This window comes from Benincasa hispida, chromosome 9, assembly GCF_027475165.1.
Source record: "Benincasa hispida cultivar pf3 chromosome 9, pf3_genome.v1.1, whole genome shotgun sequence".
NCBI lineage: Eukaryota > Viridiplantae > Streptophyta > Magnoliopsida > Cucurbitales > Cucurbitaceae > Benincasa > Benincasa hispida.
This window is the reverse complement of record NC_143486.1, coordinates 31068065-31140153: the sequence shown is the minus strand read 5'-3', so window position 1 is coordinate 31140153 and position 72089 is coordinate 31068065. Positions and strand designations below refer to the sequence as shown.

Genomic DNA, 72089 nt, shown 5'->3' with positions numbered 1-72089 from the left:
TCAATTATATCATATATAATCGAACTCCCTCTTGTCAATTTGAACATTTCAAACTGATCCAAAAACTGACTCTCAACTTGTATCCAAGCTACCAAGGGGACCTTATAAACCTATGGCTCGAAGCTTCAATGGTACGTGGATAGCTGACTAAACTCTTTAGACACGATATCCACCATCCGTTAACTGCCAGACATTCCACTAAAAACCGACAGTTGAACTCTTCTTGCCATAGATATATTTTTATGTCCATTGGATATAACCAATCATCAGTACGATGACCCTTCACAGATGCTTGTAATTACAGCAGACCAATTTACCATTTTTCCCCTATAATTACATCTTCCTCCTTAAGTACCACTGATCCCTCTAATTAATAATACAACATAGTCCTACTATATGTGAACACCTCTCGAGCCATGAGAAGGTGTGTGGCGCCACATCGTTTAAGCCCCGGGATCAGCTCTTAAGATAGCAATCTATCTACTTACCCCTACTTTGGGGAAGAAGTGAACTCCATCTTGTGAAGCTGAGTTCCCAGCTCCCAAATCAGACAAATCCCCAAAATGGTAGGTTTGAGTCGGTGCCCTGGCCACTCGCATTTATGCAAATCAAAGGATCGCCCTCAATGGCAGGAGTTCCCAACTCACTTAGGATTGAGGCTATGTTACTTATGGTCATCCTAGTGAAGTGAAGTCTCAGTCATGAACGGAGTTATATGACAAGACATTAACACTTCGAGGTCAGGTCTTATACAAACTTTTTGTATCGGATGGCCCCATTCACATGTCCACTACACGAATGACCAGGATCAGACCATCTGTGACAAGTCACAACATTTGTAACAATTCCACAAAGCGGGCCGCGTCCATAGTGTTACCAAGATAAGGTTTCCCTCCTATATCCATAAACTACAGACTATTTTTGTTGTCATTTAAGACATGATCCACTTGTATGTCATTACATACATGCTTAAGTTACATAAAGACAACCAGGGATATTAAGTTTATTGGTTTGTAGTAAAATAAAAAACATCTAAATGTACAAAATCAAAAGGTGAAGTAAATATCATATATATTATACATCACAAGTATTCGTACAAAGTTGTTTACAAACTACAAGACACGAAACTTTAGGGCACAAACCTCAATAGTGACTGAATCCCATATTCTATCATATAGTCCTGGAATTTTAAGTCCAAATATTCCCCACCTCAATCTGATCAAAGTGTCCTAATAGATTTACCTAATTAGTTCTCAACCTCGGTCTTGAATTCCTTTAACTTTTCAAAACCTTCAGACTTATAATGAATTAGGTAAATATAACCGTACCTTGAATAATCATCAATAAAGCTAATGAAATATTCATAGCCTCCCCGTGCTTTAACACTCATCGGTCCATAGAGGTCCGAATGTACGAGCTCTAAAGTCTCTTTGGCTCAAAGACCTTTTCCAAAAAAAGATCTTTTTATCATTTTTCCTTCGAGACATGACTCACACGACAGCAAAGAGTTATCTTCTAACTTGTTTAGAAGTCCACTTTTAATCAATCTCTCAATCCTATTTTGATTAATGTGACCAAGTCTCAAGTGTCAAATATAGGTATTTTGAGAAATGCATTGCCTTTTTCTTTGAGTTTCAGCTGTTTTAAACATTTCTGTGTTATATACAACTTCAACTTTAGATGGTTTTAACTTGTATAAGTTACTTTCTAAGTTTGCAGATCATATTTGTATACCTCTTTTTGTAATGAACACTTCATTATGACCAAAATTTACATTGTACAAACGTTCCAACAAATAGGAAATAGATGTCAAATTTCTTTTACAAGAAGGTATATAAAGAACATTTTCTAAATATAGATATCTATTTCCAAACGTTAATTTAACCGCTCCCACTGCTTTCATGGATATACACTCCCCTAATCCAACCCAAAGAGTAATCTCATCTTCTTCAAGCTGCCTCCAGGAACTAGTTTCCTAAGAAGAAAAACAAACATGATTAGTGGCCCTTGAATCCAATATCCAGGTAGAATCTTCATTCTCCACTATACATGTTTCAATAACTAGTAAATCTAATTTACCTTGTTTTTCTTTTTCAGCTTTCTTCTCGGCAAGATATTTAGGGCAATTTCTTTTCCAATACCCATTTTCGTTGCAATGGAAATATTTTTCTTTAACAACTACCTTCTTCCCTATATGTGCAGCTGGAGCCTTCCTCTTCCTAGTTTCCTTCTTCTTTTGAATACCTTTATTCTTAAAGAAAGAAGGGCCAGATTTACTCCCAGAAGACGATTCTTTCTGGGGTTTCTTCTTTGAGGTGGAAGCAACATTTGCTTCTGCCTCTGAACCTTTTTCAATAAAGATTCGTAAATCAGAAGTTTGTAGAAAAGATTCATTAGGTTGTACTCTATCTTATTCATCATAGCATTCGTTTTGAATTGAAAAAATCTCTTCGGAAGAGACTGCATGATGAATCCAACTTGAATCTTCTCATCCATGATGGCTCCGTTCACTTCTGCAATATTTAAGTGAACCATCATGTTCACATGTACGGAGGTTCCTTTCTTTATTCTGCAGTTGTAAACAAATTTAATTGTGTTATGCATGACAGATGTGGACGGTTGTCCAAACAGGCCTTGCAAAGAGTCCACGATCTCTCTTGTAGTAGCTAACCTCTTGTGTTTTTAGATAGTACATCAGATATACTGGCTAAAATATAAACCCGGGCCTTCTCATTAGCTTTGACCCATTTGTCATATGCATCCCAAACTGTTCGATTTGTGTTGAGACTAGGGGATGGAGGACACTCCTCAGTTAAAACAAATCGGAGATCATCTATTACTAGTATCGTATTGATATTCGGTTTCCAAGTTCTGTAATGATCACCATTAAGTTTTTCTGAAGTTAGCAGTTGAATAATTGATGTTGTCATTGCCGAAAAGTAAACAATTTATTAGTGAATTTATTAACTCTAAATTTTTAATCCAATTTATTAAGCAAATAATAATGTACTCGGACTCATTATTCTTTTGCTACGATACTTTAGTGAGTCTGAATAGCCCCCACGGAAGTATAGTCGACTACTCCTTCACTGAATCAAGACATTCTTGACTAAATACTAATACCAAAATAACTCTTATCCTTATAGTACTTAGTTACCGTTTATTTGGTTAAGAACTTTACTAACACTTAGTAAGTCTTGTAAGTGTATGGCCATTTTCGAATTATAAAAATCGGAATCAAACAAGCCTTTGAAGGAGAAAAAACTGTTTGAAAATGGACCTAAGTAACTCTATCCATTTATGGAGTTCACGATGTTCCAAATCCAATGTTACAACCCTCTGAAGGGATTGTCGTAGTTAACGACTAGCTAGTGCTGCCTCTGAACGACAGTAGGCGCAACATGGAAATCTTACGATGTGATCTAATGGAAGAGGCCGTAGGACGTGTTGACACACACCCTTCACCCATTTACTATGAACTACTTCCCATATTCACCTTGTTATTGACCCATGCAAACACTTTCCAAAGGGAGGTTGCCACAAATAGCAACTCAAAGCGGAGCATGGATCTCACGGTGTGAACTCTTAGAGACATGAGAGCCAAAAATAATATATCTCATATATTATTAATCTCTCATTGAAGTGTTCTATTTTATAAAATAGGTACTGACTTGGTTATAAACCGACTAATTGTATACAACATAAGTCTAGGTAATTTTTCCTAGTATAACTCTTATACCGAGAATTAACCTATGATGTCTAGGTGATAAACTAATTTTATTACCTTACACCACTCACGCATGCTCATAAAACTAAGATTGTTGACTTAGACGCCAGTTTGATCTCTAGGTAGGAGGTGTTCCTTATACCGTCAACTTAAGTACCCCCAACCTTAAACAAGATCTCCCCGAGTAAGTAAACAACTCTTGTTTTACAAGTAATCGACCTATTTTAACTCTTAAAAATAAATCGATTGAATTACACCGGTTAACCCTAGGTGAGCATGCAATTTATCCTTGTTATAGATTTTAAAAAGTCTAGGTTGTTTTATAACAATTGTAATCCTAGAACATTCATTTATAACATGATTCCTTAAAGAAAATCATGCTTTAATATAACACTTATATTAAATTATGAAAATCTAAGCATGCATATCATATATATTATAACATTTATAATTTATAACAACTTATTAGCCATGATAATTGTGTGACTTGAGTGCCCAAATTTGCCATACTCGTTCTGGCTTCTTGCTGAAATGCCCTGGTGTCTTGTGATAACTAGAGAGAGTCCTTTTGCAGTTGCTAGATTTTCTGTTGAAATTTTACGAAGTTGTTAGTCAAAGATTTGACAATATCCTCTAAAGACATACCTGAGGAAGATGACGATGGCTGATTGGAATGATTGGAATTTTCATGCCCTAGTCCTTGACCATGACCTCCGCATTTGAGATTAGAGTAGTCACGCCATCCTGGATTATACACTAGAGCATGGGGTCGTATTTCCTCTGGTAACCCCCAACTGCATTGACTTAGGCTTGAGGACATGCTTTAAAGGTGTGTCCTATTGTTCCACAAGCTCCACAAGCCTTCACCTGAGTAACTCCTCCTTGGGCCATCTGCATCATAAAGGAAGTTAAATTAGATATTTGAGATCTTAATTCTTTTACCTTAGAATTAGCAATTGAATCAGATTCAGAAGCCCTGGTTCCAAAATTTTGGTTGTTTTCAGCCATGCATGAGATTAATTCCTGGGCCTCATTAGGCGTCTTATCGGCAAAAGCGCGTCCAGCAGCCAAGTTAATGGAGCTCCTGTCACTGGCAAGCAAATCACTATAGAAATATTGAATTAACAATTGGTTTCTGATGTTGAGGAAAACTAACACATAAACATTTGTATCATTCCTAATATTCAGACAAGGATTCACCAACAAATTGTTTAACTCCATAAATATCTTTTATAATTGAATGGGCTCTAGAAGCGGATTTGTTTTTCAATAAATTTCTTTTTAAGTTCATTCCAAGTAGTTATCGACCTAGGAGCCAAGTAATACAACCAATCCTTAGCTTTATCCTATAATGAAAAAGGAAAAGCCCTAAGGTTCAGTTGTTCTTCTGTAACTCCATAGGGTCGTATACTTACACAGGGCATATGAAAGTCCTTGATGTGTTTATGGGGGTTCTCCCCTGCATTCCCTTTGAAGGTAGGCAATAGATTGATCAACCCTTGCTTGAGTTCGAATTGCACAATGTAGGTGGAAAGACGATGCACAGGGACTGTTGGTCCATGGCTAGCTCTGCCAGTTCCCTCAGAGTTTTCTCACAAACTTCTTCTCCCATTTCTCTTTTTGTATCATTAGCAATTTGTCGGTTTCCTTCTTTTGGTATCTCTCCTCTGCACCTCCTTCGGATTCTTCTCTCCTCTTATTCAATATTTATAATAAAAACGAAATTTGTACTCCCAGAGGAGTGGGTCATAAACCAAAGGTAAGCAGTAACACACTTTTTTTTTTTTTTTTTAAATTTGTTTTTATTTAGAAAAATTCTCCTAAGCTAATTGCTAAGTCTCTCCAGCAACGACACCAATTTGTTTGGGACCTAGAGAAGGCGTCGTCACGCACGCCGTCCCGAACAAGGAAACAGAGAAAGAATCACCGATCCAAGAATTATACCACAAACACAGTAAAGCAGTAAGATCGAGTACGAAACCACAGAGAGATTAATAATTAGCCATGATAATTTAAGAATTTCAAGTAATGGGGAGTTGGTTGGTTTTTGTACAATTAACAAGCAAACAAAGAAATAAGAGTGAGCATAGGAAAAGGAGTGAATTAATTCGATGGAAAAACCTTGGGATTAGTATGTATGTTTTATATTTCTATCATCAGATATTAGTTAAATTGTACTAATTTTGTGAACCCCACAACCTATTAAAAAATTTAATAGCCCAATTAGCCAATATTGATGATAAACCAAACTAGCACTAATTCAATTTATAACTCTTCCTTCTTAGCGACATACAAGTTAAAATCGAATTGCATTATAAAGGAGTTCAATTGTTGAGATATACTACAAGCCAGAAAAGCCATATCTTATAGCATGATTAATTGGGAAAGATTATATTAGGGCATACACGAGTTTGGTCAATAGCATAGACCCTACATGCAATCCTAATATGTGCAACTAAATCAATCAATATATGCATAGGCTATGATGATTTTGCAAACAAGAGTTTCAATAAACTAATTTGTCATATCAATTTATAAAAATTCCATTAAGATTCAATCAAATCCTCCCAAATGGTTCACAACAATTAAATAAAATCAGCTAGCTATCCTTCAAGAATTAAGACATACAACTAATCCCAAGAAAAGTTACCTAACCTCACATAGGCATATCAACAATACAATCAAACATATGGAAACGAGGTTGACTATGAAGAAAATTGTGCAGAAATTCGATTCAATTGGCTCCCAAAACCATGCTCAACTCAAAATTTTCTTCACACCTTGTAATGGAACTAAGATGACATATTTATATGTTTGGCGCAACATCGCAACGCTAGAGAGAGAATTGCAACGCTGTGACGGCATTATGCAGAGCGTTGAGGAAGTGTTGGAACGGTGGCCTGACGCTTGGTTGTGCGTGCGTAGAAGGGAGAAAGTCCATCAATGTAGCGTCGCAACACTCAGGGTGAGTATTGCAACACTGACCATGGGATCAATTCTCATACAAAATAAGACAAATAGACACAAGAATTACCCAAAAATAAAAAAGTTAAGGTCATAAACTTAGCTCTTTTTGAAAGATAACATTCACTCTTGCATTTACTTTCTTTTCCATGGCTATTCTGAAGTATAAGGAAATGGAAAAGAGGAATAGGAAGGAGAAAAAATTACTATTTGTCGGCGATGACTGGACATTATGATGAAGGAGAATAATGGAAAAGGGAAGAGAGGGAGGGGAAATTGAATTTTGCAGTTTGATTAGGTTTAGTGTAATTTTAAAGCCCAATTATTTGGTATACAAACCAAGAATTGAGCTAAGATTGATCCAAACTACATTAATTTTTTTAATAAAAACATAATATCTATATATCCACTTCACTAAGGATTACTTTCTTTCTTTCTCATTCTACCTCACTATTATTGCCTATCGTCTCTTTCACTCCACCACCTCTTGTCATTGTCTCTCGTCTCTCTCACTCCACAGCCCCCAGCTCCCCCTCATCGCCTATCGTCTCTCTCACCCCGTCCATCGTCTCTCTTACTCACTGCCTATCGTCTGCGTCGAGCCTCTACATCAACTTTATCTCCTTCGCTCGATCAGTTGTCATTGTCAGATCGCATATCTCACTTTTCATCATCATATCTCCGTCAGATCTTACTCCTCCATTAGATTGCTCCACACTCAAGTCTTAGCTCACTTCTCAGATCTCAGATTCTTAAAGCTTGAGGTATATTCTCAAATGTCAATGTCAAACCTTTTCCTTTTAATTGAAGTTTGAAGATAAAAACAACAAAAAAATTATAAAAAGAAAAAACCAAAACAAAAAACCGAACATATAATTCGGTTCGGTTTCAACTATTCAAATTTTAAAATTTTCGACTCAATTTGGTTTATCCTCAAACCGAATTGAATCGAACCGTGAACCCCTTAGTTTAAAGGTATACTTTTTCAATAATAGTGACATAATTTGAAACTTTTGCCAAAACTTCTAGACCTAATTAAAAACCATTTATGCCCATGTGTACCTCTATTTTAAAAGCATCAATTATGTGTCTATACCTACATGTACATTTGCTTTACAACACTCACCTATCTATGATATTGGTATAGTCCAACATATGCTTACTAGAGTGAATTTAGCTTAATAATAATTGACATGTTTTAAAGTCGGAGGTCAAAATCTCTATACCTATTTTGTGTTATACTAGAAAAATCTAACCTTTGTATTTTTCAGACGAGATTATTATTTGTGAAATGAACTCAAATCATAACTGTTTTTGTCACAATCCAAAACAAAGAATAAACTTAGAAAACTTCCAAAAGTGATTTCACATGAGAAAAGACAGAGATGAATGTCCTAAGCCAAAGTGTCGTGTTTCTCCTCTTCAATTAAAATCCCTCTGTCCAGTTTTAAAGACGACAAAAGAACCTTCATCACACATTAATGACGGTTCATCCCCTCCTCTTCCATTCACTCTATAAATACATATTAGAAAATAAATAATAATCCTAAACCTTAATCCAAACACAAAAGCCTTAGCCGATTCAGAGCCATGGCTCTTTGGTGCCGAGGTACGTGAACATTGTCAAATCTCATAGCTTTTAAGAAATTCAGTAGAAATTTTGAGTTTTGTGTTTTTTAGATGTTCTGTTTATTTGTTTGTTTTTTTTTTTTTAAACTTTTTTCCCTAAATTTTTGTCAATTTACGAAAAACATTTGTTTAATTAGAGGTGATTTTATAATGATTAAATCATTTTCACATTTTTAAAAAATAAAATATATTTTTAATCATTTGAAATTAATTTTGATTATATAAAATTTGTTTTAAAATGTAAAAATCAAATATTCAATTGATTTTGCATAATTAGAAGGCATGATTTAGAGTGTTTTGAATCCGATAGTGATTTTTACCCTTTTAAAATCACTTCTAAACATGTTTTAATTAATATTAAGGAGATGCAAATTTAACATTAATCAATTTTAAAAATTATAAGTACGAGAATAAAGTGGGAAAATGTTGATACATAGAGAAATTAAATAAATTCAATTAATTACAAATATATAATAACAACAATTTCTCATAGCCCAAATATACTTAATGAAAAAGAATCAAATAACCTTGAAATTGGCAATAGTTTTATGTTATTCACTAATGATAGATTCATATCAATTGTATAACAATAATATTTTTTTTCCTACTAAATCATCCTACTCTGATTTTGGAGTTCTAATAGGTAGTAGTTTGTTACCATGTGCATCGAAGCTTAAGAAGAGAATTGAATTAAAAAAGTTTAATAATACGTAATTGTTTACCTAAGAGATCTATTGATAGATTTTTTTATTAGAATTTATTGTAAATTTATAGATGTCACTGAATTAGATAAAATCATGGAGAGATTTTCATTTAAATTTTAAAATATTCAAACTAGGAAAGAAATTCAATTATGAGAAAATTGAGGAGGATTCAATTTTAATTAATTTAAATCTACCAATATAGCTTAGAGCCTATTTGTACTAAAAAAAACTAGTAACCTCTAATTCAAATCTCCGACTCTAAATTAAAAATAATTATTTTTATTTTTATTTGAATGATTTGATATACCTTAATTTCAAACTTTTATAGTAAAAGAAAAAAAAATGTGATCATTTGTCAATTTGTTTTTTTTGATAATCCTTCACTACTTAAAAAAACAAAAAAAAAACTCTTGATAGAGATAATTGTCCCTTAGTTAATTTATTTCATTATCTCTTATTTCCAAACATTGATTTAAACCGTTTTTTTAAATTATGATAATCCTTTCTTATCTAAAAAAAATTATTGGAATACTTGATTACCCTTAGTTTCAAACTTTAAACTAAACAAAACTATTTTATAATTATCTCTTAGTTAATTACTTTTGACTTACTTATTTCTTAATTTTAAACTTGATTTAAATCAATATTAGAAAAAAAATTTTGATAATCCTTTCTTATTTTTTAAAAAAATTATTGGATGATTTGATTACACCATTATTTTTCTATATTTTGTTTATTTTGAATTGGATGATTTGATTATTAGCAAAAGTATTATTCTTTTTTTATTTTTTTTAAAAAAATTATTTAATTGTGCTCTAGTTTCAGTTTATTTTCAAATTTTAATTTAAACCAAAATATTAATATTTCTTTGTGCAGACACAAACCCAAACTTATTCTTTTTTTGTTGATTTGCAATGATCGTCCGGTTGATTTTAAACTTTATTTCAAAATTATAAAGACATGAATTAGTGTATAATTACAATAAATTTGAAAATAGAAAACAAAAAAGTAATAAATAATAAATTATTATAAACTCTTAAGCTCATTGGTGTGCATTTAGAAAATTTAAAAAGTGAAAAAATACAAAAGCATAAAACATAAAAACAGTTGATCACTCTCTTTTATATCTCTCTGCAAATCTCTAAATTGATTGAATATTGACAAATTTCTTTATCCTCAAAAGCAAGAGTCTTGCATATCCACCTTCTTTAATATGTGAATTTGCTTGTACAGAAAAAGATTACCAAGATGAGAAATTATGTTAAACCAAAAAAAATAGAGATAAATTCCTAGACCTAATGTGACAAACAAAATTTCTAAAAAAAAAAAAAATGCAAAACGAAAATCTTCAATATGTGAGAACAATGTTGTTATTAATTAAATTAAAAATAAAATACCATAATGCTACAAATAAATTTTCTATAATAATAATAATAATAAAGAAGCGAATAAATTGGAGAGAACAAAGAAAAGAGGGAAGAAGTTACCTGATTAAGAATGAGAGGTTTAATTTACTTATTTATAAAGAAAAAATAGATATCAAAACTATAGTTTTTTTTTTCGTTTCAAAAATCGTTTTATATTTAGATAGTATGTATATATATTATTTTTTCTTTCATCCTGATGCAAACTTTTTTTTAATTTTTTTTAACGTGATGATGTTGAGAGTTTGTCATGATTTAGAGTTTTTTAAATTTAATTTAAAGATTTAAATGTAAATTTATCATTATTTTTTTTTTTAGAATCCACGTGAATGACGTAAATTTTTTTAGTGATAAATTTTGATTTTAAATCAAATATTAGCATCAAAGATTAGATATAATCAAATTTGAAACCAATCTAGTTTAGTGTAATTTTTATTTTTTAATGATATGGTCTTAAATCGAATATTAGAATAACCAAATTTTAAACCAGTAAAAACATGATAATTCATTTTGAATCCAAGTGAATGAGATTATTTTTACATGAATGATATAATTTTTTTAACAATAAATTTTGGAATCAAATATTATAGATAATTTCATTTATGTGATTATAAAGTATTTTTTAATGATGTTAATGTAAAATTACATCATAACCTTATAACCAATCCAGGGTAAGAAGAAAAATCAAATGTTTCTCTCCATGACCTTTTTAGGTAGTATCGATATATTTAAATCAACAAATTCTTAAGATTTTCTTTTAACAATTATTTTTTAGATTGATTTTGGATTGAGAGGTATGTTAAAATGATGGATGTTTCTTTTTTAAGATTAGTTTTGGAGATATTATAAAAATGATTAGTTGAGTATTTTAACCCTTTTATTATTTTGGTTAAACAAATTATTTATTAATCTAAAAAAGATCACGTTTTAACGTACGTTGATTCGTAAAATCTAGCTAGTTAACCTAGCTTTTGAGATTGGTTTTCTAAAAAGTTAAATGACTCGTCTAACTATAATTTTCCAAATTTTTTATTTTATCCCCTTTATTTTTTATTTTTTATTTTTAAAATTTGAAATTTACCATGCATTTAGACTCTATTGGATAATTATTTGACGTTTGAAAATTGAGTTTATGAACATTTCTTCTACCTACAAATTTCTATATTTTGTTATCAACTTTTCTACTAACCTTTTTTTTAAAAAAAAATAGTTTTTAAAGATTTTTTAAAAGACTTGAAATTCAAGTGTTTTTTAAACAAAAGTGAAAATCATAATTCAAAAATTAGAAGAAATCAAATAAAAATTTCAAAAACAAAAACAAAAAATGAAGGCCTTGTAATTTGGTAACCTTTTGATTCTTTTTTTTTAATTAATTTTTAAAAATTAAGCCTATAAACACTCTTTCCATTTCGAAATTTTTTGTTTTGTTATCTACTTTTTATCTATGTTTTAAAAAACCAAAGTTTTGAAAATTGAAAAAAATAGTTTATATATGTTTTTAGAATTTGACTAAGAATTCAACTATTTTACTAAAGAGAGATGTAAAATAAGAAAGAATTTTAGAGAAAATAAACTTAATTTTCAAAAAGCAAAAAACTAAGTGGTTAACGAAAAACCATCAATAAATAAAATTTCAACCAATTAAGGCCTAGTTTGGTAATCATTTCGTTTTTGGGTTTTGGTTTTTGAAAATTAAACCTATTTTTCCCATTTTCCTTCAATGATTTGCATATTTATCAAGCACAAGAGTAGAATTCTTAGCTAAATTCTAAAAACAAAGATAAGTTCTTCAAAATTATTTTTTAAGTTTCCAAACTTTGGCTTGGTTTTAAAAAATATGGGTATAAAAGTAGGTAACAAACAAGAAATCTAGAGGTATAAGAGATGCTTGTAAGCTTAATTTTTAAAAACTAAGGTCCATTCCACCTCTAAATTTCTTCGTTTGTTATATACTTTTTACCAATGGTTTAAAAAGCCAAGTCAAAATCTAAAAACAAAAAAAAATAGCTTTTAAAAATTTATTTTTGTTTATGGAATTTGGCTAAGAATTCAACATTTAACTTAAGAAATATACAAACCATAATAAGAAATAGGGAGGAAATATACTTAATTTTCAAAAATAAAAAATAAAAAACAAAATGATTTCCAACTAGATCTAAATGGTTACGAACGGGGTCATTAAAGTTGAAAATTTTTCCTTATAAATTGAATTGCAATAATTTTGAGCAGGGAAGATGGCGTGGCCAGAGCTGGTAGGAACAAGGAGCGAGGAGGCGAAGAGTAGGATAGAAAAGGAGAATCCTTATGTGGATGTGGCTGTAATTCGTGAAGGAAGGGTTGTGACTTTGGATATTAGGTGCGATAGGGTTAGGGTTTGGGTTAACCGAGATGGAATCGTCACTCGAATTCCATTTGTTGGCTAACTCACCAAACTCTAAGATCTCATATGAATAAAAGCAAACCATCCTATAGGAATGAACAAAGTTACTTTAATTACATGATATAAATATAACATAAAATGTTCTTGTTCCATCTCCTACCCCGCAGCTCATGTGTTATTATCATCCATCCCTTGTAATCAAATAATAAAATGCATACCTTAATATCCATAAATAAAGTTTGTTAATACAATGTTATATGTACTATTTAATTACTCTCATTTATTACTCTCATTTTTTTTTTTTGAGTTATACTTAATTTGATTTATTGATTAAGGATATACATATTTTAACCCTAGTTGAAGTACTTGTGGTTGTATTAGTAGTAGATCGGTTTGATATACAAGATTTTGAGTTTTTCATTCTATAGAGATATATGTATCTTTTTTTTAGAAGATATGATTATTTATAAGAATGTGAAAAGGAAGATTTAAACTTGTAACCAATTTAAAATGTTACTTTTTTATATATTGTTGGATTAGAAACCTCTCATGCTTTTTAACCATAAGAATAAATAAGAAAATAATTGATTTATTTAAAGGGAAAAAAAAAAGAAGATTCACAAAAAATTTGTAGAAAATCCAAAATTGGAGAACAACTATGACTCATGAGAAAAAGATCACTATGTGAAAAATTATTATAATCACACAATTCTTTTTCCTGATTATTAATTTAATAAAAGTAAATCATGCCATAGGAATGAGCAAAGTTACTTTAATCACATGATAGATTTTCTTTCCTCTTTTACGACACTCACATATTTGAGTTCCAAAAGAGAAGTTAACTCATACCAATAAGAAAAATAAAAACAAGGGAGTAGGTAAAGTAGACTTCATGAGTAAGACATGGGAAAAAAAAAGAATAATGCTGAAAAATATATTTTCTATCTTATTTCTTTTAGAAAGAAAGAGTTTCTTAAATAGAAGAAATACCTTTACAAATAAGAAAAATATAAAACGTAGCAAAAATAAAATAAATAAATACAATGGATATATTAACAAACAAGAAAAATATCAGCACTCCCCTTCAAGTTGGTTTAAAGATAGCATTCATTGCCAGCTTGTCAATCAAATTATTGATTTGCCACTTTGGGAGACCTTTAACTAACACATATGCAATTTGTTCTGTTATCGGAAGGTAGAGAATGTATACTACTCCCACATTAGTCTTTTCCTTTATGAAGTATTTATCAACTTCAATATGTTTTGTCCTATCATGAAGGATTGGATTGTGAACAATGGAAATTGTCGCCTTATTATCACATTAAATGCGCATGGACATTGTCTGAGAGAATTTTAATTCTTTCAATAGTCTTCTTATCCATATATCCTATATATGAGTGTGTGTGTAAGAGTTTATTTATAAATAGCCTATTACATTTGTGTAAAATAGAGGACAAATAGGACTTTTTTTTTTTTTTTTTTTTTTTTTTGTAAAAAATAGAATGTTGGAGACACTAATGTAATATAGGCCTCATTTTAAGGCCTTTTGTGTAGAAACTCCATTGTTTTTTACCCCCTAGAATCATACATGTTTTCGTATACAGTGAATGTAATTATTTTGCTTATTATTACTATTACTACTACTAATATCATCATCATCATCATCATCATTATCATTATTGCTTTTTTAGTTTTCGAAAAAAATCTTCTATGCCACAAATTAAGTGAAAACTGAACTAATACCATGTTTACCAACCGTAATAAAATTTGGTATAATCATAATGGAATTCTATTGATAGATTAACCATAATGGGCCAGAGTCGCAACCGTAGTTAGATTGCTTTTGATAACTTTTACTTAGAATTATAAATTTGTTACATTTACGATCATTGCTACCATTTATCTCTAAATGGTAACGTTAACAGTAAATGTGACATATACATACTTTTCATACTGTAATAGTACACTAATGATAATGATAACGGTAATGGTAACCATAATGCAATTTCGAAACATAAACGGATTGATCACTCTCCGTTCATCAATCGATTATTATTTTCTGATAACAAATTGGGTAGTGACCTCATGTGCCAATACAAGTACTGAAGAATAAGCAACAATAATCGTAACTTATTGGGTTTATTTTTAGATTACCATTCATTTCAGATTTCTTACTTTTTGTACGATGTAATCATGACCTAATATTTTTCATTTACCATATATGTGATATTTTAGTAATGGCAAAATAGGGGTTTTTTTGCACAGATGATCCCTTAATTTTTTTTTTTTTTTGGGGGGGAGGGGGGGGGGTTTAAATGAAAGCTGGGTACCTTTTTGAAATTAAATGAAAAGTGATATTCTGCTTGCCTCAACATCCTGTGAATTTACCCATTCGACCTTGAAAACCATCCATGCACTGTGATTCATAAGTTTTTTTTTTTATACTTGAGACTCGATACTCGATTCTTGATACTTGATGCTCGATGTTCGATGCTCTATGCTATATACTAGCTACATGCTACTCGATACTTGATGCTCGATGCTTTATGCTTTATGCTCTATATTATATGCTTTATGCTATATACTAGCTACATGTTACTTGATCCTCGACACTCTATGCTCTATTTTGTACATTCTATGTTCGATTTAGAAGTTCGCTCGATGCTCGATGCTCTAATACTCTATACTCCATGTTTGATGCTCGATGCAAAGAAAAGAAGAAGAAGAAGAAGAGGAAGAAGAAGAAGAGGAAGAAAAGTAAAAAAACGGAAGAAGAAATGCAGAAAAAGTAATCACAAAAATAAGAGGAAAAAGAAAGAAGAAGAATCTTAGAAAAACGAAAAAAGAAAAAGAAATGTTACTAAACGAATAAACCAGAAGATGAATGCAGTTTAAAGTTAAAGTCGTAATTTCACACAATCAAAATACCAAAATTCATAAAAAAGAGTACCATTTTTGTTTTGTGTTCTTTATTTTGGGCATCTATGCCATTTCCCTGCAAAAGAGTCAGATTTTTTAAAATAAAATAAAATATTTTTTTACAGGAAAATTTGGGTCCTTTTTTGGCCAAATTTCATGCATTCGTGAGTTTGATCAATCTCTCTCCTCTCTGTCTGTTGAGAGGCTGTAGAGCAAAAATAGCCACAAGAACTCCGCCCGAAAATGGCGGAACTGGAGAATTCAAGATTACTACCGCCACAAACCATGCAAAACGAGGAACGAAGCTCAAACACAGACACAAAGAAAACCAAACTTCTGGGTTTACGCAAGAATTTTTTTCCCTCCAGCAATTCAAGCTTCTGCCGGACAAATTTTCCTAATCTTCTCATTGCTTTTGCATACACAATCAAATGGTTATGTTCGCGTAGCTGCATTTCAGAAATTCATATTGGGAGTCGGAATAATGGTATGTGAATTAACGATTCGATCTTCAAATTTTCAGCAATTCTGGCGGGAGATTTTACAATGGGGGATTATGATATGATTGCGTTCGTTGAGTTCATTAGAAATGTAAAACCCTCGTGTTGTTGATTTGACGATCTGTTGATAAGGAAGAAAGTTGGAACTCGAGAGGAAAACTTCATGTTTCATATTCTGTTTCTGTATAGCGTTGTACCATGTTATCCATTGATAATGTTATTTTTCAGAGATTATGCTATGGTTATATATTGATGGTGCTGTAGATTATTTTCTGATATCAAATACTGATTAAACTGTAGTTTAGATTGAAAATTGAGATTATGCTATGGTTATATATTGATGGCGCTGTAGATTATTTTCTGATATCAAATACTGATTAAACTGTAGTTTAGATTGAAAATTGAGATTATGCTATGGTTATATATTGATGGCGCTGTAGATTATTTTCTGATATCAAATACTGATTAAACTGTAGTTTAGATTGAAAAGTAATTTTCAATCCAAATGGATATAAAAAGCTTTGCTTATCTTATATTGAGTTCACCTGTAATTTGCTGCAGGACAATCCTGTCAATATTGTTGTTGGTTCTCAAATATGGGTGGGAGATATAGATTCTATTTGGATTGATGGACTCGTATTGAACATCACTGGGGAAGATGCTGAGATTCAAACTAGTGATGGGAGGCAGGTAATATAGTTTTATTTATATATCTTTTCTTAAAAAACAATAAATTAAACAAGAGTCATATAAGAAATTCAGTTATCAAGAGGCCTGCAGAAAAAAGAAACATGATAAGGTTACACAAATCATACTAGTGAGCCCTCAGTCGTGAAAAATTAAGTAAATGAGGAATACATCTAGATTTTCTAGTGACTGAACTCCACAAAGAAGCCAATAAGCGAGTGTCATTACAATTTTTAAATGTTTCAAGGCTTTGAAGGACAAAATGCACCATTATCTCTTCCTTCGTGACTGAAATGTGAAATGTTGACATAATTGTCGTTTGATCAGTTGTTTCATCAGTATATATATTTCTTGAACTAGATTGTTTTGTCAGCTTTGTGAGAACTCTCTCTCCATGAGATTTCAGAGGCTTCTTGATTCTTATGTTGTTTGGGAATGATTGGCTATTGAATATCAAGTCACATGTCCCTTTTCTATCATTTCTCCTTGTATGATAGGCTGAGTTTCCATAAAAGAGGAGGTGAGAGATAAAGCATTTAGTGTCTAAAACCTTTGCCACTTTTTTCATAAATAGCACATCATTGAAGCTGGTGACTTCTAAGAAAATTTTTCTCTTTGATGTGGTTCTTAGAATTGATCTTTCCAAGATATACCAAAGCAAGTGCATGAAACTATTTGGAATTTTAGATCTCCAAATTCCAAACATCTTAAAGATGAGATTGTAGACCTCTTATCGTCCAGACTTACCGTAGGAAGGGTAACAAGGGAATTTCCTTCATCAACGTATCAGGGACAGTGTAGGAGGGTGGTTGAATGGCAGAATATCCTTTTTTGTGTTTTTTTTGTGTAAGGCTACTTATATAGCCTTTTGGAGGGATCCTTTGGACTTGTCTTTTATATTACTTTGAACAAGTTTGTCTTGTATGGAGAGAACTAGTCTCTCCGATAGTTGGGAAACTTTGTGTTTTGCTAATACGAGATCTTGACATCGTGATTGTTAGTTTTCATATTGGAATATTGTGCTTGTTAGTTCTTTGTAGGGAAGATCTGGAGATACCTAACAAATTGGTACCAGAGCAGGTTTGTTCTGGGAAGAACACGAGCAATGGCACAAAGATAGCTAGAGGAACAAGTAGAAATGGCTGAGAAAAGTATGGCCACCATACAAGAATCGCTTTCTAGGACATTGGAGAAGATTAGGTTGGAGACGAGGACCATAAGGAAGCGTTGTATAAAATAAAGGCTGTGGAGCAAAACAGAGAAGCAACCAAGCTGAAAGTTCTTCACAAAAGAAAAGGACAGTGACGAATGGGGATGATCCCAACAAACTAGAAGAGAAGGAGAGCAACGATACCAAGAAGTTTAAGTGGTTAGCCGTTTTTTTAGGTGAGAACCCAAATGCGTGGTTGTTCAAGACCGAACATTATTTCGAGATTTATGAACTCAATAATGCAGAGAAAATCAAGGTTTCAGTGATTGGCTTCGACCACGAGGTGGTAGATTGGTACACATGTGTAAACAACTGGAGGAAGTTTAAGACGTGGGCCAATTTAAAGGCGAGATTATTTGAAAGATTCCGTTCCACGGAAGGAGTCAACCTTTGTGCTCAATTTTTGGGAATAAAACAGTCATCGACGATGTCGGAATTTAGACACTGATTTGAAACGTACTTGTCGCCGTTGCTGGACTTAGCGGATGATGTATTAGAGAACACCTTCTTGAATGGGCTGTTGTCGGCTATCATTAAGGCACAGGTGAACGGAAGGGAGCCAGTAGGGCTGGAAGAGATAATGAAGTAGGCCCATATCGTCGAAGACATGGACCTGGCCGTTCATTTGGCCCATGAGGACGCAACTACGGGAAGTGGGCCGGTTGGGCCTCGAAGAACCACCTAGGTGCCCCAGTTAAGGAAGTAAACGGAGCGGTAAGTAAAACGCTGGGTAGAAATCAAGAGAGTCCAACGTGGACGATCACATTACTAGAAAAGGCCCAAGCCCAAAAGCGTGAGCCCACGATCAAACACCTGTCGGATGAGGAATATAGGCGTAAGAGGGAAAAAGGTTTATGTTATAAATGTGAGAAGTATTCCGTCGGTCACCGATGCAAGGTTAGAGATCTTTGTGAATTGTGTGTGGTGTGGGCTCGAGAGTGCTACGAGATACTCTTGGAATATAAGGAATTTGACCACAAAGGTGTGTAGTACAACTACATCGAACAGGAGGAACCCTCCAACTCTCGTTGAAATCGGTTCTAAGGTTTTCATCACCTGGAATGATGAAGGTCAAGGGAGAAATCGGAAGCCGCACAGTGGTGGTGTTGATTGATTGTGGGGCCACTCCAATTTCATCTCGCAAAGTTTAGTAGATGGTTGTAGTTACCCTTGACCACCACATCCAACTACGATATGGCAGCCATAAGTGGAAAAGGGGTTTGCAAGGCGGTCATGATTAAGTTGCAAGAGATAACCGTCAGAAATGATTTTTTATCGATGAAATTGGGGAACGTAGAGGTAATAGTCGGAGTGCAGTGGTTGAGGAAGCAAGGGTTTGTGGCAGTCGATTGGGTCTCCTTGACGATGACCTTCGGGGAAGGAGCCAACAAGGTCACATTGAAGGGAGATCCCTGCTTAACAAAATCAAAAGTGACATTAAAGATGTTGGTTAGCTCCTGGTAGATGGAAGACGAAGGATGTGTGGTGGAGCTTCGAGAGATGAACCTGGGGGAACAAATCAGTAGCGATAATAGTAGTGAAGATGAATAGAGCTACGGATACCCAGTGATATCGTGGGAATTTTAGAAGAGTTTCAGGACGTTTTCCACCTACCTGATGGGCTTCCACTGAAATGGAAGGTGCATCATTATATTCAACTGAAAGAAGGGGAGAATCTAGTCAACATGCGACCATATAAATACGGCCACCACCAAAAGGATGAAATTGAATGACTGGTAAGTGAAATGCTCGCGTTCAGAATAATTCATCCTAGCACTAGTCCCTTTTCCAGCAACCGTTCCAGACAAATTTCCATTCCAATGATTGAAGAATTGCTTGGCGATTTGCAAGGGGCATCGGTTTTTTCCAAGCTGGATATGAAATCCGGATATTATCAGATACGCATGAGTGAGGGAGATGTGATGAAAACGACATTCAGGATGAACAGAGGGCATTATGAATTCCTGGTGATGCCGTTCAGCATCATGAACTCTTCGACCACTTTCCAATCATTGATGAATCAAGTTTTTCGTCTGTACCTCCATCGATTCGTTTTAGTATTTCTTTGATGACATTTTGGTTTACAACCCTGATGTGTACACCCATCGAAAACATCCAGACATTGTGCTGAGCACTCTGCATGAAGATTTCCTGTTTGCCAATCGGAAGAAATGAGTGTTTGGTCAGGAATATGTCTCATATTTGGGCCATTGGGTGTCCAAGCATGGTGTGGAGGCAGATGAAGAAAAGATTAGAGCAGTGGTTCAGTGGTCCCTGCACAAACGATGAAGGAATTGCGTGGTTTTTTAAGGCTGACGGGCTACTACCGCCGATTTGTTTAGAATTATGGCATGTTGGCATCCCCATTATCCAAGTTATTGCAGCACAATGCATTCCTATGGACAAATGAGGCCATACAAGCAATTGAACAGCTTAAGAAGGCAATGGTAATGCTATTCATGTTGGTCCTTCCGATTTCAGTATTCCTTTCATCCTAGAGACAGGTGCTTCGGGCTTTGGGATAGGAGCGGTGCTGACGTAGGGCCAACGCCCTATAGCATATTTTAGTCAGAATTTGGCCCCCCCTGTGCACGTCTAAAATCCGCATATGAACGGGAACTGATGGCGATTGTGTCACCGTGCAGTGTTAGAGACATTATTTGTTGGGACAAAAATTTATTGTACAAACAGATCAACGTTCCTTGAAGCATTTGATTGATCAACGAGTCATTCCACCCGAATTTTAGAAGTGGATCACAAAGTTATTGGGGTTTGGCTTTGAAATTCGGTACAACCCAGGTTTGACCAACAAGGCTGCCACTCTGATTGATATCAAGGTGATGCATAAGGAAATACCATAGGACCCAGAGTTAGTCAAAATTTTCCAGGAACTCATTGCTGATTCCTTAGTTTTATCCAAGTTTCACCTCGAACAGGATAAACTTTTCTACGAGAAGCGCTTAGTGCTTTCTCGCACCTCGTTTTGATTGCTGCTAACCTCCATACCTTCCATGCATTAGTGTTAGGGGAGCATTGAGGGTTTCTGAGAACATATAAGCGATTGAATGGCGATTTTTTTTGGAAGGGCATGATTAGGAAGTGCTAAAGGACCTGGAGTTAGTCAAAATTTCACAGGAACTCACTGTTGATTCCTCGGTTTTATCCAAGTTTCACCTCGAACAGGATAAACTTTTCTACAAGAAGCGCTTAGTGCTTTCTCGCACCTCATCGCTGATTGCTGCTATCCTCCATACCTTCCATGCATCAGTGTTAGGGGGGCATTTAGGGTTTCTGAACATATAAGCGATTGAATGGCGAGTTTTTTGGAAGGGCATGAATGGAGATGCAAAGGCCTATGTGGAGCAATGTGTAATTGTCAGAGGAATAAATCTGTGGCGGTTTCACCTGTGGGACTACTTCAGCCTCTACTGATTCTGGATCGGGTCTGGGAGGATATCACCATAGACTACGTGGAGGGGCTACCTTGATCTAATAGGTGTAACACTATTTTGGTGGTTGTTGGCAGGCTTAGTAAATATGGACACTTCCACTTCTTTGCTCTCAAACACCCTTTCATCGCCAAGGAGGTAGCACAAATGTTTATTCGCAAAGTGGTGCGACTCCACAGGTTCCCTAAGTCGATAATCTCTGATCGCGATAAGATTTTTCTGAGTCATTTTTGGACTGAAATGTTTCGAATGCAAGATACCCAACTCAAGCAAAGCACCACATTTCATCCCCAAACTGACGGTCAAACCGAAATCGTGAACAAGTGTTGGAAACTTACCTTTGATGTTTCTGTGGAGAGAAGCCGAAGCAATGGGAAGATTGACTTTCTTAGGTCGAATATTGGTATAACACTACATACCACAGCTCCACCAACACCACGCCCTACCAAGCCCTATATGGCCATCCACCGCCCACATTGGTCTCATATGGGTATAAAAAGACGTCTAATGACACCCTGGAACAACAACTCTTGGCTTGTGATGAGGCCCGGTTGACCCTCAGAAACCACATACATAGGGCACACAACTGCATGAATGGGTATGTTGACTAGAAATGGAGGGAAGTGGAATTTGCTATAGGGGATTTCATGTCCTTAAAGATACGGCCTTACCGTCAACGCTCTCTTGCCCATCGCTGTTGTGAAAAACTCTCCCCAAAATTCATTGGTCCTTATCAAATCCTGAACGAAGTGGACAGGTTGCTTACCGACTTGAATTGCCTCCATCTTCAACCATTCACAATGTGTTTAACGTTAGCTAAAAAAGGCCGTAGGGGTCGACATGGTGATACAAAGTCAACCTCCTATACTTACTGATGACTATGAATGGGTAGTTGGGCCTGGTACCATGGTGGGGTGCGTTGGAATGATATCACCAAGCATGAGGAATGGTTGATTCACTGGAAGGGGTTTCCGGAATGCAAGGCCATGTGGGAGAATGCCGATTTTATCAAGGAACAATTTCCTGAAGCCCAGCTTGAGGAAAAGGTGGAAACAAACTAGGGAAGTATTGTTAGATCTCCTATGATCCAGACTTACTGTAGGAAGAGCAACAAGGGAATTTCCTTCATCAACGTACTGGGGACAGTGTAAGAGGGTGGTTGAACGGCAGAATATCCTTTTTTCTGTAAAGGCTACTTATATAGCCTTTTGGAGGGATCCTTTGGACTTATCTTTTTTTATTATTTGGGAACGAGTTTTTCTTGTATAGAGGGAACCAGCCTCTCGGATAACTTTTTGTTTTGCTAATACGAGATCCTGACATTGTGATTGTTAGTTTTCATATTGGAATTTTGTGCTTGTTTAGTTCATTGCAGAGAAGATCCGAAGATTTCTAACAGAGATCTACACTGTAGCAGTGGAAAATGAGGAGTCCATTTTCGTTTCAAAAATGGTTTTTCTAGTAAAAAGTCCGTGTTGTCCAAACTCTTTAATTTGATGGAGACTCTCCCTCAATGATAGTTATACAAGTCTTGAGTATTGACCCTCTGTCACATCATAGAAGTTTCTTGTTATGTTAAAGTTGAAAAAGGTCGTGGAGCTTGAAGGGGTTGCTAAAAGAGCCATCAGATAGAACTGCTGATTGGTGATCGTGTATATGAGTGAGATAAATAGAGGAAGAAGGGAATTTGCCCATCTGATCTTTTTCCCTTAAAAGCAAAGGGTAATGCATTTCTTCAACCAGAAAATATATCTCATGAAAGATAACATCAAGTGCATTTCTCAAAGAAACGGATGTGAAAGGAAATAATTGTTGCCAACATGAGCTTAGCTCAATGGTTAAAGCATTTCTACTTCCTCCAAGTGGTCGGATATTCAAAATGTAAAATTCAAAAAAAAAAAAAAAAAAAAAGAAAAGAAAAGAAAAGAGAAAAAGAAGAGAATAGTATTATTGAGTTCCTTGAAAAGCTAAACAGTGTATCTTTCAACATTGGAGTTGATTTCCAGTCATTTCAGTGTATAAACTATTTATCTCGTTAAATTACCAAATGTCGAAGATATTGTTTCAAAGGAGGAGGAGCTATTGGGCTGGACAAATTATAATATTCTTGAGAATTGCCCATCAGTTATCGATTGGAGTGATTTTGTCTGTTCAGTTCAAAGTAACATGCACAAAATTTTAACTCATTTTCACTAATATTCCTTATGGTCAAAGTTGACAGCCATTTGCCATTTTGATTCTTCACTTTTTCTTCTGTTAAGACAACTCCAGCCTTTATAGTTTTGAATATAATCATAATATCCTGATATAAGTTAAACTTGTATTGTTAACTATCAGTTTAACTGTTTAATTATTGAATAAGTGTTCAAAGCGTGCCTCACATCATTTAGGTCTTTTTCTTGCCTCGAATTTTAGGGTTTTTGATGTCACTGTACCTCATTGTGCCTATTTTCCAACAAACAACTCAATTTCTTTTGCATGTTTGGCAAAATATTACCCAAGTTTATGTTTGCAGGTGGTTGTTAAAATGTCAAATCTATATCCAAGGGATGCAGAATCTCCTACTACTGGAATTGACGATATGACTAGAATGTCATATTTGAATGAGCCTGGGTTGCTGCATAATTTGGCTATCAGATATGCAATAAATGAAATCTATGTAAGATTATTTTTGGGTTTTGATGAGTTACCTGGTGAAGGAACAGACACATTCCATTCCAGCTAAGGATCTGAATAATAACTCTCTGACGTTATACAGACTTATACTGGAAACATTCTTATTGCCATCAACCCATTCCAAAGTATTTCAAGTCTGTATGATGCCCATGTGATGGAGCAGTACAAGGGAGCACCAATTGGGGAGCTGAAGCCTCATGTTTTTGCAATTGCTGATGTTGCATATAGGTTAAATTCTTATTTCCCCCTAATTTTTGTTTTCTCATGGGTTGACATAGACTATCATAAACCTGTGGCAGGGCTATGATAAATTATGGTAAAAGCAACTCCATTCTGGTAAGTGGTGAAAGTGGGGCTGGTAAGACCGAAACCACCAAAATGCTTATGTGTTACCTTGCATTTTTGGGCGGCCATGCTGCATCTGAAGGACGGACTGTTGAACAACAAGTTTTAGAAGTAAGTTGGGTGCTAACTCTAGTAAATCTAACTATTATGACACAACGTAATCAACATATACTTCATACAATATTATTCCATCATCCTATGGTGTCTCTAAGGTGCATGGTATTATCAGTTACTATTTCTATCCATCACGGAATATTAACAAGATTAGAGGTGGATCTCTTTGGTATATTTGTAAAATGCAAGATTAAAATTGGGGTCACTTGTGAGTCTATGACCATGTAGTTTACATTGAATCTTTGACATATAAAGAGTGAGGATGTACATCATAGATTTGTTTTGATATTGGTATATGCGTATTTTTATTTATTTTAAGTGCAAGATACACTTTGATCTTGGAGGTTTGAGGATGGTGACATTTGGTCCATAAGGTTTTAAAATGGATATTTTTAGTCCTAGAGATTGGGAAAATAGTTATAAATGGTCCTCAAGTTAAGTCAACTATCAGCTAACTAAAGGAAAAATGACATGACATATATGAGGTGACAATTTTTAAATGAGTTGGAACTTATATATTTTAAGCTTATGTGACTTTTCTTTTGCTTTTTCCTTTTTCATTTCCCTTCCCCCTCCTCCTTCCTCTCTTTTTCCAACTCCTTTCTTCTACAGAGAAACAATCCACTGTGAACTTTAGATTTTCTCCTACCTCAGTCAACAAAGTCATCTTTCCATTTCATCAAAACCCAATCCAAATTAGTCCTAAAAGACCCACTTTCCTGGTAAAGTAATGACTTTTGTGCAATGATGAGAGGATCCTGATGTAGTCAGATTGTTTGGATTGTTACAACCTCAATATGTTGGGTGTACTGGTTTAGTCAGTGTGTCAGCGGCTTAGAAGAACTTTTCTTCCTTTCTTTATCCCGCTGGAATGAATTCCTCACTACTCCTTGCTGGTGAGCTGGCAAATTCTATAAACTACTATTAAAAATCATCTCTTTGCCTTTAAATTTTTGAGTTCCTTCCTGGCTAGGCAAGCAAAGCAATTATCGGAGGAAAGAAAGAATGACTAGAAAGAGGAAAAGAAGGCATGAACTAACCCAATTGACCACAATGAAAAAGAAAAGAGTAAGAATATTGTGCATTATTTATTAAACATTGTTGATCTTCTCTAATTGGGACGTTGTCAATTGCTTTGGATTTGGGAAGCTGTTAATGATCTGGATCTCAAGCCATTCATTTGGACCTCTTTTTTGGCTTTGCTATTATCGTATAGGATCCCTGCTTTATGTTTCTAGTTTTCATTTTTTACCTAATCATTTTTTCTTATTGTCTGCATTTATACTTTTTGGAAGATTCAATTTCTTTTCATTTTTCCAATGCAAGAGCCAACTCAAGAACGCAAAGAAAATAATTTGAATTTCTGCTTCATTTTAGAGAGTTTTTATGGCAGATCTGATGGCGACGGGGTGGTTTGGCACGCAACTTTTTTTTTTTTTTTTTTTTTTTTGGTAAGTAGAGATTGTACGCTCTGTGATGGTAGCCCAACAAAAGAAAGCCTAAATGGTGAGGAGAGGGAGGGTTGCATTTGGCAAGGTGACAATTGCAAGGTTGGTGGTGGACACTCACCTGAGAAGAAGAAGAAGAAAGGGAAGGAGAAGGAAGAAGAGAGAAAGGTAGGGAAGAGGGAAAATAAATGGAAAATAAAATTGCCACACATCAACTAAAACTAATAAAAAATTAATAAAACTTGTCATGTTATTAAAAATTGTCACCTCATACATGCTATGTCACTTTCTGTTATTCAACTGACATTTACTTAACTCAGTTATTTAAAATCATTTTTCAAATCTTATGGCCAAAAAGTATCTATTTTGAAACTTCCGGGATCAAATAGACACTAACTACAAGCCTAAGGGGCAAAAGTATATTTTGTCCTTTATTTAATTATTTTGTTGTTGATCCACATTTATTTGAGTTAACTGTAAATATCTTTTACATGAAAGAAAATTTTAAAATTGCTATACTTACGACATTGGGGAACAATATTTTTTTCTCCTGATGAGAACAAGACGTTGTGTTTGAGAATGCTCAAGGACAATTCAAGTTTTCAAAAACTTTCATTATTTTTCCACATATAATTGATGAATATGGAGTATGATCCAACAGGTAGAGCTCCATTAAAGAAAATGCAGAGAGCATTCCTGACAATTTAAGGCCATAAGAATCTAATGGTAGCATATAGAATTAATGATGTAGGGATTAAGCTCTTGAAAGAAAATGGTTTCAAATGCCGCTTTTCCTTTTTCTAGAGAAAGGTTTTCTTGTAATATTTTCATTTCTTCTCACGAGGCTTGAGATTTGCATTTTATCTATTTATGAGTTTGCATTTTCTTATGTGGTGACATCTTCTCTCTCAACTTCCTGGATCCTGTTTAAATCTGATGCAGTCAAATCCAGTTCTTGAAGCTTTTGGCAATGCAAAAACAGTAAGAAACAATAATTCAAGGTAAAAAGTTATTCTTATACTTAAGCTTTTGCAATATAGGGATTTTCTTAGAGATAATTGAATTGACAATTACATAATCTGACTTATTCTGGATACCCTGCTTCCATTTCCACGTACATGTTTACTGTTGATATTAGACCCTTCATTTATTCATGTGAACCTTTTCTTCTCCATTAGAAGTGGAATTTCAATAGCTTGTTGCATGAGTTGCCTATCAATAATTTATTGTATACATTAGCGCAGCCGTTTTGGGAAATTTGTTGAGATCCAATTTGACAAGAAGGGACGAATATCGGGAGCTGCCATCAGAACTTATCTTCTTGAGAGATCACGGGTTTGCCAAATATCGGACCCTGAGCGCAACTACCATTGCTTTTATCTTCTCTGTGCAGCTCCACCTCAGGTTGGTGGTATCTTTCTCTCTCTCTCTTCTTTTCCTTTTCTTTGAAATAGTTTTTTCTTGTCACCTAGTGTTCATCAGTGGAGTGAACTTTTTCCCTCAGGAGAGAGAGAGATATAAGCTGGGAAATCCAAAATCATTTCACTATCTAAACCAATCAAATTGTTATGAACTGGCTGGTGTGAATGATGCTCATGATTATCTTGCTACAAAGAGAGCCATGGATATTGTTGGAATAGGTGAACAAGAGCAGGTGATACCTTACTCAACAGGTAGCAATTATTTTCCTACTTGTCAGCCTACTGATAAGTGCCTCCTTTCCTCGCTCTTTCTTTCAGGATGCAATTTTCAGAGTTGTGGCTGCAATTCTTCACCTTGGTAATATTGACTTTGCAAAAGGAGAAGAGTCTGATTCATCATTTGTAAAAGATGAAGAATCAAAATTTCATCTTCACATGACAGCAGAGCTTCTCATGTGTGACTGGAGCTTTGCTTTTATTACTTTGTATTTCTTATAATAACCTGCATGTTTTGTATATTCTGATCCTATAAATATTTCAGGTGTGATCCCCAAGCATTAGAAGATGCTCTTTGCAAGCGCATGATGGTTACACCGGAGGAAGTCATCAAGAGAAGTCTTGATCCGCTTGGTGCAACAGTTAGCAGGGATGGATTAGCCAAGACAATATACTCCCGTTTGTTTGACTGGTACTATTGGTTATCCTAGCATTGTCACCTTTGAATTCTGTTGTACTTCTATGGGTTTTTCTTACTCCAACAGGAAATTAGTACAGTCAGTTTTTTAACTTATCCAGGTTGGTAGATAAAATCAATTTTTCCATCGGACAAGATCCTTGCTCGAAATATCTGATTGGAGTACTTGATATTTATGGTTTTGAGAGCTTTCAAACAAATAGGTGATCCTTCTTGTAACTCTGGCGTTTGATGAAAGTTCTAGTTTCTATAATAATAATAATAATAATAATAATAATAATAATAATAATAATAATAATAATAATAATAATAATAATAATAATAATAGGTGATGTTTATAACGGAGGCATACTGGACATAGATTTAGACAACCATTCTCACAACACATGCAAATATCTTGGTTTCTTCTATTTTCGTGAAACGGGATAATTTAATCTGTTAGCTAGCTTTTTACAAATTGAGCAATCATAAAGATCTCTTAAAATCAAAGCAGTTGTTGATTTGGGCGTAGTTATTAATGGACAAGTTGTATGCTGACTGTGACTATCCTTTACTCTCTTCAGTTTTGAGCAATTCTGCATCAATTACACAAATGAAAAGCTGCAGCAACATTTCAACCAGGTATGAGGTCAGTCTCATCTGAAAACTTTGTCTTTGATCTTGACTTTCTTCTTCTTCTTTTTTTCTATTTCAACGTTCAATGTCAAATCTGGATGTGATAATTTTATTCAGCATGTATTCAAGATGGAGCAAGAAGAATATGTAAAAGAGGAAATTGATTGGAGCTACATAGAATTTGTTGATAATCAAGATGTCCTCGATCTCATTGAGAAGGTTCAATTTTTTCTCCTTACCTTTGCTCCTGGAGTTTAAGATGCACTCACAATATATGCTATTGCTTTCTCCTTATTTAAAAGCATATAGAAAGTATGTGTTAATGTCTCACCTAATTTTTCATATTGATATACCATTAGGGAAGGGTATCGCTTGATGGTTAGGACAGACTTATTCTAGGAGGATCATGTGGTTGAATGAGTTGATAAGAGACTTGGCAAGAGTAAATGCTATTTTACTGAAGGAGTGTCACTTTATTCTTGTTAGCTTTCCTGCATAATATTTGTTTCTTTTCAATACTCGAGTGAAAAAGCTTATGAGAAACAATCTTTAGGAGGGAGTAGATTAGGCTGGTGGCACCCATTTAGTTAATTGGGAGAGTTTGCAAGTCATGTCTAAATGTGGTTGGGGTACCCTTAACCTTGTTAAATGGAATATTACATTGCATTTATTGGGAGCAAGGTTTAAAATAACAAGCTTTGTTGCACCCTATTATTCATGTTCTAACCTTGTTGGAGAAAGACCCTAAGAAAAACTATATCTTTCTTGGAGAACATCTTTCTAACTTTTGTGCATCAGCACCTGTCAGTGATATGTCATTATTATATAAAAGAGCAGTAAGCAAGATTTGCAATCAAGGTACTCATATGGACGAGCTTTCACTTTTTAGAATCCAAGAAAATGGCTGAAAAAGACTCCTTCAAGCAATAAGGACAGATTGGCTCATTCGATAAATTCATCCATTAAGGACAGATTTGTTCGTTGACATTCCTTCTGAGACAAGGTCCTGCCCCTAGTTTACTTCTGAGAGCAATGGAGCATGAAAGCTAAGCCTGTACAAATAGATAGTTGAGAAGACAAGGATGTACAAATTATTATTTGGGTTGTACAAAAACCTTGATGATTATTTATTTATTTATTTTTTTAATTATTTTTTTTTGGAAAGAGACCTTGATGATGTTAGATGTTGAATTCTTCCCACTTGAATCCAGAGAAGCATTTTCTGGGGTGCGCAGAGGGGAAAGCAGAATATAACTAATGCTAGAACTAAAAGGTCTCACAAGGAACTCCTGTGGACACAAACACAGAATGAAAAAGAGTAAGGATTAGTTCCTCTTCCTTGTATCTCATTAAAAGTTTCATCTCGGACAATATATTATTGCCTAAGTTTCGAATAGCTTCTTGCTATGCCCTCTTAAACACAGAAGAACGAGTTAGCTGATGGAAACTTTTTGGTTAGGAAGGTGAACCTAATGTTTTAGGGGCATGGGGATGGATTCTTAGTGAGGAAGAGAATGGAGTACTTAATTTTGGGAGGGGAAAGAGGGAAGATAGAAAAGAAGTTGTCTAGGAACTGGAGCTTTTGCTTTTGGAGAGGCCAAGCTCACAAATACTCGGTGAGAACTGATTTTTATTTAGCGTTGTTTAAAACCTTTCCTGGTGGCTTATTGTTTTTGGAGTAAATCTTGGGGCATTTCTCATGTTTTCGTCAGCATAGGCTTGTGTGCACATGCATGAGTTTATCATTTGGTATTAGCTTATCACTTCATCTAAGGATGCTTTAAATAACCTGATAAAAGTAAAGGGAAGAGAAAATGGCACACACTTGTTACGTGGAAAACCCTAATACAGGGAGAAAAAACCACGATGCAGAGAACTTTTATTATAATAATGTGTTACAAAGTAATGCCCAGAGGCTGCAGTTTAAATAGAAAAAGATGAAACCCTAGGGTACACATGAAAAGACAAAAATGCCCCTAGGGTAAATATTCTATTTTTCAACACTCTCCCTCAAGTTGGAGCATAGATATCAACGAGATCCAACTTGCTAACACATGAGTCAAAGAGTTGTCGTGATAGTCCTTTTGTGAGTATATCTGCAATCTGTTGAGCAGAAGGAACATAGGGAACGTAGATATTTCCATTGTCAAGTCTTTCTTTGATAAAATGTTTGTCAATCTCTGCATGCTTTGTTCTGTCATCCTGAACAGGGTTGTTTGCAATGCTTATAGCAGCCCTGTTATCACAATAGAGTTTCATTGGCCCATCATGACTTTGGTTAAGATCAATTAGGACCTTTTCCAGCCATATTTCTTCGCATATCCCAAGGCTCATGGCCCTGTATTCAGCTTCGGCACTACTTCTGGCAACCACCCCTTGTTTTTTACTCCTCCATGTAACAAGGTTACCCCAAACAAACGTACAGTAGCCCGATGTCCACTTTCTGTCGACCACTGAGCCTGCCAAATCAGCATCTGTGTAGGCCTCGATGCATCGTTTGTCTGACTTTTTGAACATTAATCCCCTGCCTGGAGAAGCCTTTAAATATCTCAAAATTCGTTCCACTGCCTTCATATGTTCTTCATAAGGAGACTGCATAAATTGGCTAACCACACTTACTGCATGTGCGATATCTGGTCTCGTATGGGAGAGATAAATGAGCTTCCCGACCAAATGCTGATACCTTTCCTTGTTAACTGGTGCACTACTACTCAGATCACTCAGCTTAGTATTTGCTTCCATAGGAGTGTCAACTGGTTTACATCCTGTCATACCTGTCTCTTTAAGCAAATCTAGCATATACTTTCGTTAAGAGACAGAAATGCCTTCCTTCAACCGGGCTACCTCCATTTCGAGAAAATTCCTTAACCTTCCAAGATCCTTGATCTCGAATTCTTCAGCCATCCTTTTCTTCAATCTGTCTATTTCTGAAGCATCATCCCCCAGATTACAATGTCATCAACATATACAATTAGAACTGCCATTTTCCCAGACACAGACTTCTTTGTGAACAAGGTGTGGTCTGAATGTCCCACTGTACCCTTGCGATTTTACAAATGTAGTAAATTTGCTAAACCAGGCCCTCGGAGACTGCTTCAACCCATATAAAGACTTCTTCAGTTTACAAACTTTGCGACTGAACTGTTTTTCAAACCCTGGAGGCGGACTCATGTAAACTTCTTCTTTTAATTCACCATTAAGGAATGCATTCTTCACATCAAACTGGTGCAAAGGCCAATTCTTATTAACTGCAATCGAGAGGAGCACACGAATTGTATTTAACTTTGCTATTGGAAAGAAAGTCTCTGAGTAATCTATCCCAAAGGTCTGAGTGAAACCTCTGGCCACTAACATTGCCTTGTACTGGTCGATTGTATCATTAGGTCTACACTTAACAGTAAACACCCATTTGCAACCAACTGTCTTGTATCCCTCAGGAAGAGTGACCTGTTCCCATCTGCCGTTCTTTTCAAGAGCTTTCATTTCTTCCATGACAGCGACTCTCCACTCAGGAATTTCCATAGCTGCATATAAGCTGCTTGGTATTGAAATAGTGTCGAGGCTAGTAGTTAACGCTTTGAACATCGGAGATAGGTTACTATAAGACATATAACTCTGCATTGGGTACTTGGTACAAGACCTCGTTCCTTTCCTTAAAGCAATAGGGATGTCAAGAGAGACATCATGATCTTTCTGTACTTCGGACTTCTCGCCACACTTAGTATCTTGCTTTGTCTTATCTAAGTTTTTCTGATCTTCTGACTTCTCATCATACTCAATATCCTGCTTTGCTTATCTGTATCTTCTTCAACATTTTCAGTCTGAACCTGGGGTTCATTATTGCCTTCACCCGTACCAGCCATATTCTCAGTACTGTTACTGTCAGTACTATCATGGTGATCAGTATCCACATTAGTCACATTCTCGGTACTGTCTCTGCTTACACTACTTTCAACACAAGCATTATCACCACATATGTTATCATTATTAGGACTAGAAGACTTCGTATCTGGAACTGTCACTCGTTCTGACTCATGTACTGGAGCTGGAGAAGTGATCGGCGACACTATTTCCTTTCTAAGATTCCTCCTATAGTACATGATCCATGGGACTTGCTCGGTAGGAAGAATAGGAGCATTGACACTTGTGTCGGGAATGGACTCAAGAATGTTTGGCAGGCAAGGACTTAGACCCCAGTTGGACTCTTCACTTATACTCTCCCCCGGAAGAGGACTAAGTGGGAAAAAGGGACGGTCTTCGAAGAAGGTGACATCCATGGAGACAAAGTACTTGCGGGAAGAAGGATGGTAACATTTGTACCCGCGTTGATGAAGAGGGTATCCCACAAAACACACTTCTGAGCCCAAGAGGTAAATTTGGTTCGATTAGGACCATGAGTATGGACAAATACAACACACCCGAACACACGAAGTGGAACATCAGGGATAAGGCGGTTATTAGGATATGACTCTTTGAAATAGTCAAAAGGGGTTTGGAACTTTAAGACTCGAGAAGGCATTTGGTTTATTAAGTGAGCTGCTGTCAGAACAATATCTCCCCAAAGATATGACGGAAGAGATATGGATAGCATAAGTGACCAAGCAACCTCAATTAGGTGACGGTTTTTCCGTTCAGCCACGCCATTTTGTTGCGGGGTATAAACACATGAACTTTGATGGATTATTCCTTTAGAGGCAAGGAATTCCCCAAGGTTATTATTAAAGAATTCCCGACCATTATCGCTCCGAAGAATGGTGATTCTCGAGTTGAACTGGGTTTCTATAGAATTGTAGAACTGCTGAAAGACAGAGGTGACTTCGGACTTGTCAGTAAGGAGGAAGACCCAGGTCAACCTAGTGTGGTCGTCCAACACGAGGTTGTTTAGCTTGGACACACACATCACATTTCAAGTTAGAAACATTAATATTATGAAATAGATGAGGAAATAAATATTTCATATAATGAAAACTCGGATCACCGAGACGAAAGTGCCATAACATATAATCTGTCTCAGAATTGGAAAAACAGGAAGACAATAAACTAGTCTTATCACAAATCCTAGAGAAGGTATCTTCAGTAAGGAAATAGAGCCCCCATCATGCCGGGCAGTGCCAATCGTCATCTCCGAGTTCAGATCTTGAAAAATAGCAGCATCGGGTGAGAAGATAACACGACATTTCAAATCTCTGGTAATCTTACTGACAGATAGAAAATTGTGGGAAATTTTAGGCACATGTAGAACGTCTTGGAGGGCAAAACCCTCAAAGGGTGATAAACGGCCTTTCCCGGCCCCAGGGGCGAAGGATCCATCAGTGATCCTGATCCTCTCATTCCCAGCACTCGGATAATAAGACAAGAACTGGTCGGATGTTCTAGTTAGATGGTCTGTAGCTCCTAAGTCTAGAATCTATGGTTTTCTACCGTTTATAATAACAAGGCCACAAGAGTGATACGTACTTGATTGTGCGATTGCACTGACACCCACTGTACTAGAGCCGTTCTGACTCGTCTCCTGATTCTGTGGTTGATGACCAGCTGTAGATTCACTTGCTAAAGCACGTCCAGGTCCTGATTATCGTCTTTTACCATTTAGAGGACGACCATGTAGCTTCCAGCATTGCTCCTTAGTGTGCTAGGGCTTCTTACAGTGTTCACAGGCCGGAGGTAATTTTCCATTTTGTTTGTCAGTTCTTGACACTTTAAACGCAACGGAATCTGTTGATTTAGTTACTGAGTTATTCATGGCATTAGACCTATCTTCCTCAAGGCGGATTTCAGAACATACTTCCATCAAGGAGGGAATTAGGCGGATTCCCAGAATTCGACTTCGCACAACATCAAATTTTGGGTTAAAGTCCTGTAAAAAAATCATAGACCCGGTTTGTCTCTTTGGACTGATAGTACAAAACTCCTCCACACGGAAAGCTCCAATTCAATTCTCGACATAAATCCATCTCTTGCCAAATCACAGACAGCTTATTGAAGTAAGCTGTGACGTCCATGGTCCCCTGTTTACATTCATGGACTTATTTACAGACGAGCTCCATTTTGTCGTGAGTACAACTTTTTCACAGCCTCCCAAATATCCTTTGTAGTAGTAGCATACAGCAAGGGCATTCCAATTTGGGGTTCCATACTCCCTATTAACATAGATCGGAGTAGAGAGTCCTCTCCTTTCCATACGCGTTCTTGAAGGTCGCCTCGTCTAGGTTTTGGTATTTCGCCAGTCAAATTCCCGAACTTATGACGACCCTCGAGAGCCATTCTCACAGATTGGGACCACGAAAAATAATTATGGCCATTTAATTTCTCTCCTACAATACAGCTAGCAGGATTCCCATAAAATAATTGAGCTGTAGATAAATTAGGGAAAGAAGTTAACGGGCTTTTTGAATAAGTTGGGCAATTAGAGATTTCTCCTCGGCCATTTGACGTAGTTCTAAGAGCCTCTCCAAGACTGGCCATCTACTGCTGTATTGACTCATTCTACTGTTTAATCTAAAGCTGCAACTGGGCCAACTGTTCTTGAACGTAGTCAAATCTGCTTGGCTGGAACGGATTAGAACTGCTCGATTGGAAGGAATTGTGAGAGATTCCGGCAGTCATATGTGACGACGGCTTGAGAACATGGCTTGAGAGATCGAAGCTCGTGGCTTGGATCGGCGCTGACTCACGCAATTGGGTATCACATCTGGACATCAATGCCTGTTGTTTGACTCCGTTCATCTCGTGCGGTTGGAACAACGACGGCTGGGTGTCATCTGACGGCTAGAATGACGAGGGCTGGAACACTGTGTTCGGCTGGGACTTCGCGGGCGGCTGGACATCGATAATCGAAGGTTGGAACATCGCGTGCGGCTTGGACTTCGTGGGCGGTTGGACCTTGAGCACCGACGGTTGGGCATCGCGTGCGGCTGGAACATCGCGTGTGTCTGGCTGGGCTTCAACACCGGCGGCGAGGATCGACGCGTGCGGCTTGGACTCGACCGAGATCTGTTGGGTTTTTCGATAATCTCCATAGGTGGCTGACCCATGCGCTCTGACCTGTTCGTGCGGCTGACTAGGGCCGGAATCAGCAGACCCGTGCGATCTGAAGCTTGATCCGTGCGGCTTGTCAATGGCTGATCCAATCATCTCCTGAAATCGGGGCATCATCATCTGAAAATACCGTTCCATGGCTATTTTAATGACAACTTCGATTTCTGTGTTCGTAGTGCCAAACGGTCCTTGCGATTCTCGTGTTGGGTTTTCCTCAAAGGTGGCCAGGGTTTCATCTTTCTCTGATACCATGATAAAAAGTAAAGAGAAGAGAAAATGGCACACACTTGTTATGTGAAAAACCCTAGTACAGGGAGAAAAAACCACGATGCAGAGAACTTTTATTATAATAATGTGTTACAAAGTAATGCCCAGAGGCTACAGTTTAAATAGAAAAAGATGAAACCCTAGGGTACACATGAAAAGACAAAAATGCCCCTAGGGAAAATATTCTATTTTTCAACATAACCAACAAGATAATTTAATTCCTAAAGAAATGAAATGACATATATTTCAACATAAGCAATTTTTTTTAAAGGAAACCCTGCTGAGAATGATCCTCTACAGTATAACCTATAGAACAGATCCTGTTCAAGTAAGGAGTGTCAACATAAGCGATTTAATTTCTCCTTTTGATGAGCTATTTATTAATGAAAATGGATACGAGCCTTTTTATTATAAATATATAAAAAGAAACTAATGCTCAAAGTACAAGAGAGTTATACAAAGAGCATGAAGAAGAAACAAAGGGGAACAACACGTGCCTACTAATTAAGAAAAAGATCAGGAAGCGCACTCGAACATCTCAACTAGGTTGACACCCCCTTAGCGCCTTCATCATGTCCTTACAAAAGTACAACTTCAATTAAAAAGCGGGGAGAAGGAAATAACAAAAAGCCGGAGAAGAAGACTAAAAATCTTAACAAGCAAGAAAAATAAAAGCTTGCCAATTCAAAAATATGTCTTGTATTGAAAAGCCTTCAAAATCACTGTTCAAGGAGCACCAAGCTGAAGCATTCCTTTTAGCTGAATCAAAACGAGCCTCCCAACACGTTTCGATCTCATGGAAAATTCTGTGATTCCTTTCAAACCAAAGATCTGCTAGAATGGCCTTAACCATATTGATCCAAAGTAACCGTGGCTTCTTTGAGAAGGAGGGACCTAAAAGAAGATGAATTATATTGCCTCTGAAGTAATCTCCAAAAACCCCAACGAAGATGAACAAGTGAAAAAAGGACCACCAGCACTTTTCTGCATATGGACAGTTGAAGAAAAGGTGCTGTAAGTCTTCACCTGCCTTTTTGCATAGAGGGCAAGCGGAAGGCAATAAGGTAGCCGAGTGTAGCTTTCTTTGCAATACCGTGGAGCAGTTTAGAAGACCAAAGAGCATAATCCAAATCTGAATGTTAACTCTCCTTGGGCTCTTAGATTTCCAAAGAGCTTTAAAAAGGAAGATGTCCATTGGGTGCTTCGAGGATAGGTGAGCTGTGAGGGACTTAACAGTGAAACAGTGAAGGAGCCTGAAGCTTCCAAAGACCAAGAGCGGCTGTCCAGGTTTGCTGAAACTGATTTTTTTTGAGATGGCAAGCATCAAGGCTTGAAAGTGTGTGCTCTCCTCATCTTTTAGCAAACGACGAAAAATAATGGACCATGAGCTTAAGGAGTGGTCCCAGTGGTCAGCTATGGAGCCCCTTGGCAGTAAGGTAATCCTAAACAGCAAAGGAAAGAGTGTGGACAGTGGAGAAGAAAATAACCAAGGGTCTGTCCAAAAACTGACTCGAGCTCCGTCTCCAACTATAAAGGGGGCTAAACCTTCCACTTTGGACCAACTTTTAGAGATATTTATCCACGGACTTCGCAAACTATTCCCATATTTTCTGGATGAGTGCCAATCAAAAGGACCTTTGCAGTGTATGCTGGCAATAACCTGCCGCCAGAAAGAATTCTCCTCCTTCATGTAGTGCCAGCCCCATTTAGCAAGCAAGGCCGAATTTTTAACTTTGAGCCCTCCCAAACCGAGGCCTCCATTTAAAGGAGACCGAGAAGCAATGTTCCATTTAACTAGGTGGTTGATTTTGCTTCCTTTATGACCTTCCCAAAAGAAATTGCAGATTAGTCTTTCTAATGCTGAAACCACTGAGTCCGGCATTGAAAAAAATAGACATGTAGTACGTTGGGAGGTTGGAAAGAACTGAGGAACAGAGTGTTGCCCTGCCGCCTCTTGAGAGGTTGAACTGTTTCCATTTGTCCAGTTTCCGATGAACCTTTTCTAACACAGGCTGCCAGAAGGAGGATTGCTTTGGATAGCCTCCAAGTGGCAAACCAAGGTAGGTGAGTGGAAGAGGTTCAGCCTTACAGTTAAGAAGGCCAGCCATATGAGACAAATCCCTTTCTTCTATGTTAACACCATTGAGAGTTGACTTTTCCCAATTTACCTTCTGACCCGAGCACCATTCAAAGAGATTGATTGCTTTTTTTAGTTTTAAAAGCATTTTGTTGTCATATTTGCAGAAAATGAGGGTGTCATCAGCAAATTGAAGTAGTGGAACGTGAATCTTCTCCTTTCCAACCACAAAGCCCTCATAGAGACCATTAACATACAGCTTGTCGATGATGAATCTAACACTTCACTTATTAAAATGAAAAGGAAAGGGGACAAGGGATCGCCTTGTCTAATGCCTCTGGAAGCAAGAATGCGGCCTCGGGGCTTTCCATTGATGATGATAGAGTATTTTGGGTCTTGAATGCAGCCCAAGATCCCAGAAATCCATCGGGAGTCAATTTTTTTGCAATCAAGATATTTTCTAAGAAGGACCAATCCAGCCAGTCGAATGCTTTTTCCAAATCGAGTTTAAGGATCCAACCCTTTAGCTTTTTTGCTCGATACTCCTCCACCACTTCGTTAGCAATCAAGACAGCATCAAGAATTTGTCTTCCTTCAATAAAAGTATTCTGGGATGGACCAATGATGCAATTCATCACTTTCTTTAATCTTAGGCTGATTGGCCTAAAATCCTTGATGGAAACTGCATCTTCTTTCTTTTGGATGAGGCAGATGAAATTTTCTCTCACACAAGCATTCAATCTGCCACTAAAATGGAAGTCTTCAAATAACTCGATGAACATATCCTTAACCAATGTCCAAAACCTCAAAAGAAACTCCGTTGTAAAACCATCTGGCCCAGGAGCTTTATTTTTCTCCAGAGATTTAAGAGCCATTACAATTTCAGCTTCTGTAAACTTTGCAATGAGTGAAGCATTCTGATGGTGTGCAACTCGGGGCCAATTTAGGGAGGCTGGTAAGTACCTGATTCCTGAGGATTTTGTGTAGAGGGTGTCATAGAAACTTAGAATAATATCTTCCACTTCTTTAAAGGAGTTTGTAGGCATCCCTTGATCATTGAGAAGCTCATTAATCTGGTTCTTCCTTTTCCTTGCTGCCAAGAACCGATGAAAAGAGTTTTCATCTCCCAATTTCATCCAATTCAACTTGCATTTCTGAATTAGATCCCTTTCTTTCAGCCTATAAATGCATATCAATTCTGTTTTTAGAGTGGAAATGTGGCCTGCCACCTCAGAATCCCAACCCAATGATTCAATCTGGGCTTCTTTTTCGGCTATTTCTTTCAACAAAGCCAATTCCTTTCGGGTTTGAGATTTTTGGTAGTTTGCTGATCAGACTTTCAGTGCTTCTTTGACCAGTCTTAAGTTTGCATTGATGACATAACCTGGCCACCCTTTTATGTTGCTGTTCTTCCAAGAATTTTCAATGGAGAAGACACACTCTTTGTTGGACAGCCAGCTGTTACAAAATCTGAAAGGAGAGGGGCCCCAACTAATTGTGCCTGCACTTAGGAACAATGGAAAATGGTCAGAAAGTAGTCGTACCTGGCGGCTCACCCTTGAGTTGGTGAAAATTTCATCCCATTCCTTATTGATAAAAAATCTGTCCAGCAGAGATCTAGAAGTGGAGTTTTCTCCCTGGACCATGTAAACTTTCCATTTGATAAGGGGATTTCCAGTAGGCTGGCTGAATCAATAAATTTGTTAAAAAGCTTCATTCCTTTGGTGTGTCTTCCAATAGGTGATCGTTAATGACTCCATCGAGTTAGATTAAAGTCCCCTCCTAAGCACCACGCTTCAGAACAATAGCCTGAAGAGGCAGTAAGTTCAGGCCAAACATATCTTCTCTCCTTATAATCGACTGGTCCATAAACATTTGTGACCCAACAGATTTTCTTACAAAGAGTACAACATTTGACCGACAGGGAGTAGTCCCCTTTAAGAGATTCTATTACTTCTAGTTTGCTTCTATCCCACATTGTTAAAAGGCCACCTGACTTGCCAAAAGATTCCACTGACTCCCAACCAATTTCCTTAGAACTCCAAATAGATTTGATGAAGGCAGCATCGAAATCCTCCTTCTTTGATTCCTGTATTAGTACTAAGTCCGGATTCAGACTTTTGAGTAGTCTTTTGAGTGCAATTCTTTTATTTATGTCTTTGAGGCCCCTTGTATTCCAAGAGAGTATCTTCATTGATGGATAGGTGGGAGGAGGCTGTCAGGAGAGGGGAAATTCAAGCCAAAATGAAACCACAATCCTTAACAATGGATGTTAAGTGGTCTGGGATTTCTGGTGTCCGCAGTGGCGGAAGGCAAGAAGGATAATGCTCCAATGGAGTTTCCTTATCTTCGAAGGAGAAGAGAGCCTGCAGGTCCAGACCGAGGGCAGAGTCATGTTTACTTTCAACCTGGACAGAGGCTGGACTTAGGACTACCAATTCTGCACTGCTTGCACTGAAGGTGATTCCTACTCCAATATTTCTAGCTTTTTTGAATTAGGTGGGGAGCAAGGTAATCCCCTTGTAAAGGTGTTACTCGAATCCGGGATGGTGAAGTTGGTGTGCTTGAAATGCTTAGGTGGTGGAAGGGGGAAATCTTGTCCAACAATCCGTCCTTGGATAATCTTTGTATTCAAAAGTTGGAGAATATTTACTATAAATAAAATTACTTGAACATGTACGTATTTCTTTATTGGATGTTAACTGAATAGATTTCAAATCTATCTGTGATTATCGTCCTATTAGTCTCATTCTGTGTGCGTACAAGATTATTGCTCGGGTCTTGTCAAACAGACTCAAATTGGTTTTTCCTTCTACTTGACTATTGTTAAGAACCAATTAACTTTTGTTGCTAATATACAAATTCTTATGCTTCTCGTATTCCAACGAGCTGATTGATGACTAGAACATTTCACGCAAGAAAGGTGTGGTTCTTAGTCTAGATCTGGAAAAGACTTTTGATAGTCGATTGGATTTTCTGGATGCAATCCTACATGCCAAAGGTTTTGGTTTAGTTTGGAGGAGATGGATTTGAGGTTGTATGTTTAGTATGAAATACTCTATCAGTATCAACGGTAGAGCTGAAGACAAAATTGTTCCTTAATGGGGCATTCAACAAGGTGATATTCTTTCACTATTTCTCTTCAACTTGATTTCTGATTGTCTTAGTCGACATTTATCTTTGTATGGATAAGATAGCTTCTCATCCTCTTGGCGATTCTCATTTTCAGATACATCGCCTGCAATTTGGTGATGATACACTTGTGAAAGCTTTAGAGCATCTTTTTGAACTCGTTTAGTTGGCTTCTGGTCTAAATATTAAGCTCTCTAAAGAGTGAATTGTTTGGGGGGGGGGTTCACCTTCATGATTCATAATTGGATTTCCTTTTGACACATTGTGGTTGTAAGCAGGGTTTGTGGCTTTCTACATATCTTGGGCTTCCTTTAGGAGGAGACCCAAAAAGCATTATGTTTTGGCAGCCTGTAATTGAGAAAATTCAGTATAAACTTCACAATTGGAAATACTATTTTATTTCTAAAGGTGTTAGACATACTATAATCCAAGCCACTCTCTAGCATGCGGACTTGTTACATGTCTCTATTTAAACTACGTACATCATCTCAAGGTCTTTGGACAAACTGGTTCGTGTTTTTCTTCTAGGAGGGAGACAACACAGCTCCTTAAACTGATGGGTGGCATTGGCATTGAAAACTTCCATAATCGTAACTTCACTCTTTTGGCAAAATGGATTTGGCGTTTTTTAAATGAAGGACGAGCTTTGTGGCATAAACTCATAGTTGCCAAATACTATCTATGATAATGTGAGAGACTTTGGTGGCCCAGTCCCATTCAGAGGGGGTTTTTCTTTCTTTTTTATTTTAAAGAAGAAAAGAACCCATTCAGACGGGTTCTAACAAATCTTCTTACTGTTTTAATATGCACTACTCTGGATTTGGTTGCCTCACGTGCTCCCTGCTGTTTGGGCAATGGCCAATCTATTTCTTTTTGGCATGATACATGACTTGGTTGTGAAGTCCTTGCTATGGTTTTTCCACTTTTGTATCGTCTCACTTCTCAGCCGAATAGTACAATTGCAGAATTTTGGACTCCTACTGATGCTTAGGATTTGAATTCTCATCGGGAAACTTTTTTTTCCCCAAAAAGGATATGAAACTTTTTATTAAAATAATGAAAGAGACTAATGCTCAAACAATCCTCATTCGAAACTTGATGAAATGGAAATTATTGAGTGGACCACCTTATCTCATCTTCTTTCTTCCATCTGTTTAGGGAATAAATGACTGTTGGTCTTGGTCTCTTGGTTCTTCCACTGCCTTTATGGTTAAATCTCCTATGGTGGATCTTGTGGGTGCCCCAGACAATTCATCAAATGACCTTTATGTGGTGATTTGGAATGATCACTATCCAAAGAAGATTAAAATCCAAAGAAGATTAAAATCTTTCTTTAGGAGCTTAGCATTGGATCTATGAATATGGCTGGATTGTCTACAACAGAGAATGCCTTTTCTTAACCTCTCTCCCTCCTGGTGTGTTATGTGTGCTGCCAATTCAGAGACTCCAGGACACTTTTTGCTCATTTTTCCTTTGCTGCTAGATACTAGGAAACTTTTTGGATGTTTTGGATGATCCTTTAACCTTACCAAACAACATAATCGATCTTTTGACTTCTGGTGGGGTACCTTTTCACGATGCAAAGAAGTTTTACTTTGGCTTGCTATCGTTCGAGTCTTTCTATGGTTTCTTTGGGGCAATCATATTGGATACAATCTTCAGGGACACTATCTCTACTTTTGATATTTTCTGGATTTGATTCTTTTTCATGTTTCATATTGGTGGAAACGTAAACACCCTTTAAAATTGTTCATTATAGTTTGTCTGCTTTGATTTCTAATCGGATAACTTTTATGTAATCCACCATGAGTTATTTTAGGGTTTTGTACTCCTTATTTCATTCATCAATGAAATCTGTTTCTCTTAAAATGAAACTGATTAGATTGGAAGACCGATAACTTGCTGTCCAGGATTACAAACATTACGATTGTCTTATGAACATGATTTACTAATTTAGCTTATTTTCTCAGTGTCCCTCTCTGGCACAGCCTCTAATTTTGTGTGCCTTTGCAGAAACCAGGTGGAATCATTGCTCTTCTTGATGAAGCTTGGTATGCTCATTCTTTTACAAACTTATAAACATTTTCTTCCCCCGGCCATAAGACAAGTTGCACATTTGACCGCATGTAGAGTTGCTCTTCATGAATTCATAATTTTTATGCCAATTGATACGGTCAGACATGAGTTAAGCCAGAGTGTCGTAATTTCCACATGCAATCTTTTTCTTGGAAACCAACTTTTATGAATATAGGAATTTGTTTTTTTTAAACAAGAAACCAACATTGGAATGATGAAAAGAGACTTATGCTTGAAGATACAAACTCCCAAAAAGAAGATAGAAAGAAAGAGAAGAAAAAAGAAAGTAAAAAAACAAAATTAAGAACACGTAGAAGCATCCCAATTTAAACAAATATATTGGAAGGAAAAGCATGAAATAGCTTGGGAAAGGAACACCAGAGTGAGACCTTCAATTTTGCTGCCTCGAAACAATCCGACCAAGGCCTTCGCAGCTAGTGTTAAGATTATTCTTTTGACTTTTTGACAGAAAACATGAACCTCAGTAAAAAGAGATTATGCACATAACTGATATATGGGGTTTTAAAGTAGCCATCGTTCCCTTGATTTCATTAGGTCTCCTCCGAGGATTAGATCTCTGTCTTTGACAAATCCCGTTAGTCAGAAGATAGAAGGTAGACTAGCCATTTTCTTCCAGCTTAATGCTTATGTTGTTTTTGTTTTGGCACTTTTATTACACTTTTATTGCACTTCTATTTTATGTTATCCTTGGTTTTCTTGTATTTTGTATATTGTATCTTGAGCATTAGTCTTCTTTCATCCATTCAATGAAAAGATTCTTTTCCTTTTAGAAAAAAATTAGGCCCCCTTCGACTTCGAGGATTAGATCTGTCTTTGACAAATCCCATTAGTTAAAAGATAGAAGGTAGACTTAACAAATGGAACTTTGGTCAATGTTCAAGAGATCCTGTGTATGCCACACACTTGATGCTAACCATTTATCTCATGCAAAGAGTTTAAATGCCACGTTTACATCCCTAGAAATCTTTGTATTTATTATTTGCCTGCTGCTAGTTGCAGCGGCGTACGAATTCATTTATCTCATGCAAAACATATTGTCAATTAAATCTCTAATCAATATTGTAATATGGAAATGATAAAGATCTTGTTGCATAGAAGCCTGCTTTTAGGTATAAGTTTTCGTTATTTGATTACCATTTTTTTTCCCATTTGACCTAATGAATTTTATAATGTTTATTAACAGCATGTTTCCAAAATCAACTCATGAAACATTTTCACAAAAGCTATATCAGACCTTCAAAAATCATAAACGCTTCACCAAGCCAAAATTGGCCCGCTCAGATTTTACCATTGTTCATTATGCTGGAGATGTGAGTTTTTTTTCTTTTAAATTATGGTTAAATTACAAGTTTATTCCTTAAACTTTCACGATCATGGCTAATAATTATCTAAATTTTATAAAATATTTAGGAAAAACATCAATTTATATTCCTGAACTTTGGGATTGTATCAATTTAAACCTTAAACTAATAATTGTATCAATTTAAATCTTGAACTTTCATAAGTCAATTTAAACCTTCCATTATGTTTTCTTTAGATAAACATTGTATGAAACTTATAATTTTATTAATTAACCTCTAAACTTTTATAAGCCAATCAATTTAACCTCTCAATTAAAATTTCTGTTGAAAATTGTCCATGCATCCATTCTGTTCATCCATTTTGTTAATCTGACATTTGAAGAAATCTACGCATGTGTAAGAATTGAATACATTAACAATTTTTAAATATAATCCTAATAAAGGTTCTGACTTTATTCACTTTTAACAATTTAGAAGTTTAATTGAAAAAAATTAAATGTCTCGTATATTTTTCAAACTAAATTTGAAAGAGGGTGTAAATTAATATACTTATGAAGTTTTAGGGTTTAAATTGATACAATTATGAGTTCATGGTTTAAATTGAAGCAACCTCCAAATTTTATGGGTGTAAATTGAAAATTTTCCAAGTATTTAATAGTTTTCTGAATTTTCAAGTTTATATCTAATATATCCTTATATCCTTGAACTTTAAACATGTCACATACATCCTCTATTAGGTCCCAAACCTATTCAAAATTTTTAAAATTCACAAACTTAATTTTGTGTCTAGGACCTTGACCTTTCAATTTTGTACTTAATATGTTTGTTAAAGTTAAAAAATGTCTTATCAAATACAAAATTGAACATTTGGTTCTTGATGTCAAAAAAAATACAAAAATTGAAAATCTATGGACATAGACATAAAATTGAAAGCTTATGATCAGTTAGGCTCTTGTTAAAGTCTAAGGACCTATTAGCCACAACCTTAAAAATTGCATGGACTAAAATTGTAATTAAATTGAATGCTCATTTGGACTTCGTAGGCTCTAATACCATATTAGATAACATGAGACTCCAAGACAAAAATTGTAATTTAACATAGAAACGAGAAACTTTAAGGACAATCTGTATTATTTGGACTTTTTCAGGTTCTATATCAGTCAGATCAGTTTCTAGACAAAAATAAAGATTATGTTGTCCCTGAACATCAAGACTTGTTAAGTGCTTCAAAATGTCCCTTTGTTGCTGGCCTCTTCTCTCCTCATCCTGAGGAGACGGCCAAATCATCAAAGTTTTCTTCAATTGGCTCTCGTTTTAAGGTATTATTTGTTCTGGACTTGCATATACTTTTGAATGATTTTCTGGAAATATCCTTCTAGACTGGACAAAGGAAAACTGCAGTAGTTATGCTTGTTTGACCCATTTTTCTACAGTTACAACTACAGCAGTTGATGGAAACGTTAAATTCAACCGAACCCCATTATATAAGATGCGTGAAGCCTAATACTGTCCTAAAACCTGCCATCTTTGAGAATGCTACTGTTATGCAACAATTACGATCTGGAGTAAGCTTTAAAACAAGTGTTTTTGTTGAACCTAAAATTAATGTTAATTAATTTGCGTTGGACACTGTCATTTGTGCAGGGTGTTTTGGAGGCTATTAGAATCAAATGTGCAGGATACCCTACTCATAGAACATTTCCTGAATTTTTATCTCGATTTGGAATTCTTGCACCCGAGGTATTGGAAGGGGAGTAAGTATTTTTCCTTGTTTATACTTTGAAGTATAATTTAAATGGGTGTTGCATTCTGAAAGTTGTTAAATACTTCCCTTTGGAGTATTTTAACATTTCCTTGCTGATGCTTATGAGCAGCTATGAAGAGAAGGTAGCATGCGGAAAGATTCTAGAGAAGATGGGACATAAAGGTTATCTGGTAAATGAAGCTATGCTGTTGGCTTTGAAGTGTGTCAATGTCTCCTAGCTCTAAATTTTATTTACAGTCATCAAGGAATTGCCTAAAATCTTTCGCATGAGTCACATTAACATATCAATGAGCAAAACCTCATTGTTACATAAAAACCATGGAGTATCTTCGATCTGATATCAGCCTTCTGCCTGCAGGATAAGAATACTGGAAAATCTTGAATAGAAGATAGGTTCATTTGATGTTAGATAACCATGACTAAAATTCTGGCTATTCAGATCTGTTTTGATGTATATACATTTTACTCATACAATTGGAGCCATCCTCGTCAAAATGGAAGTATATTGTTAATCAGACTCGTTAAGTAACCTAATCTGCTATGAAGATAGGTGCTATCTGAAGTATAAAAGGTATTCTTGCAAACAAGGAAATTGAGTACCCTGCCTCATATAAAGCATATAAGAGGATACACATGCATGTGGTTACGTTACAATATCAAGTAAATGGATATACCCATTTTGAGATCAGGAAAGAAAATAATTATTCATAATTAGAAGAATTAAAATCATAGCTTTCAATTCATGCTTTAACGCTAGTTCAATAAAAGTATCAGGTCAAATGCATAGAAGTGACTCTTAACTGTCCAATATTTGGAAATTTTACATTTGATGGATGCACGTGGCTGAAAGTTTCTGATATTGATCACATATTTTTGCAGATAGGGAAATCAAAAATTTTCCTTAGAGGCAACTTGATGGCCGAACTAGATGCACAAAGAACAGGGATACATAGTGCTGCTGCTATAGTTATACAGAAGCATTTCAGAGCTCGAATTGATCGTAAAAAGTACATTGCCATGCGAAGAGCTTGCATCCGTATACAATCATATTGGAGAGGTGGCCTTACCAAATATATAAAAAAGTGCTGGAAATGCATAATGGTTCCTATTTCTTTCTTTTTATAATTTCAGGGATGTGTATTAACTTGTTATTTTACCAGGTGTTCTTGCCCGCGAGTCATATGAAATTAGGAGAAGGGAAGCAGCTGCCGTCAAAATTCAAAAGAATATTCGTGCATACCTTGCCAGGAGCCGGCATGTGAAAACAAGGATCTCTACAGTTGTTCTTCAGGCTGGTATGCGTGCAATGGTTGCTCGGAGTGAACACAGACATAGGAGGCTGGTTAAGGCTGCAAAAGTTATTCAAGTGAGTTCATGGATATTTATACAACTAGATCAATGTTTCATCGCGGTTATCATTTTCATGTCTCTGAAGTTGGGTTTCTTAAGTAATCTTTTTCCTTTTTCTTTCAAGTCCAGTCTTATTGGCGTCAATACAGAACCTCATCGAATTATAAGACGGGGAAAAAATCCTCAACCAGTTCACAATGCGGATCGAACTCCAAAACTTCTGGTGAAGGTCTTAAGAAGCAAAGGATGGTAGGTAGCATTTACCTTATAGGTATAATTACTGTCCTCTTTTCACTGTGGATATTTTAAAGTCATCAAGAATTGCTCTCTTGCTTGATATTTCAGTTAACAACTATATCATAACCAGAAGTTTACGTAACTTGTGAAATAGTATATTATTAATTTCTTGGTAAATAAGTTTTTCATTTTACCTTAAATTTAAAAGACAATTTTTTTTAGAATTTTATCTTTTCACAGCAGATTAACTATGAACATATATTTATTTTATTTAAAACAATTTCAAGTAATAACTAAAATTAAGAGAGAAACCTATTTAGGTTCTAGATAAAGTTACAGTGAACTTCAGGGAAAACTAATAATTTATTTTCCAACAGTTGTAAACAATGTTTTTCTAAAAATTTACTGTGTTATTATTCCATACTTGTATTGCATTATCTTTTAAATTCCTAGAAAAATAATAGAAGTCAATGACAAATATGTTATGCAGCTCAATGGTACGACATACGTTAATGAGAAAGAAGGTAGTCTGGACTTTGAAGGGAGTTATGACTGACTTCATAAAAAATAAAAATGTCTCCCCTTTTAGAATAGTTTAGATTTGTGATTATGGCAGGGGAACACCGTATTCGTTCCAGCTTGGAGTGTCAAACAAATTTGTTGAACTGAAAATGCACAGAACAACATTGGCTTTCATGTTATAGTTTTCAACTTGATGGAGCATATTGTGTGTTTGTGGTAAAAAACAGACGAATGGGTTAAGCTAATTTAGAAGTGCCTTTCTTCTTACACAAGAATTCAAAATGATGATTACAGGCTAACTTGGAAGAAACAGAGGAGGATCTGGTTTTGCCTGCGTTGCTCAACAGCAGTAAAGACACCATTGATGAAACAATTGAAATGATTGCCAAGGAAAGCCGTGTTTCTCCACAAGAAATAGAAGAAGCATACTTTATTATTAAAGAACCTGGTAGTCCGGTTAAAGATGCAGATAAGATGGTCACTCTCAGAGCCGAAGTGGCTAATCTAAAGGTAACTCTTATTCAATCAATGTTGATTTTATTTCTTTTTCATTCTTCCCGTCTGTGTTTCCAGGAGCTTCAGTTTTTTTCTGTGTGACATCTCGGGTAAGTATATGTATATATACTAGAGTGATAAACAAGGATTAAATATCATGTAGACATGTAGATTAGCTACACAGGTTGGTTGGTTAGAGTTCAACTTTGGAAAAGTAAATTTGCTAGCTAGAGGGAGACCAACGGTTGTAATTCGGAGTTGTTCTTATCAGCTTGATTAGAGTTTAAGTAATTTGGTGCTGTTGACATCCAGCATTTTGTTAGAACTCATAAACCATTTAGACAAAGCAGTCGTTGATTCCTGAGATGGAAGAGAATGAAATAGTAGATGAAGGATTACTTTCAAGAAAGATGGATTCAAGTATACCTGTCATGGATATTTTTATATGTGAGATGTGTGTAATGTCATTAGTGAAAATACGCCAACATGATCATAGTTCAACGAAAATTGACATTTACCCCTTTCCTTGAGGTCAGATGTTCAAATATAGGTTCTGAAAGAATGTGAGTGCCGAATTTGATATTTTATTTGTTTTTATTAGATCACTGCAATTGAAATGTCTAATGTGACTGCATCTGGATATGCAATGGTATTATAATTGATTTTCAAAGCTGAAAGAGTAAAATTCCAAGTCTCCATATTATTTGCATTTAACATGAAAGGAAGTAATGCTAATTGTTTACATTTAGTTTTAATGAAGAATATCTTTGGTTTTTTATTACAAGTTTTTGTTTTCTTTCTCCTCGAATTCCAAAATGGCTAAAGGTGGCAGAACACATTTACGTGAACAGGCCATGTTGCAGGCTGAAAAGCAAAGGGCTAATGAGTGTGAAAGGAAGTATGTTGCAACACAGAGAGCAAATGAGGAAGGACGTAGAAAACTAAAAGAAACCGAAAGGAAGGTGCATCAACTTCAGGACTACATAAACAGGTATCACTATCATTCTGCTTCTGAAAAGCATACAATCTTTTCACCATGACATTGAATTTAGCGTGGAAAATGGTGATTACAGCATATCATTTTGTCAATCAGAACATATACGGTAAATTTTGTTGAAAATTGGAAGGTTGATTTTCAATCTGATTAGACATGACTGTTTCTTTTCCTGCTGCTGCTGCCTGGGAATTTTCCAACCAATGTCTATAGATGACATTGCTAAAATTAGGAAATACGTTTCTCTCATGTTCCTATTAATGCTTTTCATAATATTTTCTTCTCTTCCGTATATAATTTAGAACTGTAGTTTCACATTGATGGAAATTGAAACTATGGGTAAATATGCTCTCTCCTCTCTCCTCCTCTCTCTCTTCTCTCTCCGCCCACCTCCGCTAGCACCGACGTCGTGCTCCCTTCCCTGATCATCCTTGCCTCCCTCGGAGTTCATTTTGCCTTCCTTTTACTCAATAGCCTCTCACCTCAGATTTTTTTTTGCCTTTTCAATGGAAGTCAAGAGCTGCAAGATTAATGAAGTCCATTTTTGTGTTCGGATGAAGATGGAAAGTTTTTTGTTGAAGATGTGGAAGTCAGAAAACAGCTCATAATATCAGAATTGCAACTCATCTGGTTCGTGGATTACATTTCAGATATGATTAAGTTTCCAATCTCAAGCTTCTTTGTAAGGAGTGGAAGAGATGAATTCGGTGTAACAAAGTTATCTAAGACTAGCATTTCATCGGATTGATTATTGAGATGTGTAGTATGGCCAGCAACAGGAGGAAGATTTTTCATTCACATCCCAACAGGAAAATCAATTTCGGGTTGGCAATCTTTTGTTAACATGCTAAGGGAGTACTTGAAGCTAAAAACTGAAACTAGTTTGATCTTGAATCAAAAGAAGACGTCATATTGGCATAATAACTTGACTCAAAAACCAGCTATGCAGACATGGTGAGAAACAAGAAAATTTCAGAAAGCTCTGTTTTACCATCGAACAAACAGAGCACGGTCACGAGCATTCACAAAGTGCAGAAACTTTCCCCTGTTTTAGAAGTTGAAAAACAGAGAAAGACAGGTTTTTGGGTTCGTATGAGTTCTGAAGTTTTCAAGGAAGATTTTAGCAATCTATGGATCGTCACGAGATTGTTTGAATTCGACAAATGGCCTATGACTAACAAAGAATTAAAATAATATTTTAACACAAATATTATTTTAAATCCACTTTCCGATGAAAAAGCCGTAGTGAAACTAGGACATTTGGAAAAGCTTATTGATCAACCAGGAAAATGGCAGAAATTTAGCCAATTTCATTTAAAGTTTGAGAAATGGAATCAGCTCGAACATGGTTGTCCCAAAGTAGTAAAAGGTTATGTAGGTGGATCGCAATAAGAAACCTCCTTCTTGACTATTGGTGTAGACAGACTTTTGAAGCCATTGGAGCTCACTTCGGAGGCCTTGAATCAACATCAATAGAAACTTTGAACCTTACAAATGTTGCAGTAGCAAAAATACAAGTAAAGAAGAATATGTGTGGTTTCATGCCTGCTACGATAGAGATTTCAGATGAGAAGCGTGGAACTATTTTTTTTGAACTACAGTGATATTGAAGATTTAATTCTTCCGGCTAAAACAAAAGATGCCCTGTTCTTGAAGGATTTTTCTTATCCGACTGATCTTGTTCGTTTATCTCAGGTTATGAAAGATGAAGAGGTAAAATCCCTAGAGCTAAATCCTGATTGGGACTTCTTAATTTTGATTGGAAAGACATCAAGCATAGCAAGAAATCCCTTCTCATTCAACTTAAGCGCTGCACATGGGAAGAAGCAGGCTCAGTTCTCGCCGGAATCTTCTCAATCTCAATCCCAGAAGGCAGAGCCAGCTATCGGAGTTCCAAACCAGTCTTGTGTGAACACAAAAGCTCAATTAATGAGGAAAGAGAACTTAGGTGAAAGGAATTCAAAAAGTTGCAACCGTTTGGCATCTCCTCAGAAAGGCGCGAAAGAGACTTTTCAAAAGATAACGACGGATGACCCCTCCTATTCCCACCAAGAAGACAAAGCATCACCAAACATTAATGATTCGGATGACCTACACCCTCAAAGTGGTATATCCAAGCAAACACCTGCCTTGGTCCTTGAAGTTTCCAGCCAACCCGAAAGCGAAGAAATTGTTCCAGAAACATTCATTAATGATAGCATGGAAAACAACCTCAATAAGCACACTATTCACGATTCCATCAAGGAGGAAATTACACAGCAGCAGCAGGAGTTTGCCCCTCTTCGGCTCCAAGATCTGAAATTCAGCAAATCATACAAGGCTCCTAAAGCACCCAAAAAGAAAACATATGGCTTTAGACCTTTCCTTAAACATTTCGCCAGAAAGCAGACATCATTCGGCAACTCATGGACTGCCATTACAAATCAAGATCTCCTTGAGTTATGCTGTGTTAAACTCCAAGCCCCGGGATTATCAAAAGATAGGTCAGTAATTCTACCTTCTTTCATTAATTTCTTTTCTCAATCAGTAGGTAATTCTCAAGAGCTGTTCACCCCTTCTGTACGAGGTTTTCATTGCAAGTCAAATTTCTTTTTTAAACAAGACCCTCAAGATTTGGAAGATGATTCTTTGGTAAGTGTAAGTAGTGAAGAGCTTGAAAGAGAGGAAGTCAAAGAGACCAATGCTTTTAAAGACAACCTAGAGGACATGGACTATTTTTTGATCCTCAAAAGAAAATCATCCACAAGCTAGATGTGAAGTTTTCCCCTTTCTTCCTCTAAACATGAAGGATATCCCTTCAAAATTTGCACTCCATCCTGATGGATTGTAATATTCCCCTTGCTTGATTGAAGGGGTAATAAGAGTCGATCGAAATTCATATCTCTTGGGTAATACATAATGAAGATTATTTCGTGGAATACAAGGGGTCTTGGGGAGCATTCAAAAAGATTGATTCTTAAACGATTCTTGAAAAAGATCAATATGGATTTAGTATTGATTCAAGAGACAAAAAGAGAGCTTTGAAGGAGTATTTATAAAAAGTCTATGGAGCTCGAAAGATGTAGGCTGGTCCTTTGTGGAAGCTAAAGGAAGATTAGGAGGAATAGTCACAATGTGGGATGAAGGAAAGATTTCTGTAGTAGACATCATGAAAGCTGAATTTTCCTTGACAATTAAGTGTTTGACAATATGCAGGAAACAGTGTTGGATAACAAATGTATATGACCCCACAGATTATAGAGAAAGAAGAAGACTTTGGATTGAATTGTCTTCCCTAGCTAAAATATGCGTGGAGCCTTGGTGCATTGGTGGAGAATAGTATACGTAGAAGTTGTGAGAGGTTTCCTTTGGGAAGAGCAACAAGAGACATGAGAAATTATAGTAAATTCATTAGAGAGAATAATCTAATGGAAATTCATCTTTCAAACGGCCGATTCACATGGTCTAGAGAAGATGAAGTGGTTTCTAAATCACTTATTGATAGATTTTTGGTATCAAACAATTGGGAAGAGGCTTTTGAAAACTCAAGAGTGGCTAGGCAAGCAAGAACCATGCCCGATCACTTTCCCCTTCTCTTGGATGCAGGTGCTTTTGAATGGGGGCCAACTCCTTTTCGCTTTTGCAATAGCTGGTTGAAAATCAAGGAATGTTGTAGGTTGATTGAAAGATCCTTAGATATGGAAGAGCAACAAGAATGGACTGGATATTTAATTTCCTCAAAACTGAGAAAGACCAAAACAACACTAAAAAAATGGCTAGCTGACAATGAGAAAAAGATGAAAAATAAGGAGGAATGACTTTTAACAGAAATTGAAAGAAGAGACCAATTGGCTGATGATGAAGAAGCTCAATCTTAGGAAGAAGATGTAAGAATAGCTTTGAAAGCAAATTTACTGGCTATGTACCAAATGGAAGAAAGAAATCTTATTAAAAAAAGTAAACTAAATTGGCTAAACTTGGGGGATGAAAACACTTCTTTTTCCCATCGTGTTCTAGCTGCAAAAAAGAGGAAGAATTTGATAGCAGGGTTGATCAATGACCATGGAATCCCAACCAGATCCTACCGTGAAATTGAAGATCTTATTTTAGGGTTTTACTCCTCTCTTTATTCCAAATGTGAAGGGATTCCCTTCGATCAATTCCATATAACCTTGATTGGCCAAGAGTAACAAGAAATCAAAACGAGCAGCTTGTGGCAATTCACCTCACAGAAATCAGAAAGGCAGTGAAAGTGTTGGGAAGGAACAAGGCACAGGCCCGAATGGCTTTACACCAAAATTTGTTCTTAAATTTTGGAATCAACTAAAGGATAACTTCTCTAAGCCGTTTGATGAATTTTACAGCAATGGAAAGTTAAACTCTTGTGTTAAAGAAAATTTCATATGCCTAATTCAAAAAAAGGAAGATGTGGTGTTGGTAAAAGACTTTAGGCCTATCAGTCATACAACTCTTGTGTATAAAATAATTGCAAAAGTGCTAGCCGAAAGACTCAAAGGAATCATGCCAAGTATTATAGCTCCAAATCAAAGTGCTTTCATTAAGGGGAGGCAGATTCTTGATCCCATTCTCATAGCCAATGAAGCCGTAGAAGACTATTGATCTAAAAAGAAAAAAGGATGGATCCTTAAGTTGGACTTAGAAAAAGCATTTGATAGAGTGGACTGGGATTTCCTTGAGAAGGTGCTTCATGGAAATTTTTTTGATACTAAGTGGATTTCCTGGATATTGGGATGCATCTCCAATTCAAAGTTCTCCATTTTCATAAATGGAAGACCAAGAGGAAGAATCAAAGCTACTAGAGGAATTAGACGAGGGGATCCCCTTTCTCCTTTCTTATTCCTTTTAGCAAGTGAAGTGCTTAATGCTCTAATCACACGAATGCATGAAAAGGGAAGATATGAAGGCTTCATGGTGGGAAAAGATAAAATCCATGTCTCCCTCCTACAATTTGCAGATGACACTTTAATTTTTTGTAAGTATGAAGATGAAATGCTAGATATTCTTAGGAATACTCTTGATCTTTTTGAATGGTGCTTGAGACCGAAAATCAATTGGGAGAAATCAGCTCTTTTCATAAATGTAGAATCTGACAAGCTGATTTCAGTGGCTACTAGATTCAATTGCAAAGTTGAACAACTCCCTTTTAAGTACCTTGGTCTACCTTTGGGAGGATACCCAAAGAAGGTGGAATTTTGGCAGCCGGTTATTGATAAAATTCAAGGAAAACTGAACAAATGGAGAAGATACAATCTATCCTGGGGAAGAAGAGCAACCCTTTGTAAGTCCATACCTTCAAATCTTCCTACTTACTATATGTCTTCCTTTATGATGCCACGAAAGGTGCTATCTAAGCTGGAAAAATGTATAAAGAACTTCTTCTGGGAAGGCCATAGAGGAAGAAAAAATCACTTAGCCAAGTGGGAGATGGTTTCTAAGGCCCAAGAGGATGGAGGGCTTGGTCTGGGAGGTTTAAAAGAAAGGCATTAGGCCCTTTTAGCCAAATGGGGATGGAGATTTATGAATGAGGGCTCCTCCCTTTGGTGTAAAGTTGTCAAGAGTATACATGGTAGAAGTTTGTATTGTTGGCACACCTCCTGAAAGGTAAGCTGTAGTCTTCGAAGTCCATGGGTCAATATCTCTAGATCGTGGCTGAAAGTGGAGAATTTGGCTGTTTTCAAGCTTGGCAATGGTAGCAGAATAACTTTCTGGTTGGACTCTTGGGCCGACAATATTCCTCTTAAATTCAGATTCCCAAGCTTATTCCAAATAGCACTTCAACCTAATGGTTCGGTGTTGGACCATTGGGATAATAATACTTCTTGGTTCATCCCTTTTAGAAGACTTTTGAAAGATGAGGAGATCTTAGAATTTCAAGACTTGATAAGCATAGTTGCAACTAAAAAAGTGAAGGAATGCATCGATGAACGATCATGGTCATTGGAAACAAATGGTATTTTCAATGTCAAATCGCTAGTCACTCATTTATGGAAGGCTACTCCAATTGATAAATCATTAAGAAAGGCGTTATGGAATTCTAAAAGCCCCTGGCGAGTAAATATTGTCTTATGGATAATGTTATTTGGAACTCTTAATTGCTCAAATGTCTTTCAAAAGAAGCTGTCCTCCCACTATTTATCTCCAAATGGATGTGCTTTGTGTAAAGGAAATTGGGAAGACCTACAACACCTTTTTTAATGCAGTTATGCTCAAAACTGCGGGTTTTCATTACTCAAATTGTTGAACATCAGCTGGGTTTTTGGGGGAGTTCTCAGAGACAACGTCTTACAGATGTTGGTAGGACCAAAACTCAAGAAAAATCAACAAATTCTGTGGATTAATGCAGTAAAGACAGTACCGGCAGATTTGTAGTTTGAAAGAAACCAAAGAGTCTTCCAAGATAAGGAAACTCCTTGGTTCACTAGATTTGAGGTAGCCCAGCTAAATGCATCTTTGTGGAGCTCTCTCTCTAAGGCCTTTGCGGATTATTCCAGCCAAGAAATTAGCTTGAACTGGCACGCCTTCCTCTTCCCGGAGCCATAAAGTTACTATTTCGGAGGATGGTTGCACGGTGTGTAGATTTTATTTTGATGTTAGCTTGCTGTGTAGTTTATAATTTAAGTTGTGACCTAAGCCTGTGTTTTTGTCCTTGTCTTAAGTTTTTCATGGGTCAGGTGTGTGTTTTGCTTAAGTTCATTTGTGTCTGGGCTGTTTTTCAATGTATTGTACTGAAACATTAGAATTATGTCCTCAATTTTGTCCTTGGAGATGATGGTGCTATGAGGGTGTTAACCTAGTTGAGATGTTTTGACGCACCTGCTGATTCTAAATTTTATCTTGTAATATCTTTGTATTTTGAGCATTAGTCTCATTTCATTATCTTAATGAATAAAGTGACTTGTTTCCTTTCCAAAAAAAGTTTCACATCGATGGAATAGAGAAGGTGCTTCCATTCAAAGATGATATTGGATCCTCAACTTCCGGTAGATAGAATCAGCTTGAACATCACAATTTTTTTTGGCAGCCCTAGACAATTGTTAACAAGCTGGATTCTTCATAGTCATGAATTATTACAGATTTTTTTTTTTTTTAATTTTGTTTTATTTTATTAATATTATTTAAGAAACCAAACTTTCAATAGAAGCGGAACAATATACAATAGAATACGAGAAAAAAAAGAAGACCATCCTAGAGGAAAGGGTGTCAAAAAGTCTATGGACTACAATCCAATATAATATGACCTAGTTCATAGTTACGAAAAGGTCATGCGACTGATGCACACAAGGAGACATTAAACCTGACAACCTACTAAACCTCCTCACGATCTCTCCACCTCTCTGAGATTTTTTTTTTGTACCTCTCAGTGGAATGCCACATAACCTTACCCTTCTCTTGGAAAGGAGAACTCAAACGCACCTCTTCCACTATTGAGAAGCGATCTCTAATATGGGCCAAACATAAACCAAACGTGCTCATTTACTGCTCCAAAGGGATTGAGCGAACTAGCTACCCCTATGGTCAAGGTCCTCCTACTGCCCTGCTAACGGTCTTATGCAAATGCTAGTAGGATAGAAATCAGGATATTAGTGCGTATCTGGACCTGGAGGGTCCAAATCCTAACGTTCTTATAGGAATGTCAGATGCATGCAAAATCAATGGATATTTCAATTGTTGGGTACAACAAAAGAACATGTACAAGCTATTCGATAGCGACATGGAATGAGATGATGCAGGAAAAATGGACTCAAGAGAGTAGGAAAGCAGTGGGTGAGATAAATGCAATTCTAACAGCATGGTTTAACACAATTGCGAGGGCACTCCATAAGGTCTAAAAATTGTCTCAAACTCTCAGTTCGAGAATTGTAAATTCTCATACCTGCACTCATTCTGTCAAGTCTCATCTCGTTGCTCATATGACCATAGTAGATGCTAAATCATTTTTTAACATCACATCACACTCACATGGTAGAGAAAGATGTAAAGAGGCAAGGAAAAATGAAAAAATATATCCTTAAAAAGAAAGCACAAATATCATATCCTCCAACTTTTCTCCCCCGGTCCTCAGGGTGTATGGCATAGAATTTGTCCATCGATGAGATAAATAAGCAAATTATGCTACCAGGCTGAGAAATATAGTGGATTACATTTGTGGGGAATTCGATGAAAAAACTTGGAAAAGTTAAAGGAGATGCTGATTTAACTGACACTAACAACGATAACATCTAATTTCTCCTTGCACGTTATTTTGATTATATCAATCTGATCTGGTGTGTGACAGGATGATACATTGCATGTCAAACCAAATATCGGAGATGAAAATGATCGTGGGTACTTCTAGGTTAGATGCATCTAGTTCTTTTCCGAATGAGGTTCTGACGGATGCCACATCTAGTTGCTCTGATTCATCATCAGAAGACTTCACCTTTCCTGTTCCAGGTCCATCTACGCCAACTTTCTCTTCATTCGGTACCAACACTTTTCAGCTGATTGTGCAGGATATTTCAGCTGCAGAAATTCCAGGTACCTCCGCTTTACAACGATAGAGTTATTTCAGCATAAATTAATCCATAATTTATCGCTAACTGCATATACTCAGGAAGGAATCTAATCTCCTAGATTGTTGAGGATGTTTGTTTGTTTTTTTTTTCTTTTTTCTTTTTTGAAAAGGAATCAAGACTTTTCATTGATGAAATGAAAAAGAGTCGGATGCTCAAAGTATAATGAAATAGAATAAGCAATATAAAGCGAAAAAAACCAAATGCAAACTCTTAATTGGACCAAGCCAAAAAAAAAAAAAAAAACCAAATACAATCAAATACAAACCATAACAGAAGAAAATGACTCTTGAACTAAAACAACTGAATCTGAAACTATGAGAACAAATAACCATGTAAAGGGGGTAACTATTAGGAGACAAGCCAACAAAGAGAAAACCAACTCCAACTTTCTTTCTTTAAGATGCTGTTATGTATACGGTCACACTCGGCCATATAGATCTTTCAAATATCCACTGTGATTGGGGTATTATGTATGCATGTTTGAATGGATCTTTCCCTTGAAATTGTAATTATCATTCGATCTTGATGGCAGATCAGTTTAGTATAGTTTTTTTTTTTAATTGTTCAAACTGTTAGCAAAAATATTCCCTTTAGGAATATGAGTTTTTGAATGGTGAAAAAGGTTTTCGTTGTATCAAACACACCTCTAAATTTGTATGGTGTTTGGTTACATCATACATTGTTAAAAGTAAGAATAAAAATTCTAAAAAATACTTGTTTAACTCTTGTTCCATTCTTGGCTATCGAAAACGTTCCTCTATTTAGGATCATCAATGGCTCTCACTGCTAATGCGTTTGGTTTAGTAACAGTATTCCATTTGCTCTTTGCAGGATCTGACAATGACAGGGAAGGGGGATTCTCTGACTACTTCTAATGCGACCTCCTGTACATTTCTTCTTCCCTTCAAAATATATTAACTACTATATATTACTTCAAATATTATTAGGAAATTTGTCACAGAGTTTCTCAGTTTTCAAGGCATTTTAGCATAGCATCTACATCCAAAGGAACAAAGAATAGTAGATAAGTTAACTGCACAGAGATTCAACTACCAGAAAACCCTTCTGGCCTTTTAGTTACTTTTTTTTCCTATCTTTTATTTACACATTGAAATGCTTAGATCATTAGTCACTAATATTCTATATTGATCATCAGTTTCACTAACTTCATTCTTCATGATACTGTCAATTATTCTGACAATAGACCATTAGTTTGGAAATTGCTGTATTTTTAAGATTAGTCAAACCATTGAAAAATAATATTTGTACCACTCTACATTTTTCATTGTAGGTTACACATACACTGAATTTTGTTGTACTGAAAGTTGTTAATAGTAGTGAATACTTTTAACACCATACTTTTGTTTATGTAAAGCTGTGTGTAACATCTTGTAATGGAATGAATAACTCATTGTAATGAGTTGAATTTTAGTCCCCCCCCCCTCCGTTTTTCCCTTTTAGAGTTCAGCGACAGGTGGTGATTCGAATTCTTAATGGCTTGGTAGGGCAGATGCCTTCACTAGTTGAGTTATGTTGAGACTCGCATAAAATATTTTGTTTTTGTTACACGCTTTAGATAAAAACTAGATGTGATCATTGTTGCTAAAAGTTTTATTATTATTTGAGATTCTATTCAATCCGTCAAGAATTATTTAACGAGAATGGTTTGATTGTGGTTTTATGAAATCCAAACTAGAAAATTGAAAGTACGGAAATCAAAACGGAAGAAACTTGGATGTTGAGAGGACAAAATAAGATTGAAAAAATTGCAACTTTCATCTTTTAACTTTTTGGGGTCATTACGAATTGCTTGGTGTTTTAATTTGATTAATATTTCTCGAAACTCATGAAATCGTTTCAATTAATCTATACAGCTATTAGGTTTGTGATTAAGCCCTAAAACTGAAGTTAGATCGTATATTACTCATAAATTATAAGAACAAAACTCATAAAATTATCACTATTAAACTCAACTATTGACGAAGTGATACGGTAGGCCTTAGTTATAATGAATTGCTTTTGTAATTATAAGGAACAACTGGTCAAATTAAAAATTGGTTAAATCACGAGTCTGTTTCACAAATTTTCAAGCTTCATGTCTAAAAGGTTTATTTGAACTTTTGTATATATATATTTTTAATGTTTTGCACTAAATGAATCTGAAAGGTCTTACGGACTTTAAAGAATGTGTAATAAATTTTTGAACTTCTAAAAGGTGTATGAACTTTGAAATATCTTATATGTCTTTAAATTTTCAATTTGGTGTCGAATAGATCTTTGATGTATTCATTTTTAAATTAACTAAAATATTAGATGTAAAATTGAATTTTTAGAACCTTAGAATTTTCAATTTAGTATTGAGTAGGTCCATGAAGTTTAAAGAATGTCGGATAAGTCAAAGACCTAATAGATACAAAATAGAAATTATTGGGATCTATTACACAAGTCCAGAGACCAAATAGGGATTCTTATATAGATAGGCTAAAATTTTAGGTCGCCTATCTACATGACCCGGTTTTTTAAAACAAGAGGGAATAACCTTTTCCCTTGTGTCAATTTCAGAAGCGAAGTTATGATATTGTTATGGTTTTGGCGTTTTCATTACCAATCTTAAATTCGCAATTTTAATGTCACGAAAGACACTATTTTAACATCGAGAAAGGTTACTTTTCTTGATGGCATATTGGAATAGCGTCGGAAAAAGGTAAAAAAAAATCAAAGTAATGTTGATTTTTTCCAACACCTTTAAAGTTGGCATCAGAAATGGTCTTTTTTAAAAAGAAAATTTCTTATCTATTAAATATCAAACATATTTGAATCTTACAAACTTAGTTAAATAAACTAAAATTAACAACTAATACAAATTAGTTTTCTTAAACATTACATAATATTCACAAAACTACTAAAAGTGAGATTCATCTTAAACATTACATTATATCCACGAAACATAAACATCGAGATAACATTACATAATGTCCACAAAACATACACTCCGAAATACTTACAACATACAAATCTACAACTTAACTTTCATCGTCCAGAGATGCATCTTGAACACAAACCTCGAGATACCTACAAAATATGAATTTAAATGTCAATGCCATTAAATAATTAACTTTAGCAACATTGATATAAAACATAAACATAACTATGCATATATCCATATATCAACCTCAAACTCAATATACCAATCTTAAACTTAATCTCACACTCAATACATTTATCCATATATCAACTGAAGACATTAACAAATTCAAATAAACTTTAGGCACTCCACCCCACCCCTCGCTTTAATCTCAAACTCAATACCATATATAATCTCAAACTTAATGCATTTATCTTTATACCAATCTCAAGCTTAATATAAAATTTTAAACTTGACCTAAGAACATTAACAAATTTAAACAAATTTTAGGCAATTCCCCCCCTGCCCCCAACACACAAATACACTTTAATCTCAAACTTAATATCTATATATCAATCTTAAACTTAATCTCATACTCAAGAAATTTATCCATATATCAATCTTAAACTCAATATAAATCTTAAAACTCAACTCAAACTTATACATAACTACGTATTTACCTCTATACCAACTTTAGGCTCAACCTAAGAGCATCCAACTTTAGGCAATCTCCCTTCCCCCAACACACTTTAATCTTAAGCTCAATATATCATATACCAATCTCAAATATATTAAAAGTCAACTCAAACTTAAAGGATCGTATACATTTATGTTGTTACCATAACTGCAGGATAACAACATAGTTTACTAACAAAACTGAAGAGTTTATACCTATTTCGATGTATCTCTTTGTGATTTCATGAGTTGTAAGATCATGGCTTTCAAGTCATCTATCTCAGCTTGTCTTTTTACTTTTATTTCATCCACTCTGGCCTTTAAGGATTTTATCTCAACTTGTTGCTCTTCTATAATTTGTGAGAAAGATGCACTTGATAAGGAAGTTACATTGAAGGAATAAAAACCTACACACGCATCATTAGCAGCTTGATTAACAAACGAGTCACCACTCTTAGAATGTGTACGCTTAAACAAGTCTATTGGGTCAATTGCTTGATCATCGAGTCCTTTCTGTAAAACAAATTACATAAAAGATATTAATAATACTTTCTTACAAATCAAATAAAGAAATATTTTTGTTTCTACCCTGGATTCTCGTATGTGTATGAAAATCTTGGAACCAGCTATATGGCTAAACTTTAAAACCAATCAGTTCCTTTGATTAAAAAAAAAAAATTAATGTGGAAGGAGTAATGCAAATGTAAGTAAATCGAAAGAAACATAGAATTCTTACTTTCTATTCCGTGGATTCAAACTTATTGCATAAAAAGTACCAATCTTCTATAGCATTTTCATGTCGATTGTGCAAGTGTGCTTGTGCCTCTTCATGACTTGCATATATATATATATATATATTTGTGTGTTTGTGTAGCTCTAACCTATATATAATTTGTAGAATATCGAAGGATTATAAATACACGTACACATATATATAATTTGTAAAATATCAAATGTGCATCTTACCATCAATCGACTTTTATCAAACTCTCTATATTCTTTTGGTACCTCTCTCCATGTTTTATAACAAACTAAAAATGATTTTCGGATGTTGATACTAATGACATTGCTAAACTTTGTTGCATTATGATAGAATGACTTCTTCCATTGAGGGTTGATCTTGATAGAACTTTTATATGAAAAATAAGACAATTACTTGGTTTAATTTCTTTAATTAATTAGAACTAATTTTAATATTATTAAACAAATGAATAACGTTAAAGAAATGTCTTCTTTACAAGTCTTATTTTCTCTACCATTGAAATTGCTTGAAAGAGAAAATGTGCTTCTAACAAATAACAACTATTAACTAAAACATAACAACAATTAAACTATCTCAAACCAAATCTTTCATCTCAACACCCACTTATACTAAAGAATTTATATTGTGTTTTTGCTATTAGATCTGTTGTATTAGAATATATCAATTCAAATAAAAAATAAGACTACAAAATTGTAAATCACTGAAATTAGTAAACAAATCACTTCAAATTCCCAATAATAATATTCAACCTCATCTAAATCATTTCAAATTTCTAAAATAAACAAACTAAATAACTAAACTAAGGTAAAACTCTAAAATAGAATTTTAGAAACAAAATATTAACATTCAAATCTCTATAAAAAAATAAACAGAAAGAAAAAATGTACCTTTACGATAGACGACAAAATCGAATAGAACAAATGATCGTAAAAGAAATAGAGGGAAAGTAGAAGGGGGGAGGGGGGAGGGGGAAGGGATGAGGTGCTAGGAGGTGTGGGGTTTGGGGCTGTGGGGTTGGGGAAGGGGATTGGGAGGAAATTAGTGACTAGTCCTCACTAATGATAGAGGACAACCACCTAGGAAACTCAAAAGTCTCATCGACCATCCACGAGGAAGACTTTCGCAAGTCAAAAAAACAACATCAACCTTAGCAACAACCCGAGTGACGATGATATTGTTGAGTTAGTGTCAAAGTTTGATTTGATTGAGTTCTCATGTATTGTTCTATGAATGTTGTGAGTATAAAAAATATATTCAGTAAGGGACTCAATATCTATAGGCTCGCACACAGATTCTTCTTGTCATTCGCTGGTCTATCCTTGCCTTTACATTAAAAACATACAAAAAATGGTGAGTATAAAAATATATTTAGTAAGGGACCCATTACTGAGCTCACTACTCGACCCACTAGGAGATCATTAGCCTTCTTATCCAAGCACAGGTGCACATCTTATAACTTGATAATTGTAGTGAATCTGAAGGAACACATATCATGGAAATCTAGTGATCCCGAGGGAATACATATCATGACAATCTAGTGATCGTGAAGGAACACATATCATGGAAGTCTAATGATCCAGAAGAAACACAAATCATAGCAATAGTGGTGATCTTGTAGGGACAACGAATCAGTCATAAATGGTGAACCTGAAGGTTCACAAAGATAAGATGTACACAGACTAATAAGAAAGCTAATAGTCACCATCTAATCTAGCATGCATTAGACAACCAATAGCATCATTCCCTTATTCATAATCATATTATCATAGTCATCATATCCAATATGCACAAAAATATAAATATAAGATCTCATGTCATGTTCATAATTATGTAACTCATAGATTACCAGAATACCTACACAACCCTTACATCATTAAAGCACAACATATCATTCCATAAAATTCAATATCATGCTTTCATACGTATACATAGTCTTAACATAACATTGGTTAGGGCTCCTCATTCAAGGATAAATCAATAGTGAATCACCTCCTTCAAATAAGTCCAAATATGCTCAAACATGCTTATCCCCTATTGCTCAATAAGATCTTGAATCAAATCCTCAGACATAAACTAAATTTAAGATTAACAATCAAGGCCAAAATTTCAAACACCAAGACTACTTTAGAAGCCTTCAAATCACTTACCCAATTAGTGCTTTGATCTTAGATCACCTCCCAAAACTCAAATCAAGTAACCGAACCGAAGAACTCTCTTCAACTTTGAATTCAGCTTGAATTTCCACATAAAAAGCTTGTAAACCATCACTTGATCTCCCCTATTATTCTCTTGAACCTTAGATTAAGTGGTGCAACCTAAAATGAGCAGAAATTTTAAGGAAATTTAGAGGAAAGCCAACTTGTTGGGTGTTGAAGTGATGAAGAACTTCTTCTTCATCCAAAACTCAGAGAATTCAGTTGTATGACTCTCCAATATCAACTCAAAGAGCTAAGTTTTATTCTCCTTCAACATGCCATCACACTTCATAAGAAGTTGACACTACCTACTTGAAATTGGAAGTGGAATTATGAGTGGCAAGGGTTGGGAAAACCCACTTTCCGTTTTTTTCAATTTCAAAAAGAAAATCGATTTTATTTAAAATTTAATTTAAAATCAATAATTTAATTTTCCAAAAAACTTAATTAAAACAAAATCGATTTTCTAAATTTGAATTTTCATAAAATTCAAATTCTCAATTTTAAATAAAATTAATTGATTTAATTAATTAACATAATTTAATATCCAATATTAAGTTATTAAAATATCAATTCCACAAACATAAATCCCTAATTATATAATTAATATTTAAATCAAATTTAAATATTATCCAATTCTCTAATTTTGTTTAATTCGATAATTAAACGTTTAATTATATCAATTGTCAATTCAAATTTGAACATTTTAAATTCTCTCATCGTGTTATTCTAAGGTTTAATCCATTTGTGGGCTAGTAGGAGGACCCAATGGACCTATAGATCATGGGCTCCAACGATCCGAGATTAACCGATTAAACTCTTTAACCCAAATTAACCAACCTTCGTTAATTACCGGGTCACTCCACTAAAGCTCAGTAGTTGCATTCTCTTCATTGTAGATATAACTATGCCCACTTGATATATCTATAATCAGTATGTCAATCATTCACAGGTTGTTCATAATAACGGTTGGGTCAAAAAACTATTTTACCCTCGAGATTACATCTTGTTCCTTAAGTCCCACTGATCCTCTAATGAGCAATTGGTTTGTGATCCAATCACTAAATCGAGTACCTCTCGGGTCAATGAGAGGGTGAGGCCCCTTGTTCAAGACTTGGAGTCAGCACTTAAGGGAACAACCTCTTTACTATCCTTAAAAACGGGTAGGAGTGAATTCCATCTTGCACCCTATGTCCTCAGCTATCTACCTGGTCTTACCCCTGAAATGGGAGGCTTATTGAGCCGGTGCTGTTGAGCCAACCCTCACTTATGAAAATCTAAGGATAATCCCGAATAAATAGGAGTTCGTAGTTAATTCAGGATTAAGCTCAAGTTACCTAGGTCATCGCTTTGAAATAGTCAATCTTAAACAGTAAACAACGTTATAAAGTAAGAGTGACTTATTTCTTGGTCCAATCGTATACAATCTCTTTGTATAGGACGCCCCCATTTGCATGTCTCCACATGAACGAATCATGATCATTTCGTTTGTAGCAATTTACAACAGTTGTAACATCTACAAAATGGACCGCATCCGATATTATCCCTAGAATACGGTACCCAGCCGTATCCGTATACTATAGACCATTTTGGCTATTTACTCGAACTTGATCAACTCTTATATCTCTATATAAAGTTCAAGTATTCATGTAATAGCATGTATCTTAGTTTATTGGATTTAGGTTATTTCTAAAACGAAATGAGCAATTCAAACATTCAATAACAACTTTATTGAATCAAACTTCAATAATATTTATATTGATTAACATAATAAGTTTATTGTTTGAACCACGAATTTTAGGACATAAAACCCAATAAACTTCCACTTGGACTAAAACTCTAGTGGTAACACATATGTGTACACATCATGTTGAGTTTTTAATTTTAAGAGAGAAATACAATAAACTAGGCCATTACATACCCATAGCTTGTCATTACTAGGTATCATATACCAATGGATTTTTCTCCCACTTGCCCTAGATTATAAAACTCGTAATCCTGGACTCTCTAGGTGATCCTCAAACACTTTAGTCGAGAGAACCCCTATAAACACATCAGTATACAATATACTTCTAATTAACAAATAGGGAATGCATCTTATACCCTCAGCTTCTTGAGTCTTGACGCTATCACCAAGTATTGGTGACTTGAGTTTCTACTAAACTCATGTTATGGTTAGGCTGTCACATAACCCTCCCACTACATCGAGGTACTCTCAACTATTTGATAAAAATGCATCTGACCAGTCTTAACAACTCTTGTTTTAGGGTCAGCGTAAGCAATAACTCTTATTGTTTTTTTATAACTACTATGAAAACTTGTTACAATAATTTATGATCTCTCATGTATACTTCTTCAAGTTAAGTAACATTTGTCGGTACAAATACTTTATTTTCTTCTGGGTTGAAGAAGTATACAATTTTTGGGTAGCCTATGTATAGGCATACTGTTTTGAATGATGTTCCAATTCCTTAGGGTTCGACACTAACACATGTGCCGATCTTTCCCAAATTCTGAAATATGTAAACTTTTGTTACTTGTCATAACTAGCTTTTATGACCTCTCCATATATCATATGGAGTTTCATAATTACTTTTAATGGAATGATGTTTAAAAGAGTATATAACAATCAATACTATATATTTCCAAAATAATCTAGGCAACTGAGCATAACTAATCTATCAACCAAACTAGGTCTAACTGGGTTCTATTTTTCTTCTCGAAAGAGTTGTGACTGGATTTCATGTTCTATCAAATAGTTTTGAAAATCTTAGATTTTATATACTCTCCACCTCGATCTAATTGAAGTGTCTTAATTGTTTTACCTAACAAGTTTTCATACATCTTGAAATTTTCAAGTGCTTTATACTTATGATCAAGTTAGGTAAATATAACCGTACTTTTGAATAATCTTCAATAAAACCGATGAAATATTCATACCCTCCTCGTGCCTTGACATTCATCAGATCATATTGGTCTGAATGTGCAAGATATAAGGTTCTTTAGCTCTAAGACCTTTTCTTATAAAAGATCTTTTGGTCATCTTATCTTCAAGAAAAGACACATATAGTGTTAAAAGGTTGTCTTCTAATTGATTTAGATGATCATTTTTAACCATTTTCTCAATCCTATTAAGATTTATGTGACCAAATCTTTTATTGCCAAAGATAAGTACTTGAAGAAACTTTTTCCTTTTGTTCTTTAGTCGTTTTAAATATCTGAATATTTGAAATGACATTCGCTTTGGTCGATTTTGACATAGAAGTTGTTTTATAATAGAACAAATAAAACATGTGCAAGACTTTTCATTACATTAGGAAGTACATTATCTAATATAATGGTTCTATCTTTGAAAAAAAAACTTCAGGAACTCCCACTGATTTTTCTAAGATAGCCTCCCTTTGTTTACAACCTTGAGAGTTATCTCTTCATTTGCAAGCATTCTTCAGAAACTAATTTCCTTGTTTTGCTTTTTCTGCTTTCTTTTTAGCAAGGTACTTCGGGTAGTTTCTTTTCCAGTGTTTGTCTTCATTGCAGTAGAAACACTTCCCTTTGTCCACAACTTTAGTCTTGCTTTTGCGATTAGTTGAAGCCTTCCTTTTCCTCTTACTCTTTTTCGTCTGAACACGTTCGTTCTTATGAGAAGAAGAATCAAACTTTATCTTAGAGGACGATTCTCTTTTTTCTGCAGTGGCAACATTTACCTCTACTTCCTGTCCCTTAGTTTTCAAGAGGGACTGATAAGTCTGTAGTTCATTGAGAAGAGTGGTCAAATTATATTTTATCTTGTTCATCATCGCATTTGTGCAAAACTGTAAGAAGCTCTTCGAAAGAGACTCTAGAATAAAATTGACCTAACTTTTCTCGTCTATGACAACTTCATTTACTTCTGCCACATTGAAATGGACCATTATGTCCAGGTCATGTTCTCTAATAGAGGCCCCTTTTTTTCATACAATAGTTAAAAAAAGGGTTTCTTGTCATGGCAGAGAGAAAAAGCAGAAAGTTAACAAAGAGCTTCATACCGGGAAAACTCCACCGGCGATTGGTGGAGTGGAGGAAGAAGGATAGGAAAAATTGCAACAAGGAGTTTTGGGGTCCGCGTAGAGAAAAAAGAAAATGGATGAAACCCATGAAAGAGGGGGGTTTGGTCGGCTGATGCATTTCATGATGGAGAAGAGAAGGGAGGAAGAGAGAGAGAGAAGATAATATGGGATTAGACTTTTTCTTTTCTTTTGAGAGGGAAGTGAAAATGGGGGAAGGAGGGAAAAACAAAATAAATAATAAAAAATTGTTTGGGATTCAAAAGAGAGGGCCATCTAAAATGTCGGTTTTAAACCGACATTACAGGTACGCCTACAATGTCATTTTAAAACCTGTAAGAATAAACAACGTTCATGCAGAAACAATTTGAATCTTAAACACTCTAAATTTCATTAATTTTAAAGATAAAAAATGCAAATAACTTTGAAATTAGAGTTTGAGTTACAACATTTGTAGCTCCAAATTGACCACCAATTTTGCTCCAATCTTTTCACAAACCAGCTGTGAACCACCATGAGGGTATTTTCGACTGTTCTTCGACTATAGAATGGGATGGTAGGATTTGGTGAGTGACTAAATTAGGGATGAATTTAGAATAGAAATTGAGAGAATTGAAGACTTAAATTTTAAAACTCTTTTAGAATCTCTAAGTTGCCAAGAAGAATTTGTTTTTCAACTAACTTAAAAATTACCAAAATGGCCAAGAAGCTTAATCTTTATCCAAGCATCCTATTTATAGAGCAATTACACGCAATTTATGCAAATTTGAGTTAACCAAATTTTGACACTTCAAAATGCACTCAATTTAGTGGGATAAGTGACATTTTGTGGAATCAACACTTTGTCAAATGATTACTCACTAAGTCACTAAAAGTTGGATTTTTTCACTTAAAATCATTCTTGGATCTTTGTACTAAGTGAAGACAACATTTTGGCTTTTAACTATTTTGAAGTCAACATTTGACTTTAGTCAAGTTTTAATTAAATACGATTTTAATTCAAAATTAATTCAAAACTAATTTTGAAATTTTCCACTTAGTGAAGTCAACTTTTAACCTTTGACCTTTAGAACTTGGTGAAGTCAACATTTGACTTTAACCAACTTTGATTAATTCCATTTAATTCAAAATTAATTCAAGAAATTAATTTTAAATCAAATTAATATTAAATAATTCATTAAACAATTTAATTAATTTAATTTAATATTCAATTATTAAATCCAATACTAATCTCGATGAATTCTTTTTCATAGTTTTGATATTTAAATCTGATTTAAATATCTCCAACTCTCTCTTTATCATTCAATTCTCAATTGAATGATACGTCGTTAAATATATCGCATATATTTGATGCTTATTCCCTAATTCGAATATGAACAATTCAAACTAACTCATCACACTGTTTTAAGGTTAGCTCGATATGAGCTAGCAGGGGGACTTAATGGACCTACAGATCATGAACTCTAATGATCCGAGATTAATTGGTTAACTCTTTTAACTGAATTAACCAACATTCATTAACTACCAAGACACCTCATTAAAGCCCAGTAGTTACACTCTCCTTACTATAGATATATTTCTGTCCATTTGATTTAACCTTGATCAATAAGTTGATCATTCGTAGGTTGTTTGTATTTATAGCAAAGTCAAAATTACCATTTTACCCCTATAATACATCTTGCTCCTTAAGTCTCCATTGATCCACTAACGAACAATTGGTTTATCGTCTTACCAATTGTTCCGTAAACCGAGTCCCTCTTAAAGAGATCGAATCTCAAGTGGAAGCGTGTGAGTGCCTTGCATTTAGATAATCGATTTTTAAAGAAACAAAAATAGAAAACAGATCATGCATTTGTAGGATAAACATTCAAAATAAACATATGCATGCCAGAATAGAGGAAGAAGAGAAGAAATTACATTTGATGATTCCTCAAGCTTTCTTCTTCTACCGTTTTCGATAATCTTGAGCTTTTCCAATCAAGATGGACACCACCAATAAGATTTCCCTACTATTCTCTAGGATTCAAAGATCTTGGTGTTAGGGTTGATGCTCTAAATCTCGTAGGGTCTTGTAGTTTGTAAACACATGTATGAACAAACACTTTGTGATTTATAATATGAGATATTTTATTCACTTAAGTCTATGAAATATGAGATATTTTAGTTGCATTAATCACAAACTAATAAACGAAGATCCATGATTATCGTTGTAACTTAAGCACGTATGTGGAGACATACAAGTGGATCGTGTTTTAAGTGATAACCTAAATGGTTTGTAGTATATGGATAAAGGAGGGAAACCTTATCCTAGTGACACTAAGAGTGTGGCCTGCTTTGTAGGTGTTACAAATATTGTAAAGTGCTACAAATGGTCTGATCTTGATCATTTGTGTATTAGACATACGAACGAGATATTCTATGCAAAGAAGTTTGTATAAGATCGGACCACGAAATGTTTAATCTCGTTATATAACGCCATTCATGATAGAGACTTTCATTTCACTAGGATGACCATAGGTAACATGACCTTAATCCTGAGTGAGTTATGAACTCTTGCTTATGAGGGTGGTCTTTTGATTTGCATGGGTGCGGGTGGCCAGATTGCCAACTCAAACATAACACTTTGGGGATTTGTCTGATTGGGGAGCTGAGAACTCAGCTACACAACACGGAATTCACTTCTTCCCCGAAGCAGGAGTAAGTAGATAAGTTGCTCCTTTAAGGGCTGATTCCGGGGCTTGAACAATGTGGTACCACACCTTTTCTTGACCC

At 35.5% G+C, this 72089-nt stretch overlaps 1 protein-coding gene across 6 annotated transcripts; it reads left to right on the top strand.

The window, feature by feature from the left end:
* Positions 1-15799: 15799 nt before the first annotated feature.
* Positions 15800-60092, top strand: XIJ (P-loop containing nucleoside triphosphate hydrolases superfamily protein). Of its 6 annotated transcripts, none has more exons than XR_016532295.1 (26): positions 15800-16234; positions 16809-16937; positions 24109-24252; positions 24352-24497; positions 24569-24725; positions 27119-27177; positions 27421-27580; positions 27681-27830; positions 27916-28052; positions 28139-28285; positions 28393-28494; positions 28855-28912; positions 29024-29125; positions 43434-43471; positions 44701-44827; positions 45967-46137; positions 46252-46383; positions 46463-46572; positions 46693-46753; positions 47463-47640; positions 47744-47949; positions 48063-48204; positions 48987-49202; positions 50039-50178; positions 58457-58698; positions 59568-60092. XR_016532295.1 is itself a non-coding variant. In XM_039041528.2 (26 exons), exons 1-26 carry the CDS (start codon positions 16232-16234, stop codon positions 59609-59611), a joined length of 3279 nt encoding a protein of 1092 aa, XP_038897456.1. In that variant the 5' UTR covers positions 15800-16231; the 3' UTR covers positions 59612-60092. The 6 variants fall into 6 exon arrangements, 5 of the variants coding, with proteins under 5 accessions (XP_038897456.1, XP_038897457.1, XP_038897458.1 ...); XM_039041528.2 differs by having other exon boundaries at positions 48063-48182; XM_039041529.2 differs by lacking the exon at positions 28393-28494 and having other exon boundaries at positions 48063-48182.
* The last annotated feature ends 11997 nt before the right edge of the window (positions 60093-72089 follow it).

Coding starts and splice junctions, on each gene's coding strand:
- XIJ (XM_039041528.2), top strand. Junction 24,253..24,351: donor ATGCAATAAATGAAATCTAT/GTAAGATTATTT, acceptor GACGTTATACAG/ACTTATACTGGAAACATTCT. Junction 47,641..47,743: donor TATACAATCATATTGGAGAG/GTGGCCTTACCA, acceptor TTATTTTACCAG/GTGTTCTTGCCCGCGAGTCA.